Raw genomic sequence first — 62,370 nt, forward strand, 5'->3', positions numbered from 1 at the left:
ACAGACAATTCCGGCTTATTTTTAGTGGGTTTCTGTTTTAAACTGTGAGATGATCTCACGAGGACGATGTATCGTTAAGGTGCTTCCAAGTAAAAGGCATCACGCAGAGATGCAATCATATTAGCTTTATTCAATGATAGATCAAAGAGAAAGAAATACTTGGCATGAAAGCATTCATGCCTGCATGTGAGAGAGAAACAAAATAAAAGCAAGCTAGAATTACATAACTAAAACAGAAGAAGAACTAGGAGCTAGGAGTAGAATCTTAAGAAGCTAGAACTAGAAGTAGAACAAAGAGCAGCCCCTCGCGCAGAGGTATTTATGGGGGGTCTTGGTCCCTCCCTGACCATAAAACACTCTGCCAATGGGGTCTGTCGGGGTCTGAGACCCTTGGCTCATCAGTGGAAGCAAAGAAGCCTCTTTGCCTCCATCTGATGACCCTTTTGGGAAACTGCCATGGCTGGCACAAAACATCTAACATAAACTGGGAAGCCACCCAGAGTCTCTTGTGTCAGGCGGGTGACCATATACCTCAAGATGGCGGAGGGGGCAGGAAGAGAACTGGCTGGGCCTGGAAGGGGTGGTCCTTTCAGAGCTACATCCAGCCGGCGTCACCTTGAGGAAAGGAAGAGGAGAGGCGGGAGCCCCCAGTCAGTTAGCGGCCAAATAAATTGAGGAAGGACCCGCCTAAAGATCCAGCAAGCCAAACCGGCAGGCAGGAGTTGGTCCTCGGAGGCTTGCAAGAGTCTTCAGGTAGCCTTGCAGCCAAGCTGGTCCCGCTTCCCCTCTGGTTGACAGCTGAGCCCCGGCTGTGGCATCGCCCGAGACTTTGGGGCAGGTGTGCGGATGGCCGTCCTAGAATGGCTTCTGGCCTTCAGAGGTGCTGCCGCCTGGCCGTGCAGTTGGGCTCCGTTGGGCTTCCGGGGCACCCTCGGTCCCCGTGTGCCTGGCTCTCCCCTCCGGCTGCGGCCCTCCTTCGACCTCGGCAGCGGCCTGGTGCCCTCTGGCTCCCCTTCCCTTTGCATCGCATACCTCTGACCGTGTAACGTGCATCCATTACGTAGCCGTTGTGTGATCTCTTAAGCTTTCTTAACGTACAAGTAGTCCTCGACGTACGACCACCATTGAGCCCAAAATTGCTGTTGCTAAGTGAATTGAGTTTTGCCCCATTCAACGACCTTTCTTGTCACGCTTGTTAGGTGAATGAGTGCGGTGGTTAAGTTAGTGACATGGTTGATAAATGAGACTGGCTTCCCCGTTGGCTTTGCTTGTGTCAGAAGGTCACAAAGGGGGAATCACGTGACCGTCGTAAACATGAGTTAGTTGCCAAGCATCTCCATTTTGATCACATGACCATGGGGATGTTGCCACCGTCGTTAGTGGGAAAACCGGTCACAAGTCGCTTTTTTCAGTGCCCTCGTCGTTTCGAACAGTCAGCAAATGAACTGTTGTAAGTTTTTATTTGTTTTTATTTTAATCCCATTTATATCCCGCCCTTCTCCGAAGACTCAGGACGGCTTGCAATTTAAGCACAGACCAATGTGCTTAGCAGTTGGGGGCTGCCTGACCCTGGTCCTTGGCTTGGGTGTCCGAAGGGACGCCCTCCCCTCCACCCGGGCGGCCCCTCCTGCTCGTCCACTCCCGCTGCCTGCAAGCTGGAAATGGCCGGCCCGGCACAACCTCTCCGAGGGCAAGTCCGCTGGCCTCCCCGTTAGGCCCGAGGGAGCCCGAGAGGGGATGGTCCTTTGGGGACTTTAATCGTTACTTTAAGGGGACTAACTTTTGTTTCCTTCTGTGGCTTGTCTTAGTTTTGTCTAGAATGAGGACGCCCCGACCTGCTTCGTGTTGCACCCCAAGGAAAGGAAACAGCAGGTGCGTCCGAGTTTTGTACTTTACGTTGATTTGGGTTTTCTGAAACATATTCAGTTTTAAACATTTTAAGATATTGAACAAAAGTGTGTGATTTTAGCAAACAAAATGTTAAAGGAGCCGTGTTAATTTCTGCAAACTTGTTGCAGTTACCTTAATAATTCTGTAATTTATTTTCTTATTTGAGCAATGTATATAGCCACCTATCTCAGTGGCTTACAACAAAAACAGTTAAAAACAACAACTGTTAAAAGACAAGCGCCAGTAGAACCACAACTGTGGGAGAACAGATAACTTTATAAAGACAGTACAGCTCCCGTGGGACCCCCGAGGGGGCTGGAAAAGCCAAGTTTTTAATTCTGGTAGATTAGAGCCGGCTGATCTAGGACCTTGCTGGTCCGGAACCAGGTGGATCTGCTTCGGCTGAGCAGGAGGACGTCCAGTGGGGTTCGCTCCGATGTAGATCTGCCTGCGTGTCTTGCCCTTCGAACGAGTAACTGCCCCCAGCAAGTTTTCTTTGGTCACAAGCTTCAGCAGTGCCAGTTAAGTAAACCTTCAAGATGAGGAAGTGTTTGGTCTTTTCGCTTCCTTTTGGGGAACTCGGACAAATTAGCCGTCAAGAGGCACAAAGACATAAACAACTGTCCACATACCGTTCCGAAGAGATAATCAGAAAAACATTTAATCACATTTATATAGCCGCTCATCTCACCAGAAGTGACTCTGGATGACGTACATGAATCAGACAAAATCACAATATAAAAACAATCGTAAAACAATAGATAACCTGTAGTAATAGTTTGAAAAATCATTTTAAAATTAGAATATACAGACTGCGATGGAGAGAGTATAGCTATATTATATAGTAGAGAGGTAATATTGTAATAGTAATGATAATTGAAGAGTAGTATAGTAATTACTGTAACATACTAATTTAGAAAAACAGCAATAAAGTTAGATGATTAGTGCCAGCCATTGGCAGTTCCCCAAAAGGGTCATCAGATGGAGGCAAAGAGGCTTCTTTGCTTCCACTGATGAGCCAAGGGTCTCGGACCCACAGCCCCATTGGTGAGAGTGTTTTATGGTCGGGGAGGGACCAAGACCCCCCATAAATACCTCTGCACGAGGGGCTGCTCTTTGTTCCAGTTTCTATTCTCCATTTCTTAGTTCTACCTCTACTCCTAACCTCTAGTTTAGCCATGTAATGCTAGCTTGTTTTCTTTTATTTTATTTCTCTCTCACATGCAGGCATGAATGCTTTCATGCCAAGTATTTCTTTCTTTTTGATCTATCATGAATAAAGCTAATATGATTGCATCTCTGCGTGATGCCTTTGCTTGGAAGCACCTTTAACGATTCATTGTGAGAACACCTCACAAATAAGATAAAATGTACGCTAGAGAGAACAGAAACTACTTGCGTATAGATTTGTAAGTTTCACTTTTATAGCTTGTTTTTTTGTTTTTGTTTCCCCCCCCCCAAATAAAACTTCTCCCAGTCCTTAGCGGGACATACAATAGCCACCTGGTTTCTGTGGGAGTCGGGCCCCATCGAATTGGCTTCAGTTTCCCCAGAAAAAGGCGACCTGGAGCAGAGCGCAGCCATTTCGCCTGGCCCTTTGAGGAGCTCACGGACAGGATGTGTTTTGAATGGGAGGTTTCCTCCCCCCCCCCCCGTGAGCCCCTTCCCTGCGCCTCCTGAATGTTCCTCATAGGGGCTCCGTGAGACGGGCGGCCACGGTAACAGCAGGCAAGGCAAGTGTGTCTCCTCCCCCCCCCCCCCGGGGTCTCCCGATGGCCGGTGGAAAGAGCCAGGCCGCTCTCCCGGGAACAATCCAGGAGGGTCCTCGGAAGCTCTGAGGCTTCCTGTTTGTTCTCCCCCACCCCAAGGACCAGCCAGGCTGGTTCTTCTGAGCAATTTGAGGTCAGTTAAAGTTGGTAGCAGAAAATGAAGCGACAGTAAATACACGGCCACAGGACCGAGTAAGAAACATCGGGCAAAGTGCAGCCTGTTTATGACCTCCCTCACAAGACCTCTCATTAGGTTGGTTCTCCGAGCTTGAGGGTTGGTTTCCGCACGTTTCGTTACCAGGCTGGGTAACATCTTCACTGTTCGGAAACCAACCCACAAGCTCGGAGAACGAACCCTCGCCCTCATCCTACAGCCGAGCTGCAGATATCCGCCACTATTGCAAGGCCCTTTATATTGCAAGCACTCTGCTGGTTGAGCTGATTTCCCAGGTGAAGTTAAAAAAAAAACCAAGGATTTTCTCAGGGGTTGCGTGGAAGAGATATTTTACTGACTTTCATGAATGTTTTCTGTACCTTTTGGTGATCACCCCAAAATGAGCCTCAGGACAATAATGGCCAAATGGACTGTTTATTCCACACTTAATATTTAAAACTTTGTTACAAAGGTTAAAGTGAGACTTGCTTGCTTGCTCTTGTAAATGCAATCTCAATATGAGCTAAATGCTTTTAACAATGGTAAGAAACATCAAGCAAATAGGATTTTAATCTCTTAAATTAGGACGGAAGAAGACCCAGTTTTGGGCCCTGTGAAAGACGGGAGGGAGGTTGGTGTAGTAGGAGAAGGACTAGCTGAGTCAGGAGGAGGGGTGAAAAGAGGGATTTTGTGGTTTGGAAGAGGGGTCGAAGAGGCCATCTAGGTCAAAACAGCCCCCTCTCAACAGAGGGGGAGGGATACGGCACCACCTGTGTTCTGTCTGCCACACGGTCCTTGCAGCAGTTCCAAGAGGGCCTCACACCCATTTGCACCACTCAGGTGACCTTCAGGACACACACAAACTTCCAGGTGGCCCTAGCCACTCTCTAAGACAGACGTGTCAAACTGCAGGCCAACGGGCCGGACGCATCATGATGAAACTGCGCCCTCCCCATTGCCGGCAATGGGGAAAAAGTCACAATACGTCATGTGACGTCGCAAGTTTGACACGCCTGCTCTAACAGAAGGCAAATGACCAGCTTCTGCAAGGAATATAAATCCTTCCATTCCCCAACATCCAGTCACAGCAGAAGAAGCTTCTCGGATGAGAGCTGAAGCATCTTCAAAGAAAAACAAGAAAGTCCAGTTGCCTCATGAAAAAAGTACTTTTGGGATTGTCCTAACATCTCTTGGTAGCCACAAATGAAGTCCAAACCACCCCCACCCCCTACTGACCCTTACCTCACTCTAACCAAGTGCTGGCTGTTAGTTGGGAAGATTCCTGAGCTTTTAGCAATAAATCAGTTGCACGTGGACCCGGCCTTTCGTGCCTGGCATTTGGTTTCCCATGATCCCCGAGAGGCGACGAGGGGCCCAGGAGGCAGAACGGAAGGGGTCTTGGGAGCTCTCTCGGGTCCAGGAAGGGCGGGTGTGTGTGTGTGTCTGGGTTTAGCCCAGGGGTGCAAAGGTGGGCCTTTCACAGGTACTGGGCTGCAAGACCCGCTAGCTTCCTAGGATGGAAAGGGAGGGGACAATTGGACTTTTAAAAGTCCTTATTTGCTTTCAGAGTTTCATTCTTAATTCTATTTTTTTTCCTCATCTTTCTGTCTGAAAAGATCAAGGGAGAAATTTTTTAGCTCTCCTGAGGACAAGTATGGATCTGCAACAAAAGGCAAGTGAGTCCAAACCCCCCCCCCCACCTTTGGGAGCAGGGCTTGGCAAAGTTTATCTGCTTTTTCCTTTCCCAAATTCTTAAGTGGGGGGGGGAGGACAGTGCTGGTTCAGCGGCCCAATTTGGCACAAGGCAGCCCCGACTGAAGAAGATTATAATTTTGAAATGCCTCCGTCGCCGTTTTGACTGCTGGATGGCACTTTTGCAGCCAGGCTAAAGGGCCAGAGTCTTTCAGTTAAATTCCCTGGGAATTATGCCAAACACCCTCTCGCTATGGCCCCCTCCCCAAATTACCTAGTCAAAGGGTCCGCATTGTTTCTGAGGAAAAGGTGCCGGCAGAGTCTCCTTTGAGGGACCCCCGGTGCTCTCTAAGCCCGGCTGTTTTCTGGCAGACGTTTCCTTGCCCAAACTAGGCAACATCGTCAGTGGGGCTAGAAGGGAGTGGGGTTTGCCCTCAGTTTATATTAGAATAGACTGTCCTCTCGATGTGGGTCTGGGTAGTCTTGGCGAGTCTTTGGTTGGACTGTTTACCCTTAGGCTTGTTTGAGGGCCCCTCGTCTCGGGGTGTTGCTTACCTCCTGACGGTTGGCGTCAGGGCTGCCTCCGGTCAGTGCTCGGGGAAGGAAAATCCTCCACAGATTCAGAGGAAAGGTTCTTTTACTAGGAAAGAACTGATGGCAGCCAAAGTCAGGCAAGGTCGGAAGCAAAATGTGCACGAAGAGACAAATTGAAACCAACCCCAGAGGGCCCCCCACCCACCTCCAGGAGCCAGGCAACCAGGGTTCAGTCATTGTCCAGGAAGATATTTTGGGAACGCCTCTGGTCCAGCCGCATGGCTTCTCCTTCGTGGGTGCCTTTCCCAGGATGGCTGGCCTTGAAGATGTTAAACAACCCGAGCTGGCCTCTCTCGAGTCCAGGCCTCCCCATCGCTTCTCAGAAATTCCACCTTCACCTCCTGCACGCGTTTCCCCCGCCCCCCCCACCCCCGTTTCCATGGCAGCTTGAAAGAAAGCAAAATGCCCAGGCTGACATTTGGTTTGATCTTAGAGTCTCCTTTGTAGTTGGCTGTTGCCATGAATTTGAAATAAATGAGACTCCAGGATGATGGGCTAACTAATTTTATGTAACATCTATGCCCAGCTAGGTCATGATGCCAAGCCAGCTTTGGCTGCTGTCATAGAACTAACTGATCAGGGATTATGTGCGGATGAGGCACCACCAGGAAATGCCGCACTCTAAGGTAGTCTGGGCAGCCGAGCAAAGGCCTGAGGAGAAGGGAGGAGCCAGCCATGTCCGACTCCAGGGAGGGAAGCTCTGCTCTGCTTACCTGATGGATGTGCCCAGTTTGGCTTAGAATAAAAAGTTTCGGGGATGTGGGTGGCCTGGAAGTAAGACCGTTTAATTGCATTGCAGATTCGCAAGTTCTCCACGCAGCAAAAGCCTCTGGTGTTGCTGGAAGGGCGGCTGCCAGCTCTGCCGGCTCTGTATTCTCCCCACTCTTGTGCAGCGACCTCGACACAGAGGACGATTCCGTCTTCGTCGGAGGCCCCCCAGAGAGCCCCTCCCAGCTCAGAGGGACCGGCCATCGCCTGCCTCTTGCCTCTCCTCGGAGGGGCTCTGCTGCTTCCTGGGGGGGCCCAGGCTCTTCTCTCCCCCAGGAAGGCCTAGCCCAGAGCCAGCGGCAGAAATCAAGGGAGCCGGAGAGCTCCGACGAGGAGGTGGACAGCCTCATCGTTCGCATGAAGCAAAGGATGTTCTTCCCCAACGTCAAGAGGACCGGGAACCAGCAACGCCCCCGTGGTAAGAGACAGGCCCTTCCTTAGGCTTGGCTAGGCCGTGCATACATTTTCCTACCTGCTGGGGAGCAGGAGGGCTTCGGTAGCTGGTATGGTTGATGTATGTTATTCAGGATCAGAAGCAATAGGCCTCTCAGGGCTGCGCACTATTGGGGGAGCCGTTTCCTTTCTATGGGAGCACAGGGCCCCCAGAAAATACACATGGTGTACTCTTCTGGTATGGAAGAAGTGTGTGGTGTTGGTCTTCCTGCCTCCAATAACGGGCCAAAGTAAAGGTGTTTCTCTACAATTTCAAGAGAATTTTGAGTCACAGGGGGAGGGAGGGAGGGAGGAGTAAATCCAGCCCTTTTTGAGTCCACCCTGGCATTGCTAGCCCTTCACCTACTTGGGCCACTTCGCAAATGATGATAAAGGCCCAGCTTTGTTACAATGCCTGTGGGTTTGTGCAGGCTTTTTCAGCTAGTCTCTTTGTCCCGCTATGTAGGCAGAGCTGCTTCCATACTTCACTCTTGGTCTCCTTGCTCGGGGTCTGGGAATGGAAGAGCTGTCTGAAGTTATTTAATCAAAAGAAACCAGCATGGTTGGGTAAAGAACTCTCTGATAAGTTGAAAGATAAGAAGGACAAGAATAAAAAGTGGAAAGAGGGGCACATAACTAAGGCAGAATGTCAGCAAATAGCCCGTGCCTGCAAAGATGAAGTGAGGAAAGCTAAGGCTCAAAATGAACTAAGGCTTGCGACCAAAGTCAAAAATAACAAAAAATGCTTCTTTCAACATATAAAAAACAAGAAAAAAGTTAAGGAAATGATTGGTCCATTAGTGGGGGAAAGTGGCAAGAAGGTGACAAGCAACAGGGAGAAAGCAGAACTATTTAACTCTTTTTTTGCATCTGTCTTTACACAAAGGGAAGAAACAGTCCAACCTACCCAAACCAGTGCCATAAAAAACAGAATAGAAACGCAAGTTGAGATAGGCAAGAAAATGGTAAGTGAGCACCTGTCCAGCCTAGACGAGTTCAAATCACCAGGACCAGATGGATTACACCCCAAGGTTCTCAAGGGACTGGCAGACGTGATCTCAGAACCACTGAACTATATTTTTCAAAGATCCTGGAGCACTGGGGAACTAGCAGAGGACTGGAAGAGAGCTGATGTAGTTCCCATCTTCAAAAAAGGGGGGGAAATGGATCCAGGAAACTTCAGACCTATCAGCCTGACCTCAATACCTGGGAAGATTCTGGAAAAGATAATCAGGCAACAAATCAGCCACACTTGGAATACTGCATCCAGTTTTGGTCACCACCATGTAAAAGAGACGTAGAGACTCTAGAAAGAGTACAGAGAAGAGCAACCAAGATGATTGGGGGACTGGAGGCTAAAACATAAGGAACGGTTGCTGGAATTGGGTATGTGTAGTTTAATGAAAGGAAGGATGAGTGGGGACAGTGTTCCAGTATATCAGGGTCTGCCCCAAAGAAGAGGGAGTCAAGCTATTCTCCAAAGCGCCCGAAGGCAGGACAAGAAGCAACGGATGGAAACTAGTCAAGGATAGAAGCAACCTAGAACTAAGGAGAAACTTCCTGACCGTTAGAACAACTAGCCAGTGGAACAACCTGCCTCCAGAAGCTGTGAATGCTCAGACCCTGGAGGTTTTTAAGAAGAGACTGGACAGCCATTTGTCTGAAATGGTATAGGGTTTCCTGCCTGAGCAGGGGCTGGACTAGATGACCTTCAAGGTCCCTTCCAATGTTTTTATTATTATTACTATTATTATAATAATAATAATTAAGCCAACAGGGTCCTTTGCCTTGCCCCACGTTCTCCTGAGCAGCTGCTCCCGTCTGGTGGCCCCAGCCTGGCCGGGCTGATCTGCAGAGTGCTGTGCTGAGCGTTCTCTCTGTCACCCTTGCAGAGGAGAGAGGCCTCGTGTCTTCTCTTGGAAGCCCAGCCACCGCCGCGGAGAGAAAGGGCAGCCTTCCTTCGGCACCCAGGGTCCCTGCTCCTGGCACACCGCCTTCCCTTGGGACTTCTAAGAGCAAGGCCCTCGTGGATATTACTCAGTCGGTTACTCAGGTGCAAATGAGGTGAGTCTCTACTGCTTCTTTACTATTACGTTGAGAGTCCAAATGTCTGGCCAAGTTTTCACACATCCATTAGGAGAAACATTTTCACAGTGAGTGAAGAAAAGTTGCCAAGTGACTTTGAGACTTTGTGGAAAACTTTTAAGAGGCTGACATCTGTTTCCATAATTTAGCATTGTTTGGACCTGGATCCTTCTAGATGTATTTGTTTCTCTGTTTGTTTATCAAACTTATATGCTGCTGAATAGTAATTGATTGTAGTTGATTCACGCTGGCCAAAACAGAACTGTTGCATTATCAACAGATCAAAATGAAGTACAACAAATACAGGGCAATATCACTTTCTGAATTGCACAAATACGGTTCCAGCTAGCGCTCAGTTATTCCCCAAAGATCCTCCTCAGTCTCCCCCATCATCTGGGAAGGCGTCACCGAGGAGGCCAGCATCATTTCTGAAGAGGCAGGAGAATCATAGTACGGCTGCTGATCTTCTAGGTGCCCAAGCCATACGGATGTCTGGTTCTTCTAACATTTCATTTTGAGTAGTAAAGGGTTACTTGACATAACAGAGGACACCCCCACCCCACCCAGCCCTGATTTCGTCCTGGGCGTGTCTGGGGCAGTCCCACTCCATCCAGGACCAGTGGTGGAAAAGCCTTTTCACCAAAAGGCCCACGAACCCAAAGCCACTCTACCTTGCCTTGCCTGGGCTGGCTCCAGGCCCTGGCAGCCTCCCGGGCAGTGAGGGAGCCACCCGTCCTGCAGAGTCGGGAGAGGCAGGCGCTCGTATTTATGCACTCCGGGAAGGAGGGAGAAATGACGCAGGCACGCGTGTTCCAGTAACGTAATAGGTCCCGGGTTACTTCCCGTCCACCTGATATCTGCAGAGAACTCTGGTTTTAGTTAAAAGAAACGTTTGCATCTTGAGATTCAGGCCTTGTGGTGGGACTGTTCTGATGAAATCTTACAACGTGCCACAGTGAGCCAGACCTTGCAAGGCCATGTTCTTTGTACCTTGAACTGCTGTTCATCCGAAAACTGATTTTCTCCACAGCACCCGCAAACAAAAGAGCCAGTGCCTTTAATATCCCAGTTTGGGCCTGATATTTCTGTTGCAATATAATATTTGGAACACGGGGAGAGAGAGCGGAATGAAGGAAGAAGAATGTCTCTGTGTGTACCGTGGTTAGAAGCAGGCTAATGATCGTTTGTTTGAGGAAATCTGGAGCTTCTCTGCTCAGGTGAACATGGGTGGATCTTGAAAGCTGCTCAACCGTGCCCAGATCTTCGGGAGACGTTCATCCTTTTATTTATGTTCTCATTTTGAATCTGCTTTTCAGGATCAAACTTAGATCAGGCTGGAAAGCTCACAGGAATGCTTTCTCAGGCCAGGGTGGCCATGTCCTGCCTGCTCCACCCCCGATGAGGGGAGGAGGGTGGGCTGCTCCTCCAGCCTTCCTTCTCTTGGCTTTTCTCTCGCCAGGGGAGCCTGCCGTGTCCAGGGCTGCTTCCTGCAGCAGTTGTCAGACCCAGAATCCCAACTAGCAAAACATTTCCGGAGCAACAAAGAAGAGCTGGCTCAAAGGCTGTATTCTTTTTACAACCGTTCTGTCTTTGAGGGAAAGGTAGGGGATTTGGGTTTATAGGTGCAGCTACCTCTAGCAGGGGGTCCGTGTTGCAAGTCTCTTGTTGTCTGCCGTTTCCCTCAGCTGCCAGAGAGGATGGAGATTATCTGGAATAAGAAGATGCAGAAGACGGCAGGGTGCTGTGTAAGTGGCCAGGAGAAGGGCCCAGAGACACAGCGCTACGCCAAGATAATGCTCTCGGAAAAAGTCTGCGATTCTGCAGGTAGGCCCTCTTGCCTCTCTGACTGCGGAAGGGCTGTGCTCACAGACAGCATGGATGCGAAGGCAGAATCTCTTCCATAGAGGAGAAGGTCTGTAGCTCAGGTTTAAAACAGGGGTCCTTGGCGCTCTCTGAGCCGCAGTTTTCTTCATTCCCCAAACTGCACTGATGACGTTACTAGAGAATAGAATAGAACAGAACAGAATAGAATAGAATGGGAGCTGGAAGGGACCTTGGAGGTCTTCTAGTCCAGCCCCCTTAGTTATAATTTTTCAAAGTCAACACCCCACCCCGAGATGCCTGTTTTGCTGCATTCCTTGTGGGGAACGACTGGCTGAAGCACTTGTGGGCGATCACAAGTCGCCTTCGTGTTCCAAGAGGGATCACAAAGGCTGGTAATAGCTTTCTCCAGCACCAGACCGATGGTGGGATCAGGCTGTTCTTAGGAAGAGGGTTTCCCTTTGGAAGTTTCAGCCATGTTTTTTGTGTGAAATTGAAAACCATTCCTCTGATTTCTTATCATCCAGGAATGGTGGGGGGGAGGCAGGGAGGAGGAGTTGAAGATCTGCAGTTCTTATTTTAATACAATTTGGGCAATTGCAGTGTCCAAGCTGTTTGGCTCGTCTACATTACCCATTCCTCTTCTCTTCCCTCTCCCCCCCCCAATATTTATATGAATTGGGCTTCCTGGGGGTTCTTCAGCAGCAACCAAGCAGTTGTCCTAAATTGAGGCAACTTCCAGCTTTTCTACGTTTTTGGGAGCATCGTGTAGCTGGATCATTGGTGGCAAGGAATCAGGCCAACTGGGGGAAATTGGCTGCTTGGTTAAATTATTACTTTGCAGATTTAAACTGCAACAATATTCTCCGCTTTACTATTTGTATGAATAAAGATCCTAGACTGCTAGTTGTCCGGCAAACGTGAGTAGATAAATAGGTACCCCTTCAGTGGGAAGGAACAGCGTTATTGTGTGCATTTGGCATATAGCCATGCTGGCCACATGACCAAGGAAAATGTCTTTGGATAACGCCGCTCTTTGGCTGTGAGACGGAAATGAACACCACCTCCCTAGATTTGGACACGACTGGACAGGAGAAACCTTTACCTTTTTATTACAAGTTCACATATCCTATATAGTTTAGATGGTGATTTTTAATTGTTCTTGGTTAAATGTTCAGCTTCAGTATAAAGTATTACCTGGAACATTATCGTAGGAGGAGGAGTGGCGGAACCCGGGGGCGGAGTCAAAAGAGGAATCAGCCTAGAATCGCTAGGTGGCCACAAACTAAGGCCAACCTCTCTTGAATTCTCTTGACCATCACTTAGCGTCAGAATATTGCTGACCATTAGCTGAGCAGATTCCTGTGCTGAGGCACGAGTAATAACAGATCGGCTTAGTTGAGGCTTCACGTGTGGTCCTGGTTATTCATGCCTGGCAGTCAGATTTAACCTTTTAGACTTAGACTCAGATTAAAGTGCACAGCTCTCAGACAAGTTTCATTGTTCTCTTATTTCATGCCCTGGTTAGATCGACTTCGGGATACTCTCATCCACGAAGTGTGCCATGCAGCAACGTGGCTGATCCATGGTGTTCGAGACGGACATGGGCGACTCTGGAATTTGTATGCCAACAAGTCTGCTGCAATTCATCCAGAACTCCCGGTGGTCTCACGGTGCCACAACTATGAGATAAAATACAAGTTTACCTATGAATGCTTGCAGTGCAAGAACACGTGAGTGGAGAATTTCCTTTTGCCTAGCGTATATTTTGATCCTTTTCTTGCCTACCTGCTGAAATGGCTAGAAGTGTGGTAGGAGCAGCTGAAGGAGGTTGGGATTAGAGTGTCCCAGGCCTTTGGTCCTGGGGGACCTTCCCTTGGAAGGGGAGGCAACTCCATGGATGGATCCAAGTGATTGTGGGCTTTATCTACAAGAGGCTCCACGTTGGACATGTTGTTTTTTAATTATTGGCACAGCTGAGACATGATGTCCTATGGTAAACGTCTTGAAAGTAGCTGGGTAAGAAACTACACAGAGGGCTCTTGGAGCGTTTCATGACTTGCCTTGTCACCTGAAGTCAGCAAACGGCTGGCAAGGGAGACTCAAATAGAGGAGAAGCACAAGTGTTGTCTGCAACAGTTTTGAGGCTGAGGACCAGAGAATTCCACCCGGTGGCTTAAATAGTCACTCCCTCTCCGGCTGCTTTTTTGCCCACCTGCACCGCCTGGCTCCCGCTGGTGGGACCCATCTGTCCATACTCTGCATACTCTCCAGCCCTCCGTAGCGCCCACTCTGGGCACCTGCAGCTCTGGCCCACCGGCCTGCTTTCTTTTGGGGGGGCCCGTCTCTTCCCACACCACAGTTGCTTAATAACCCATGCGGTACTGGGGTTACACTGGCAACTGGGACTCCTGGAATTGCCCATCTCTAAGTGAGGCAGTCATATGACATCACGTTTAGAGATGGAATGGTTGGTCCCAACTGCTGTGTAACCTGAGGAATACCTGTACAATGAAGTAGAACTTTGTAACTTGTATTAAGACAGTATTAACCATGACCCTGGACCATGGCTCTTGCTTACAACCAGTATTTTCAAGGTAGAGTTATGTGTAGAGTTTTTGATGGCCGTTAACTGTTTATGCTGCAGCTGTTAATAGTTTGCTCTCAGTCACCTGGGAATCAGCCATTTCCCCTTCCTGGCTGTGGGATTCAAGCTGGCTTCCAGGTGAATCCTAAATGATCCTTAGCAGATTTTTGTGTGTCAATCTTTTAGAAAAGATTTTTTTGCGTGGGGGCATCGTTCCACAGGGCATCACGCTTCACAGTTCCCACAAGGTGACGCTGCTTCCCTGATGGGACCTGGAGCAGGCCCACCTCAGCTGACCTCAGTGGGCAGGGGGAAACACAAGGAGACAGGTGGGCCTTCAAGTAGCCAGGCCCTAATGCCCTGCGGGTCTTTATGGCTGATAACCAGCACCTTGAATGCAAGTGGAAGCTAACTGGGAGCCAGTGTTCTGTTTTGGTTCTTTGTAGGCTTAGAACCAAATTTCGGTAATTAAAAAAAATCTTGCCAAAAAAACTGTCCAGAAAGTCTCCAGGAGTCAACACTGACTTCAAAAGTCAAATAACAAACCTCTGTCCTGAAGGTTTTGCTTCTATAATTTTGCCTATAGATGCGTGCCACCTTTGCCTTTCCTTAGCTGCTTTCTGTCTTCTGTCCGCCTTTCAGAATTGGACGCCACTCCAAATCCCTGGACACCCAGCGCTTCGTCTGCGCTCTTTGCAAGGGGCAGCTGGAGCTTTGCCAGCCCAAGCTCAAAGACGGCACCCCAGCTAAAGCCCCCCTCGCTCCATTTGCAAAATACGTGAAGGAAAACTACAGCGCCGTGAAGCGGGCACAGCAGGGCCTGAGCCACGGAGCCATAATGAGGAAGCTCAGCGCGGACTTCGCCTCCTGCGCCTGACTGAGCGACCAAAGGAGGTTTTCTGATGCAGAGGTGGAAAACCATTGTCACAATTCTGCCTTTTAAATATTACTTGCATGTTTAAATATTACAAATATTTAAATGTATTTGTGTTTATTTTCTCCTAGGGTTTCGAATCAAGCATATGTTATGAAGTACTAATAAAGTGATCTGCTGTATGTTTCAAATGTTTTATTTCTAATTACAATGATGTGGGTGTAAATATTGCTGTGGTTCTCCGTAGTGATCATCCCCAATACGTTAAATTCCATTCGCTCTAGCCTATTTCTAGAACTGCGCATAATCTTCAGATTGGGTGTTTTTTCCATGAAGACCAGTAACAGTATCAAAAACCAGAGGATTTGGACTTGGGCCCTGGACTGGGTGCGTTTCTCCCATTTGATAAGAGCTGCTTCTGAAGCAGTCTGAATACTTGTCTCTGAGGCAGCTACTCCAGGGGCAAAACCTCCTGCTTAACTAAGCTTGCTGAGTTAACGGGATAACTTGTGAAAAGATTTGCTGAATTCCATATGTATTTAACACTCTATTAAGAAAGTCATTGGACCAAAAATGAGATAAAATCAATGTAGCAAAATTTACTCTGGATAAATTATGTGGGGTTTTGGTCATTTATTTATTTTGGTGCAAGTCAATATTTACTGCTGGTGGCTACATAATCAATTTACAATTTTTCTGGCAACAATTTTCAGATGTGGCTTGACATGTTCTTCCTACGGCTCAGAGAGAATGGCTGGCTCAAAATACTGCAGCTGGTTTTGTGTCTATTGCAGGAATATAAGATCTGGATTCTAGTCCAACGCCTTGAGTCACTACACCAACTTGGCAATGTAGCATTTTTTCCCAAGACCTTACAGAACCACGTCTTTGCGATCTGCCCTAGAATCTTGTCTGCCTGCAGTTCCTTTTTCTTTATTCTGGGAACAGGTGGACTGGACTGGACTGGACTGGAATGCGTCATCAAATGAGGATCAATTCCACCGCAATAAGATCTGATTAGTTACGAATAGCCATGTCATGATTAATAAAAGGGTGTCAAAAGTCAGTGCTCAGGCAGCGGCGGTCTTCTGCTTAAGATCATAATCGGGACTGGGAATATGGTGAAATAAACTGAAGGAGCCATGTGACAGAAGAAATTTTCTGGCCTGCTTTGTGACAGTTAAAACGCTTGAATGGGTGCTTTTTGCCAGAAACGGTAAAAAAATGCTGAAAACCAGCAAAAAAAAAGGACACGGCCTAGGAGTGAGTGGTGGTGCAACCAATTACAAGGGCCGGGGTATTTATGGGTCATAAAATATCGATTCTGTGACCATCATAATTTAGAATGGTCATAAAAATGGCTCATCAGAAGCTGAGAACTATATACAGTAAAAAAAAAAAGAATCAGCCCAAGGAAGGCAAATCCATATTATAACCCAAATCAACACCACTGAATTTCAGCAAGGCTCCCACATCCTAGAGTGCAAACATTATTCTTCCCAACACACAGAAAAATTGTACTGCACTTAGACCTCTTGACTTCTTTTACCCTCTGCCCAATTATATGAATTAACCCCGTCACTAATGATATACCGCAGCTTTGGCAATTTTAATTTTATTTTAGCCACCTTAGCTGTAAAAGTGAAAAGCAGAACACACTTGTTACTCCAGTTTGCTAAGGCAGAAAAACGCCGCCTCTTCCCCCTCAGCTAGGGAGGCAGTGCGAAGGCTGCTCTGTGTGTTTGTGTGTGTGTGTGTGTGTGTGTGTGTGTGTGTGAGATGCCAGAGCTACGCCAGTCTTCCTGCTGCTTCTGGTGGTGGTGGGGAGTGTCACGGCAGAGCTACGCCAGTCTTCCTTCGGCTGCCTTTAAAGCCCTTCCCATCGGCCGTGGGTGCTATGGGAACCTTTGGGCCAGAGGGCATAATGGTTCTCCCACGCTGGTCTTCTGGGTCTGAGCTGTTGACTGTTTTTTTGCTGGGCCTTGGAGACTTGCGAGAGATTCAGGCCTCTTGTTCGTGGGTGGTTGGAGGGGATGGCCTACCTTAGTCCTGGAAGGCAGGCCGGTCCCACCCCTGGGTCTCCGCCGTTGAGTTAGCCAGCTGTGCACCTGGTCCAAGTCTTCACGGTATCGGAGCTCCTGAAGAAGCTGTTCTTTCTGCTCCTGGAGCTGGTGCAGGATGGCCTTTAGGCCCTGGGCTCTCTTGATGAGGTTCAGCAGCTCATGGCGCAGCCTCCCGTTCTCGGCTTTCACCTGCTTGGTGTGTTGGATGAGGCTGCGCGTGGCCTCTTTCTCTGCCTTTTTGGCCAAAGCTTGGACCCTCTGCTGGGACTCCATTTCATATTCTGCCTTCTTTTGCAGGAACTGGCTCTTCACGGTGTGCATTTGCTCAGAGTGGTGGATTTTCATGGCCAGGAGGTCTTTCTCCAGCTCCCGGATGCGGGCAAGCTGGTCTGACTGCAGCTCCCTGAAAGGCCTCAGTTCGTCAACCTCCTTGTTCATGAGGGAGTACTTGGTCTCCATCTCAATCAGCTGGCTCCTGACCTCCTTCTCTCTGTCTCTGCACTGAGAGGTCAGCTCCTCCTTCTGCTTCAGGACAGAGGCCAGATCTGAGCGGTTCTGGTCATTCAAGGTAACGATGGCATTCCGGCACAGGAGAGCGCGCCTGGCTAAGTAGGCGAGGTAAGCGTTGTTGTTTTCTTGGATCTCTTGGGCTTCCTTGTCCAGGAATTCATTTTCATCTTGAAAGCGATCCACTTGATCTGAATAGGTCTTGATATACTCCGTCAGGACGGCATATTCCTTCTTCAGCTGCTGCTCTCTCTCAGTGATAAATTGCCCAGAGGTGCTTCGTTGCCTGGCTATACTTTTCTTAGCTCTTAGCTTAGTTTTCGGTTGTGCCATGCTGTCCGTCAAAATACTGATCAAATGAAAGGAAACGGGACGAAACACAGCGGTCGATCATGTAGCCTGTATGGAAACAACAGGTGGGAGAGTGTAATTAGGGATGCTACGAGATGTTGAGGAGAAATTAGACTTCACTGGGAGGATTAAGGAGAGATGACAAAATGAATAGTGGAAGAGACAATCGGCCATGAAAGGAGTGGCCTACGTTTTTAGCAATCAACTGCTGCTCTGGGGAAATCAGTCCCATGGCCCTTAACACTTGTGTCCTTGCTTTGTGCTTGTAATGCTAACGAGCTCCAAGCAAAGTTTTCCCTCCCTCCCTCCCTCCCTCCCTCCCTCCCTCTCTCCCCCCTCTCCTCCCCCCCCCGGCCTTAACTTGTGAATTTTGAAGCCTGGTGTTGGAGACAAAATCCAAGCAATCTCTTCCCTCTCATCTGTTTTCACAGAGAAGGCCACCCATTCCTTGACTCATTGAAGACCACAAATTGAATATTGTCTGCAAATATTTGTTTGTATGATTCTATCAAGTCTAGTCAGTTGGACAAAGCAACACAGTCACATTAGCAACACTCCCACGGCAAAAGACGCTTCTCGCTGCCCAATTAATCACTTGTGTCCTGGTCACCTCCTGAATGGACCTGACTGCAGTGTGCTCTGAGTGTCATCTACTGTGGGGATCCCACAGTGGCATGCAAGCCAGCATGTGGATGGTGGCTTAAGGGCGCTCCCCCTGACTTTTTAACTTATATTTTTTAACCTTGTCTGTTTTTGTATAGATTTTATGGTTTTTATTTGTGAACTGCCAAAATAATTTAGATAGCAAGATGGATGGTGTATATATTTGATTAATAAATGACTAAAATAAATATAGGCTACATCTAATTTACAGGAACAAAGAGATTATCGGTTATGAAATAAGTGTCAGGCAACTCAGTCCTTGGATACAGATGAAGCCCTGGTAAGATAAGATCTTCATTAGAAACATCTCCACTAGCCCCAGCTCCTCTGCTTTAGGTACGAGGGGGTCTTGGGCTTAGCGTTAGGCAGAGACTTGCACACAGAAAGCCCCACCAGCCCCGCTTCCCTCCCCCCATCCAATGAAGGGGAGATGCAGCTGAAAGGGCCTGGAAAGGGCCACGGGGCAGGCAAGAGGAAAGATGCCTGCCTGCCTGCCTGGGATTTAGGGCAGCCACTGCTGGTCCAACAAGTCAAGGGGATTGCTGAAGGATGGGAAAAAAAGAACAGGAAGTTTCATGCACCTGCCCTGTTTTTCTCTATTCACAATGGTAAATGAGACACCTACAGTTCTAAAGACAATTTTAAATGGAGCTTTGTACAGTGTCTTAGCTATTTCCCTTGCTGCCCACCTAATGCAGTGAGAGGGAGAAAAAAAATAGCTCGTTTCGCAGCTTCTGGGATTCCAGTTTCCTTGTCCAGCTGTCCTTGCTGATGCCTGGCCTGTTGGCCAGAGTGTGCAATCTTTTCCTCCAGCCCGTCCACTCAGCAGATTGCTCTCTTGGACCTGTGTGCTTCCTCCACCTTCCTCCATACAGTTTGGAACATACTCTCTTGGCTTGTCCGCACAGGTAACCCAAGCCCAGGCTGCAAAGGGTCTTATCAATGACACTCTTAAGTGTATCAGGAAACAGTGGCAGTCAAGGCAGCGGGTGTAGTACTGCCAGCACACAGCCGGCTGCATTTTGCAACAACCAACGTGAGTGTTCTACAATGGCAGCCCCCAACAGAGCCCATTGCAGTAATCCAGTCATGAGATGGCAAAGGCACGTGTAATTGCCAAGACATCTCACTCCAAAAAAAGTCACAGCTGGCACGCAAACCATAACCAGGCAAAGGCTGTGCTGCCACAAACTCCACTTATGCTTCAGCAGGATCTGTGAGTCCAGAAGACTTCAAATCACAGACTTGTATCTGCAGAGGAAGTGCATCACAAAATAGTATATGTTTCTGTATTTTTTAAACAAGTTTTATTGGTTTTTCAGTTAAAATCTACATATTTAGAAAGCATCATGATGACTGGGTAATCAGAGATTCAGTAACAGAGTTTTCAGTACATAATTCAGGTTACATTATCAAAACTTCCTTCTCAATTTCCCTTAACATTTCATACAACCAGTTTAAACTGATAAAATTTCTAGAAATTGCATGGTCAGTTGAAACATTTGTCAATTCAATTTCAATGAGATATATCTATGTCCTGTTATTAAAGTTTACCTAATTTTAATTTTAATTATATTATTCAAATTAAGCCTTTAACATCCCAAATAATATTCACAACCCAAATTTCCCTTATTTCATTACAGCGAAAAGTATAGCATCTAACATGTACACAGTGGCTGAGTAGCTATGTTCTACCTAATAAACATTGTCTGTTTCACATCCTAATACATCACATGTTACTGACAGGACCACAGCCTATGTTTATCAATCTACAACTATTTATACACAACCAGATTCTGTTTTAAATTTTAGCTAATTCTTAATTCTTAAATAGAATAATCAAACGTCTTTTAACATCAAACGTGGGATCTATAAACCAAATTTCCATTATGTCAGTGCACAAATTATGTCTAAAATAAGCCTAATAGATACATAAACACATTCTAGTTCTATCTCATACACGTTTTCTATTTTAGATCCTGATAGATCACTGATTACTAAAAGGATAACCTTTAATGGTTCTCTAAGAACTCATTTTTTAAATCTAAATCTGGCTTTTTTTTCTTTTTTTCTTTTTTGCCAATCAGGTTTCCAGACCAAGGCCTTTGAATTGCCAGATAGGTCTCCCTTCGCTCCAATACATATTATTTGAATTGAAGGAGGCCATCTAGCCATCAGTGGTCCACAAAAACCAAACCATTTGTAATCATTATGTTGTTGCCCTGTTAGTTCTAGTCTTTGTATTTGCTCTAAAAACTTTTGGCAGGGAAAGTAGACAATTAGGAAAACAAGAAGGCGATTCTCACCCAGTTTTCAAGTGCTTTCAAGTGCTTTGTTGTGCTTTTGGCTTCGGTAGAAACAGCTAAATGATAGGCCATGGGAGTGGCCGATCCTTTCTTCTTCGGTTCAGAGGGTAGCTCCAAGCCGATGGGAGGGTCGCCACCCTTCTACTGCTGACTGGAGAGACCTTTCCCCCACTCATTGCCCCTCCAGGGCAACTTTTGACCCCTTTACAGGCCCCCCCCCATGAAGAAATCCAGGCGACACAAGGAGCAATTCCCTCATGCATCTGGGAGCACCGAAATTCTGGAACCGGAAGCCCCTATATGTGTCTGTATTTTTGTTATAATAGCTTTATCCATTGCAATTTATTTTTATACATCTCCTTCTATTATATTTGTTGAGAAAATCTGGCCAAAAGAATAAAAGAAAGAGAAGGCAAGAGAGGAAGAATGGCCTTCCTCCGACACAACTGGATGTCTGTTGTTCCTCCACCAAGGAATCTCAAAATAGCTGCCCTGTAACAGCAGCATGACCCCAGAAATAATAAAAGCAATTGCAATATTTCTCACATTCCCTCAACCAGCCAACCACAGTGCTAAAACAATGTTATCCAAAGGAATGAAATTCCATTATATTTCTGCAATGTCTCTGCTGAATTCCCACACTTTTTGCATGGCTGACGGTGCATCAGCTTCATAGAGTCTATTCGCAGATTCCCTCTGTCTTCATGGGCTTTTTAGGACAGTAGTCATTCATTCCCATAATTTGTGATTACCCATAAGGAATGCTGAATTATGAGCAAAGAACTGAGACTGTTAATAGGCAATGTATATCACAGCCATATATTTTCATGTGTTTGTAATATTTTTTGTTAAGGTATTGGTTTAAGGCAAGTTATCTTTGTATTGGTATAAAAGTGATATCTTGGGTTAATCTTTTCCATGAATCTGTTTTATTGTTGAGCAACTTTCAGCAGAAACTCAGTACCTGGTAACTGGTAACTGAGTTAAGATATTCAAGTACAGAACAACTAATGTCAGGCTAAAGGAATGGGTATTAGCAGGCCATGAAGTTTATTTTTATGTGGAAACCTCCATTGCTTTAACTTTCAGAGAGTAGATTTGATTGTGAAGTAAATCAATCACTTCCCAAGGACGATTCTGGAAGGCAGGTTCAAATATCCCAAGGGACCCCCACGCAATGCCACCAGGGATCCTGTGAAAAGCACCAACCTGTATCGTAAAGTTGCTTTCCTTACTTCTTAAATTATTGTTCTCAGGTGGGAGTCTATCAAATTTGACGAAAAGGGTAAGGAAGCAGGTAGGAACAACTAACCTCTGTGGAAGGTTGTGTGCATCCATGGAAGTGGAAGGACTTGACATCATAAGGAACAATCTGTGGAATCTTCCCTACTTTTGATGCATCTAGAACATCGGAAGAGCTTGTTGAAAGAAAAATCTTCATCAGGGTCCAGACGAAGTTGGGAATAAACAAAATGGAGACTGCTTTAGAAAAAAAGGTTTTGTTTATTGGAGAGGAGAGCCAGACAGAAATACGGATCTGGGAAACCTGACCACATGTAGCAGGGAGTGGTGGGCTTCTATACCTCCTTTGGGCTTTGTATTTGGAGTTCTTCCTGTTTGAGGCTTTGTATTTCCTGTGTCGTGTACGTTGACCTGAGTCTGCCCTTTTGATATGGGTTAATCCTATTGTTTCCTGTCCTTAGAATTTGGGTGGAGGTAGGTAGATTTTAGAGGTCTTTGTCTTCCTAATTTCATTACCTTCTAGCTTCCTGGCCCCAACCTTTCTGAATGGATTATTACATCTGCATTTCTAAAAGCTGGCCTCTGCTTAGTTTCTGCTTGGGGGAGAGAGGCTGGGGCTGGTTTCTGCCTTTTTAAAAAAGATCTTCTCCGTTATTCCTTTGGGGAAATATATTCTGCCTTCACATTAGCTGAAGCATTTTTTGTGACCTGGAATGGCAACTAATTTTAGGCAGGCAATACCAAGACAGGGCAGGTAATCCAACGACTTGGTTTTTCCCTGCCATCTTTGTCCAAAGCGAGAGTCAGGGTTAGGAAGGGCAGGAGATCTCTCTCTCTCTCTCTCTCTCTCTCTCTCTCTCTCTCTCTCTCTCTCTCTCTCTCTCTCTCTCTCTCTCTCTCTCTCTCTCTCTCCCTCCCTCCCTCCCTCTCTCTCTCTCCTCTCTCTCTCTTGAAAATCACTATAATGGTAATTACTTTAAATGTCATCAAAGTGTAGCCAAAGTACATTCTTTTGTTTCTTAAATCATCAAGGTGCTTGGGTTTTTTTAAAGACAAAAAGCAAGTAAAAATTAAAGAAATATTATGCTGTGGAAATCAGTTCAAATTAAGCATTGGGGGATAAGTTTCAGGTCCGAGCTAAGTCAAAGAGACGCACGATTACCCTGTTCTTAAATCCTCCGTGAGTCGGTTGAAGAGCCGCTCTCCAGGGTCCTGTCGCACAGTCCAGTAGCTGTGCAGAGAAGGCCCTTTCCTACGGCCCCCGGGCGCTTTAGTTTCTGGCCACAGGGGGAAGGTTCAGAAAGGATCTGCAGGGCCATCTAAGCAGCAGCAGCAGAATCCAAAACGGAGGGGGGGGGCTCAGGGGTAGGGTGGGGTAGGCTTTGCAGCAAGCCAGTGGCAGATGAAGCACAGGATTGTTCCATGCGGATGGCTGATATTTTGCGTCCTATTGGTGCTGTTTTTCCAAGCATAGGGGGCAACTTCAGTAGCTGTTTTGTCTTTCCTCTAGCCCTCTTCTGGGGAAAGAAGCTACCTGCGTAACCCAACCCAAACTTATTTACAGTTCCAAATAATAAAGTCCTTCAAACAAAAAAGCAGCAGAATATTTTCCTTAACAAAAATAAATGATTCAAACATCAAACAAGAGTCAAACAGGAAGATTAGCAAGAACAGACCAGGATTTTCTTTGGTTTTCTATGAACGGTTGCCTTCAGCAACCAGCACCACCCACACCTTCCCCTTTTATTAACAGCCCAAAGGTGTGGCTTCTCAATGCCTTCTCCTCCTTTCACTGAGTTGCTTCATAGACTTCCTCTGGTCTGCTCTGCTCAACTGCCTCCTGCTTCTAGCATCTCTAAACAGATTCAGTTGTGACTCCTCTGAGTCTGAACACTCCTCCTCCTCACACAGCTGAGCCTCATAATGAACACAACTGGTGTGGCCCGGCTGTTCCTCTGACTGAGAATCCTGTAATGCATCAGAGCCTCCCTCCGACACCAAAGGCTCTCCAAACCCCTCCTCCTCCTCCTCCTCCTCCTCCTCCTCCTCAGTTCCCTTGGACTCAGCTGCTGGGAGCACAGGCTGACACGGAATCACAACAGCAGCAGAAACTTCGGGTGATGCTGATGGGCCCCACTTTCCAGGCATTTAGGGACAAGGTAAGAACGCATCTCTTTTGGCGAGCTTTTGGTTTCTGAACAATCCTTTTGTGTAATTTTAAGACCGATTTTAATTGCATTAATGTTGTTTGTAGATTACAGCATTAGTGTTTTGTGATGCACTTTGATGGTAGAAGAAACAAAAGCTGCCTAGATATAAAATACCAAATGTAAAATTAGAAATAACTATAAACTTAGATTACATCTTAAACCTTAGCATACTAAACTCTAGGAATAAACATAACTAAACCAAATTTTGAGAATCATTAGGGTTAATTTGCTGTCCACACTTTTAAAATAAAAAACACAGAAGCGTAACTGTAACAGCCCCTGCCTGCAAAAGCAGTACTTTTGTTTTTTAAATCATCAAGTGAAAATCAGAGCAAGATTCTGCCATGGAAATTGGTTCAAATTACGCATCAGGATAGGTTTCAGGTGGAAGCTCAGTTAAAGAGATGCACAACTGCCCTATTCTTAAATCCTTTGAGGGTAGGGCAAAGAGCCGCTCTCCAGGGTCCTGTCGCGCAGTCCGGTTAGCTGTGCAGAGAAGGGGCTGGGGGCTGGGGGCTGGGAGTCAGAAACGACCTCCAGGGCCCTCTTAGCAGCAGAATCCAGAACAGAAAGGAGGAGACGAGACAGGTAAGCGGGTAGCTTTGCAGCAAGCAGGCAGCAGATGAAACCCAGGGTGGTTCCGATAGTATTTGGGGTCCTATTGAGTCAGCACTGTTTTTCCGAGCATAGGGGCAGCTTCAGTAGCTGTTTTGCATTTGTCTTTATCCCTCTTTTGGGAAAGAAGCAGTCCGTGTAACACTTGTTTCTCCCACTTTCTGGAACTAGGCTGCTTGATGGATGCAGGTGTGGAGCCCTTCTGCGAAGACCTTACATCAGCCTGCCCTTTGGAAAGAGAAATGCCAAGGTGACCACCCTATCCTTTCGGCCATGGGGGACAGCAAGAGCTTGGAGTTTAGAGGTAAGGAGCCAGTGTTTTGTGTTATGTTAACAGGCACCACTGGACCGGCAATGTAGATACCGGCCCCTCAAGCCATAGCGAACTTGTCTTTTCCCACCAGGACACCGAATCGGTCGGCATCCCCTGGGAGAGGCAGAGCCGAGGAGGCTAGTGTAGTTCCCCAAGCTTGTACCTTCTTGAGAAATGCCGAGAATACCTTTTGTATTAGCAGAGCAAATGTATTCAGGTGTAGTCATCCTGCTTGGAAGACATTATACCTGCATGTTTCTGGGATGAAGGAAAGGGGAGCCCAAAATCGCTGCAGATGAAATGATCTGTGTACTGCTGCTGCTGCTGCTACGAAGAAACCCAAGAAAGAAGAGAGCTTTGACACACCCAGTGAAGAGCTTGCTTGCTGCAATCTGGGGCCATTGCAGGGAAGGAGATCAGATGGGAGATCGGTTTCCTCTTTTTATGGGTTGGAGTAACGGGTACGTGGGGATCTTTGAATGGAATACTGGCACCGCTTCCCTTAAGCGTAATCCGTCTTATCTTTTTGTTCCCTTCCTTGAATTTGGTGCCATCATTGCTTTTCCTTGCCAGCTTGCCCGTCGCATCTCTTTGGGCTCTGGTGTTCCCAGGGCCTGCTTGTCTCGATTCTGGCACTGCCACCACTGGGCATTGACAGAACTTGGTCTCTTAAGCGTAGCCTGCATTTTGTTCCCTTCCTTGACTTTGGTGCCGCCGTTGCTTGTCCTTCCTTCCAGCTTACCTGCAAGATCGTCTCTGGCTTCGATGTTCCCATGGCCTGTGTGCTTGGATTCTGGCACTGCCACCACTGGGCAGTGTTCAATTCCGTCAGTGCCACCGGACATTGACTCTCTGACCTTTGCCACTCTTTGTCCCTGTAGTGTACACAGTCCGTCTGATGCTTTTGTTACCCTTAACTTGGGTGCCGCCGTTGCTTTCTCGTCCTGCCAGCTTACCTGCTGCATCTTCTCTTGTTCCGTGTGCCTCAATTCTGGGACTGCCACCAGGCATTGACAACGTCTGACCTTTGCCAGAAAATAGCAGCCACAAAAAGAAATAAACCTTTTAAATGGCATTTTATGATTATTCTGTCTGTTGAAACTATCCTAGTCATTTTTTTTAATTCTGTTCAACACTTTTGAAACAGGATTCCTTCTTCTGTGCCAGTTCTGCAGCCGTCAGGGATGGAAAACCATGCCATCCTGTGGTCCAAGTAGGTATAAGGTAAAGGTAAAGGTTCCCCCGCACATGCGTGCTAGTCGTTTCCGACTCTAGGGGCTGGTGCTCATCTTCGTTTCAAAGCTGAAGAGCCAGCGCTTGTCCGAGGATGTCTCCGTGGTCATGTTGCCGGCATGACTAGATGCCAAAGGCGCACGGAACGCTGTTACCTTCCCACCGTAATGGTCCCTATTTTTCTACTTGCATTTTTACGTGCTTTCGAACTGCTAGGTTGGCAGAAGCTGGGATGAGTAACAGGTGCTCACTCTGTTACGCGGCACTCGGGATTCGACCCGCCAAACTGCCGACCTTCTGGTCAACAGGCTCAGCATCCTACCCCACTGAGCCACCGCGTCCCTCTCCACGTAGGTATAGCAGCCACAAAAATAAAGCTGCTTCAGCTCTAATGAACAGATTCCCAGAAAATTTGCAGACTACAGGAACCATTTGCACTTCAGTTTGAGATGCAGACAACACAGACTCACCTCCAACAGCCTGCGCCTCTGTTCAACCGTGAAGGGACACGGGGCAGAAAACATCTTCCAGAAAGTACAGCTCCACAACAGTTTGAAAATATTAAATACAGAACATATTGATAGTGAATAATTTGATCATTCTTAATGAGAAAAGTACATTTGTTGAAAGTAAGCCTATATATACACATACATATATCTTAAGAGCGTAAAGTGTTATGTCTCATTCAAAATCATATTTTCTATAATATATAGGAGTCAAAATAACAGTAAATACTTTATCTTGAAAAATCAAACAAGTACTTAGGAGGGCACTGACTTTTCTAGCCTACCCTATGTTTCCTGGGGAAAATCCCATTGCCGGAAAATTCCACTTAGGGTTAGGGTTAGATCACCGTGAACTCATAGAGCAAAATTGACATCACCAACAAATTCGGAGTGCTTAGGTATGGTTAGGAGGGCACTTACTTTTTTAGGCCGCTCTATGTTTCTTGGTAAAATACATGGGAAAATCCCATTGGTGGAAAATTCCACTTAGGGTTAAGTGACCATGAACTCATAGAAGCAAAATGGACATCGCCAACAATGTTGGAGTGCTTGGGTATGTTTAGGAGGGCACTGACTTTTCTAGCCTGCCCTATGTTTCCTGGTAAAATACATGGGAAAATCCCATTGCCGGAAAATTCCACTTACGGTTAGGGTTAGGTCACCGTGAACTCATAGAGCAAAATTGACATTGCCAACAAATTCAGAGTGCTTGGGTATGGTTAGGAGGACACTGACTTTTCTAGCATGCCCTATCTATGTTTCCTGGTAAAATACATGGGAAAATCCCATTGCCGGAAAATTCCACAGGCAACATCCTGGCCCTGAATGGCCATAAGAAGTACTTCTGCCCCTTCTGCCCGCCCCCAGCCCGAGGAGGGTGATGGCAGCTGCCTGGGCCCCAGCGAGGACAAGGCTGTCGGCCCGGCAGAGGCCTGGGGCAGGCCCTCCTCGGCGTGGGGCCCCCAGAGCCTGAAGGGCAAGCTGCACCAGCTGTCCTTCTGGATGGAGTGGCTGCTGGAGGGGTCCTTGCAAAGATTTTATATCCCCTCCTGGCCCGCCCTGGACTGAGGCCCCCCCTCGATTAAAATCATCCAGAAAGGTTGAGAAGCGACTGGATTACTCATACCCAGAAGGAGGACCCCAGGGAGCCTCTTGGATGTCCAATGAGACTGTAGCTTTTAGATGACCTCTCCGAGGCCCGGTGAGTTAGAAACCATGCCCTCGCCCTCGGGCCCGACGGAGGAAGGTGCTGACCAGCCCTCTGGGGTCAAATAGCGTGAACTGTCTCAGGGGAGCCTGGGCAGGGGTGGTTTCTCCACCCCCCCCCGCACCTGTGTCTCCTCCCCCAGCCTTCGAAGCACCTGTGGGAGCCAGTGCTGCTGTCAAGACTCTCAGGCTATGGATTCCTACTGCTGCTGCTCCTTTGAAGATGGGCTTTGTTGTCCCTCCAGACCAGACATGTCAAACACAAGGCCCGGGGGCCAGATCCGGCCCGCGAAGTGGTTTCATGCGGCCCGCGAAGCCATCCTGGAAACAGTGAGGGAACGGCCCCCACTGCCTTGGCCCTGGCCCAGAGACCCCCCTCCTGCCAGAGACCCTCAGATCTGTCCCACTCCTGCCCAGGCCCCCATAGGCACCCTTGATGCCAACGATGTAGAGCTGGCCACGCCCACCCAGTAGGCCATATGCACTCTAGCCACGCCCACCCAGTAGGCCACGCCCACCCAGGCCATACCCATCCGGCCCCTTGAGGGCAACCGCAATGCTGATGCGGCCCTCAATGAAATTGAGTTTGACACCCCTGCTCCAGACCGTCCACCTGTGGCTCGCTGGGGCCTGGCCTCCCCCTGCATGCTCTGGGGCCCGACTCCCCCAGCCTTTCCTGCCTAGCCGTGTCTTTCCTTGGCTACTGACCGGTTGACAGGGCGGGTGGTCTGGGGGGGGGGAGCAGGTAAGGAGGTGCCTGCCACCCCCACTCACCCTCCAGGTCTGGGGAAGCTGCAGAATGGGCCCGGCCAGGCCCCACCCAGGCCCCACCCAGATCCACGGGCCATTTTCCTTCATCCGTCTCCTTCCGTGGCTGTCTGTGTCAGGATGTCTAGTCTACAGCCATAAGTGACCTCCTGTGTACACACACACACACACCTGATTGCAAGTGCAAAACCAAAACCCCTTTGGGATGGCTCCCTGTCTCAAGGGTCCTGGATCTGGAGGTGACCCGACCGCCCGGACCCTCTGTTTTTGTTTACATTTGTGTGGAGCTGCCTTTCCCCCTCCCTTTCCCCTCCCTTGGGACGGGGCAGGGAGAGTGCCTGTTTTTCGGGGGGGGGCTGTTCATACTTCAAGTTGATCTCTACGTGTCTAGATAGGCTGCCAGGCTTGAGACTGCGGGGTGGGTTGTGGGGTTCAGACGCTGCAGGGGTGGGGGGGAGACGATACATAGCAGCTTCTCCCCTTCAGCTCCTGGAAGATTGTAGGTGACTCTGCCCTTTCTTGAGGTGCTAGCTTTCTCCCCACGAGAAGGCTTTTCGGTAGTTTGATCCAGAGTCCTGCAGGTGGTCCTTTACGGTGGGAGAACTGAGGAAAGGCATGGGGGGGGGCTGCCCTGCCCCACAAAGAGGGCTGGGGGGGGAAATCAACCCCCTCCTCTGCCCCCAATGAGGGGAGGGATTGAGTTTCAGGCTGGGGGTGTCTCCAACCCCACCCCCATTTGCCTTGACAGCAGCGGGCGAGACAACATACCTTTAGGAGAAGGGGCCTTCAGCAGAGCCCGGGGGCTTTGCCAAGGGGGGCGTTCCTCCCCCACGCCAACACACTTTGGGGCAGCGGGCTGACCTGGGCACTCCATCGGCCAGTGCCAAAACAGAGGCAGCTCCCTTGCCAAGTGATGGCGAATGGCAAGCCTGGCCCAACACAGCGCTTTGCCCCCCCCCACCCACCCAAGTGGCCTGCAGCCAAAAGGGACGAGATGGCACAACCCAGAGCCTTGAGCTGCCCTCATCCCTCCCCTGCAGCCCCCCCTTTCCTCTTTGGCAACTTTGGTTCCCCCACAACCACCTCTGCCCCCCCTCCGGTTGCCTCCCGTCTCCTGAAGAAAAGGGGTGCCCCAAAACGGACGGGCACCGCAGTGCAGGCAGGGAAGTCGCTTTGGAGGGAGAGTGATGAATTTTGTACTTTTGATACGGAGGACGAGCGGGTGTCAGGGAATAAATTGGGCAAACAGCCTTTTTCCCCCTCCCCCCCTCCCCTTTCCGGGTATCTGTGAACAAGCACTGCCTTTATTTGGGGTTTGCTTTGCTTTAAGACTCTGAAACCCATTTGAAGCTGAAATAAACTTATTTTAATGTCTGGCTACAAGACAGTCATTTAGCGGAGGGGGGGAATTAAAGGGCAACGGGCTTTCTTCCAGGGATCTGGGTTCCAATCTTCCTCTCAACAAGGCTGATGGGTCTCCAGTCTCTCCCCCTAAACGGAGGAGTCGCAGACCAGCCTCAGGAGCCGGCCTCCTGCCAGTACTGCAGCAGCCTCCTGCCAGTACTGCAGTACTCCAAAACCAGAAGAGAATCGGGGAGAGGGGGGGTGCTGTCGATCCTACATGTCTCCAAGAGTGCCTGGTGCAGATATTGTAAAGCCAAGATCCCAGAGGTGGGGGGGCACCCTTTTATTCTCAGAGCGTGGAGTCAGACTTTTTGGGGAGGGGGCTCCTCTTCACCCCAGGGAGGGCGCACAGCATCTCAAAGAGGAGGTTTGCACCCAGGAGGGCCGTGTTGCCTGCAGGCAGAGAGTAGTAGGCATTTCAGCAAGAGGGGAGGCCCGGGGGGGGGCATTTTGCTGGCACAATTACCAATTTAGTTTATCAAAAAGAAAGTGGATGCAAAGGAGTCCACAGAGGGTGGTTTTCTGGGCACTGAGCATCTCTGAAGCCCCTCCCCCAAGGGGCCAACCTTTGGGTGAAAGGAAAGAAGGATGGGAACCCCCAAATGACCTCAGCCTCAGCCTGCCACCCTGTGAAATGGGGCAGGAACGGACGGGTTGGGAGGCTCCCCCAAGCTCAAGGGTGCCAGGGCATGTGAGGGGCCGCCCTGGGCACTGAATCTGACATTCGGGGAGTAGAAGCCTGGTCCTCCCTCCCTCCCCAGCCCCTTTACCGGAAAGATCGTACACGGGGGCCACTTCCACCAGGTCCCCCCCCACGACGCGCAGCCCTTGGCAGCCTCGGATGATCTCCAGAGCCTGGTGGGGGGAGCCAGAATGAGCAAGTGGGCAGGCGGAGAGGCCGCCAGGACAAGGGCCCCCCGGGGGTCTCAGGGCAGGTGCCCAAATGAAAGCAGTTGGCTGACCTGGGCTGGGGTGAGGCCTGCCATCTCGGGAGTCCCCGTGCCGGGAGCGAAGGCTGGGTCCAGCGCGTCGATGTCGAAGCTGAGGTAGAGCGGCCGATCCCCCACCTGCGCCCTCACCTCGGCCATCAGAGGGGCCAGCGACTTCATCCAGCAGTCCTCCGCCAGCACCACCCGGAAGCCCTGCGGAGGGGTCGGAGGGGACGTCTTAGTTGGGAAGGGCACGGGGGTCCTCCCAGCCCCAGGGAGCATTGGGATTCCTCCCCCCCAATAGAAAGTCCCCGTTAATTTAAAGGGTGGCTTTGCGAGTGGACAAGGGTCGCCTTTACCTTTGGCATAAGTGAAAAGGGGGAGCTGGCTTCATGGAGGTCTTCAAGGACCCTTCCCCTATATTTCATCACCCCCTCCCAGCAGTCTCAAGCCATCTCAGGTGCCCGTTTTGCTTTGGCTCCAGAAATCTGGATCAGCTAGAAAGAAGAGATCCCCCACGGGGGTGGCAGGGCTCACCTGATCCCTGGAAAACCTGTATGGATCCGGGGAGTAGGAGGAGCCCCGGATCCCGATCTGAACGACACGCCGGGAGTCCAGCAGCCCCTCCTCCACGCAGCGCCGGAATGGGGTGCCGTGATAGATCCGCTCCCCCAGCGCTTGGTCACCTGTGTCGGTGTGGGCATCCACGTGGACCAGTGCTACCGGGCCATGCCTGCGGGGAGGAGGGCAAGGCTGGTCGGTGCCTGGAGGATAGTCTGCCACGACCGGCTGGCTTCACATAGCCTCTTAAGCTGGTCCCTGCAGGGGCCACTTCTTCAATTTCTCCAAATCCCTGAATCCTCCACTCTCAAATGGGCAGTTCGCACAACACACTTGGCCACCATGACAAGAAAGAGCCAGGACTGGAAGCAATCAAGCTTGTGTGAATGCAGCCGCTCTGTTTTTCAGGGAGGGCTCTTAAATTAATCATGGATTAGTTAATGTTTTCTCCAGGGGGTTGTGTAACTCCAGTGTGAACCAGCCACATACTTGGCCTGGGCGGCAGAGTATGCCAGCCTAAAATTAGAACCTTCAAGGGGAGGGGGAGGGGGTCAATGTGTTTGTTCCAGTTCAGCCCCCTCCACAGTTTGCACAGAGATCCCTGTTGCCATCCTCTTTGCAGTGGGATTCTGGATACTTTCCAATCAACAAGACAAATAAGAATCCCAAAACGGACTTATCTGTCCCAAACTGCACCTTGGACTCACTTCTCTGCCAAGGCCTGCAGGATGGGGTAGGTTATCGTGTGGTCTCCGCCTGCAGAATCCAAAAACAGCGTGTGAATAACAACCCCTTCCTTTCCTTGGGCAGATATCTGTTGAACTGCCTGCCACTTGACGGGAGTGATGGACAGGAGGCAGAACCCCTTTGTTTAGCACAGGCCAAGCCCACCGCCCTCCTCCTGCTTGGCTTACCCAGTGTGAGGGGGATGCAGCCCCCCGCCACGATCCTCTGATAGGCTTCCCGGATTCTCCTGCAGCTGTCCTTCAGGTCATAGAGGTTGATGCCCACGTCCCCGATGTCGGCCACCTGGAGCGAGTGGTAGGGGTCTGCCCCGGTGGCGGGGTTGAAACGGCGCACCATGACCGACTCAGCACGGAGGTGAAGAGGGCCAAATCTGGAGAAGCAGCTTGCTTGGCACATTCCCCCCCACAAACACCCCCCAAGGCCACCTCCCTGGCCTCAAACAGCCCCAGTAATGGCCCGCCTGGTTGGGCTCAAGAGCACTAAAGGCCCCGGTTTGTGGCTCGGTGGATCAGGCCCACCAGCTCTCGAGAATTTCCTGCTCCAGCAGGTTTCAAAGAACCAAATGATCAAATAAGCAAGCCTGGTGAATTAAGCCCAAGCAATGTTAATTTGATGCAGGATTTTTCCTGCACAAGTGGCAGACTGCTGCCTCCCCCAATCCTGGGCTGCTGGACAGGCCTTACCCCCCACTCTCCAAGAAGGGGCCCCCCTACCTGGCCCCAGGGCGGTTGGAGGTGCCGATGTCAAGAGGGATGCCCACAAAGGCCACATCCAGCCCGTCGGCCGAATCCTGCATGGGCAGCTTGAACATGGAGCAGACGCCCACCAGCCTGGCCGTGTCCTCGGCGCTGGGGGGCACATTGAAGGCAGAGCCTGACGCCTGGCGAGGGCAGGGCAGCCTCCTGCCATGCAGGAAGGAGCCCCCAGGAGTCCTGCAGGTGATGCCCTGGTGGAGGGCCGGGTGGGTCTGGCTGCAGCAGGAGCGCAGAGCCGGTGCCAGGCGCCGGACACCCTGACATAAGGCTGGGAGCAAACCTCGGCCCCCTGGGGCAAGACGACCAGCCATGCCGCCACTCAGCAGCTGCAACCGAGAAGAGCCTTGGCAGCTGCCAGGGAGAAGTGCCAGCCTGCCCCTCCCTCCCTCCCTGCTCCAGCAGCCAAAGGGCAGGAGTCATGACCTCCTGCCAACCATGGGGCAGGGAAATATATACCCGCCCACGCCTGGCACGTGGCCAGCTGAGGCGTCCCTCAAGTACGCGCTTCCATTTCCTCCTTTGGCCACAGGACACTTTAAAAAGCCACCTAAGAAAACAGTTTAAAGATACATGATGCATCCGGACTGCAGTAAACATGGGCCGCTCCACCTTGAAAGGAAAGGCCATTCTGACCGCTTCCTCGCCTGCAAAAGGCCAGCCAGTCAGATTTTTCTGCATTTGTGGAGAGGTGACTCTCTCAAAAGACACCATCTGAGGAATCCCGAGCGGCCTTTGCGACCAGGAAGGAGAGGAATCGGCATCACCACCGCAGGGAGGAAAGACACGGAGGAGCCGGTTCAGCAAATTCAGCTCCAGGAAAACGTAGCTTCCCTCCTTCTGCTCTGCCCTGGAAAGACCTGCCCAGGTGCTCCCGCCCAACGAACACCCCCAGCTAGGGAGGAGGCCCCCTCCATGGGGGAGAGATTTTGTGTGCGTGTGTGTGTGTCTGTGCTTGGCCCTTGGCTGTTTCTCTTCCTTGCAGGAAAATGGCCAACTAAGTTTCCCAGGACCAAACAGACCCCCCACCCCTCACCCCCAAAACCCACGGCAGGCAGGCTGAGCCCGGGCCAAGGAGGGCCAGGCGGTGAAAGACAAAGGAGGGTGCGATTCAGGGGGCCCCGCTGGCACGGCTGGGGCCCAAGGCTTCCCGGCCCTGTTTCGCTTCCACCTTGAGGACCTGCAGCCAGCCAACTTGAAAACATTCAGGCCTAGGAACCTGATCACCTGATTTTGTCTTCTGCATTCATCATTAAGCACATCATCAAAAAGAAGAGAAAAGAAAGAAAGAAAGAAAGAAAGAAAGAAAGAAAGAAAGAAAGAAAGAAAGAAAGAAAGAAAGAAAGAAAGAAAGAAAGGATTTATCATGGATTTCCAGCAAAATAAACTTAAAACATGCCTTTAAACCACAGGAACAACCTCCCCCCACAAGCACCAAACACACTCAACTCCACAAATGTGAATGCAATTTATTTGCACAACCAAACAAGCAGCTCCACCTCTAACAAACTACACCACTAAGGAAGGCACCCCGGGCACAGCCAAGCATACAAGATGGAACCGCTCTCTGATTTTGGATTTGCGAAGGGGGGGCAGGCTTTTCCACACTGCCTGTCACAATTAAGAGGTGGGGGGGCTCTCCCTTCCACACTGAGCCCCCCCCAAAAAATCAGTGGCTCCCCCTCTTCTCCCTTGGGGCCTCCAGGAGGCGCCTGTGTCCCAGGGGAGGCCCCCACCTAACGCCTTCCCAAAGCTGAGGCTGCTGCTCTCCCAAGCGGGCAGATGTGCTACCTCAGACAAGCGCCATTCAACAGGGGAAGCTGGAGCCCCTTTGAACTGGCCGAAGGGGTTTTCAGGGGAATTCCTGGCCTCTGTTAAAGCGCCACCAGCAACGAAGTAAGGAACTGGTGGGCTTGCACTTGGAGGACATGACTATTTGGGCGGTGGGTTCGAATCTTTCCATACTTCCACAAATTGGTTCTACTGGGGGGGGGGAAAAACAGAATCGCAATGAAGCAGGTGAGGATGATATTTAACTCACCTGGTTTCAATTCAACAATTAAATGATGGTTCATCCACCATTTTGGGGTTCCAGCATTTTGCTCTGTTTTACAACTTCCCTCTAGGGTCAAACATGCAAGCAAGGGGTTTTAAATAATGGGCAGCTCAAAACCCCGCTTGTCAAACGCTACTCCAAGCAGGAAGCTAGGAAGCCAAGGGAGGACCCCGCATTCTGGAGACCACAGCTGAGGTCCCACCAGACCATGGGTCACCCCAAAAGAGGCCCCAGACCAGCCTCATCACGGCAACAACCAGCAGCTGGATGGATCTGAGGGAGACAATGTCAGTTTCCACAGCTGAACCCTCCCCCTCCTTTGTGCTACAGCACAACCTGGAAGCTGCTTACACACACACACACACACACACACACAGGGCCCACAATGACAGGAGGCCTGAATCAGCGGGGGTGCTTTTACTGAGGGGGCAGGCTAAGCCGCCCCCCCGCTCCAGGAGCAGAGCAGGGCGGCCGCCTCGCAGAGGTCCTCGTAGTCCAGGTTGGCCAGGAAGCCTCTCTTCAAGCGGGACTCGACCCCTTGGGCGCCGCCCAGCCGGTCGGTCAGCAATGCGGCAGCCGACTGTCGAAGTAGCCAGGCCACCAGCTGGCGGAGAGGGAGGCCCGCCTGGCCGAGAGCCTCTCCGCCCCAGAGCCTCAGGTGCAGGACGTTGGCCGCCACTCGGGCCGAGGGCCTCTGGAAAGGAAGCAGCGGTGGACAGGTCAGCCCAGGACGAGCCGAATCCCTGAGCCCACCGGGCACTGGTGGCTGAGCTCCTCCACACTGACTCCTCAGAAATCCCTTTGGGGAACTCCACCCCTTGGCCACAGGGAATCCGAGGCAGGAAGCTTTTAGAAAGAGGATTCAAGTTTCTGGCTCTCATGGTGGCTGACATCATGGCACCACGACAGACGCGCCGTCCTCACCTTGGCAGGGTTCCGCCTCAGGAGCCTCGCAACCAGCTCCTTCACTTCCGGGGCTGCTGGTGCGGGCACGGGGGGCAGCTCCTCCTCCCGGTAGCTGCGGCTGTCCAGGGCGGCCCCCCCTTGGCCGTAGAAGGGGTTTCCGGGCCCCAGGATCTCGTAGGCCAGGGCCCCCACCGCCCAGACGTCTGCCTTGCTGTAATCGATCACCACGCCTGGGCCTGGCACGGCCGTGACCACCTGGGGAGGGGGGGAGGGGAAGGCTTTTAGAAAGGGGGAGGAGTGAGCCACGGGACCAACGTGGGGGCGGCTGACTTTTAATTCACAGCGTTGCCTCTTTCCTGCCTAACAGTCAATTTGGGCCATTCAAGTCCTGGCTCAGATTTAGGAGAAGGTAAGGAGGTTTCTTCTGGTTCACCATCCTCTATCGGTACAAAATGTGTGTTGGGGTAGAAATATTTAGCACGAAGCTTTAACGTTTCTAGACTTCAAATTAAAATCGCTTGCATGCTTTTGTATAAATCTTAGTTTTACTTTGTTTCCCTTTTCATTCCTTAAAGCGACAGTCTTCTCTTCCCTATTTTTACAGCCCCTTTACTCAGAAAAAAAGAGAGCATTGGACGGGCTCCTTCTGGGGCACCCAGAGGCGGTCCCTCTCCCCAAAACCTACCTCAGGTGCCATCAGGCAGGTGTTGCCCCCGCGATCCACATACCAGCTGGGGAAGGGCAGCTTCAGGCCCAGCGTTTTGTCGGCCAAACAGCACCCGAAGTCGGTGATGACCAGCCCTGGGCACCCTGCTGCAAGGACAACGGGGAGGAAGTGGAGAGAGGACCACGGCTGAGTAAACACCCACAGCTGTTTTTCCCTCCCAGAAAAAGGGCCTGGGGAGAGACCGCAGCAGAACACGCTTTAACTTCTTCAGTGTCAGCAGGGAACAGAAACCTCCCAGGGTCCCATGTAAATCGGTTACAAAATGCAACGCACCCGAGTCAAATTCCACCAGGATGTTGTCTGATTTCAGATCTCGGTGAGCGACTCCCTGCCGGACCAGGTGGTCCACCCCTTCCAGCAACTGCAAGATCATCACGGCCCCCACATGAGGGTCCGGGCACCCCTCAGAAAGGTACTGCCGCAACGTGCACGGGTAGCTGAGCAGAGCAAGGGAGAGGAAGGCAGCCACAGCTGAATTGGGTTCGCTCTGTGAAACCAACGTGCAGGTCCTGCACTGGCCCCGTGTGTGGGGCCCGTTCAGAAGCCAGGCAACCAAGGCCTGTTTTAATGACAATGGCAGAGAAAGAGAGCTATTTTCTGGGCTCTGTCCAGGGTGCTGAACATTCAGGGTGACTTGTTGAACCTTTTAGGGATGCCACCCCCCACAAGCTGTGGAACTGGTCCTTGAGGACAAAGCTCCTCATTTCCCTGTCGTAAAGTTCTTATTCTTCATTTCATCTGTATCCTGCTTTTCCACCCTGAGGGCTCCCGAGGTAAGCCCCCTAGGTCAGAGCGCCAAAGGACCCATTTTGTGATATCTATTTGCTTACTTCTTCATCACCAGGAAGAGGGTGTGGCTGTGCCCAATTCCGGAGGGGTTCAAGGTGGAAGGCAGGACGTCCGGATAGTCCACCGTGGCACCTGGCAGCAGCGGGACCTGAGATGTGAAAGCCCGAATCACCTGGATGATGTTGGGGTGAGGTTTCAGCCACTTCTTCCCAAAGAGGTGCTTCCTGTTTCAAGATGACAATCACAACACTGCCAACGTGAGAGACGGCTCGTCTTCTCTGATGCTGCTAGGTTGAGTTGCAAAACTATATTTATTTTATTTATTTATTTATTAATGGGACTTATATCCCGCCCTATCTCCCGAAGGACTCAGGGCGGCTAACAACAATAACATATAATAAGTACAGAAATTAAGATAGAATTAAAATTAAAGTCATCGGTGCAATAAATTAAAATTAAAAAATAAATTAAAAATTGTAAACATAATTAAAATGCCTGTCAGTCCAGGTCAGCCAGGTTGAAAAGGAGTGTTTTGAGGCCGCGGCAAAAGGACTGGAGATCTTGGGCCATCCGAAGCTCAGGGGGGAGCTGATTCCATAAGACTGGCGCTCCCACAGAGAAGGCCCTTCCCCTGGGGTTCGCCAGCCGACATTGTCTAGCCGATAGTACCCTGAGGAGGCCTTCTCTGTGTGAGCGTACTGGGCGATGGGAATTCGTTCCCGGTTGCAGATGGTCCTGCAAGTATCCCGGGCCTAAGCCATGTAGGGCTTTAAAGGTAAGTACCAGCACCTTAAATCTCACCTGGAGGGCAACCGGTAACCAATGCAGCTCATGGAACAGAGGTGTTATATGGGAGTATCGGGGAGCTCCCATCACTACCCGTGCAGCCGCATTCTGCACCAGCTGAAGCCTCCGGGTGGTTTTCAAGGGCAGCCCCATGTAGAGAGCATTGAAGTAGTCTATACGGGAGGTAACGAGTGCGTGGGTGACTGTACATAGGGCATCTCGGTCCAGAAAGGGGCGCAATTGGTATACTAGGCGAATCTGGGCAAATGCCCCCCTAGCTACGACTCCAATATGATCTTCAAAATTGAGTTGTGAATCTAGGAGGATGCCCAGATTGCGTGCTCTATCAACGGGAGGTAACATCTCTCCTCCTATAATCAAAGATGGAACCTCTTGGACTAAACGAGATGACGATACGTAAAGCCACTCAGTCTTGGCCGGGTTGAGCCGAAGCCTGTTTTCCCATCCAAATCTGTACCGCTTCCAGGCAACGGGACATCACATCGAAGGCATCACTGGGTTGGTTCGGGGTGGAGATGAAAAGCTGGGTATCATCAGCATATTGATGATACTTCACCCCGAAGCCACGGATGATCTCTCCTAGCGGCTTCATATAGATGTTGAACAGGAGGAGCGATAACCTCTTCTCTTTTGCTATTTTCTGTGCCTATAAACTGTTCTCCACCTGTCAAGCCCACCAGAATTGGTAAGGCCTACCTGGGCCTGGCAACTCCTCCAAATTCCCCAGAAAGGGCCCGTCCGCTGGCTGGGACAAGTTCTTGAGACATGCTGGTCAGGATGCATTCGCTAGAAGAACCAGCCTGGAAAAGCCAGAATCAAATAAAGACACTGTTAATTTTAATGTATTTATGTCCCTTTGTTATTTTTAAAAATAACCTACCTTCCTCCTCTTATTTTGCCCACCACAGCCCTGTGAGGTGGGATGGCTGAGAGAGAGACACTGGCCTAAAGTCACCCAGTCAGCTTTCATGGGGCTAGAATTCCCAGTCTCCTGGTGACAGGGCCAGTCACCCAGCCAGCTTTCATAGGTGGAACTAGAACTCACCATCTCCTGGTTTCTAGAGCCTGATGCCACTAAATCAAACTGGCTCTCTAACAGCAAATATTTACTTTCAGCCAGGAAAGCCAGCCAGGCCAGTTCCCTACCGAAATATTCCACATCATTTTGATAGCCAACGGAAATCCTTCCTTCCAGCCCTTGGCCTCTGCTGCACCCTGGACGTCCGAAGCGCCCCCATCGCCAGGCCTCTGCTTGAGCACCCGGTCTCCCTCTACGGCGGGGGTGGCAGGAGGGGCCGCTTCATACACAGCCCCGCTGCAGCCTTTGCCAATCGACTGGCCGATGAAATACTCTTCCAGGCTGAAGCCTCGCCGGGCGAATAATCCCAGGGTGTGCTTTTGAGGCTTGTTCCTCGGGAGGAATATGGTCTGGAAAGAAGAGCAGCCACGTCAGAGGCTTCTAAGCACAAAAAGGAATGCTGGGTGCAATTGCCAGAAGGGAAAAAGCAGGGCCTCCTCCGTGCAGCCAACTGAGATCAGTTGTCCATGGCTTCTGTCTCCCTCTGCTGCCATTAAGGCCTGCTCCGCCTTTAGGTTTTTGGCTACCTTGGTATAAGAGTGTGTGTGTGTGTGTGTGTGTGTGTCTTGATCATTTCCTTTCAGACATTTCATGACCCAACTAGGTGACATCATCAGTGCCAGGAAGGAACAGGGTTTGTCTTCAGAGGTTATAACTCGGTATGAACCTTGCACAGCCTCCCCCTTTCCCTGCCCTGCACCTATTCGGGGGTTACAGCAGCCGCTGATTCCACCCAAACAAGTGTAAAAATATCGGTGAAACCAACAACCTGCAGGAGCAGGAGAAAAAAAAGCGGGCCGCGGAGGAAGCTGGAAGTTGGGGGGCGGCCTGGGATTCCACCCCAGCGGGCATTTCGGGGTGGGGGGGTGGGGGGAGGAAACGGAGGGGGTTGGACCCCCCCTTTCCCCCTCCCACGGCCCCGCCCCTCTCCTTTGGAAACGACGCCGGCCCTGGCCGTTGCTCCGGCAACGGCGTCGCCCAGAAACGCGGCCCGCACCTGGATGTCCCTGCAGGCCGCGGCCGCGCGCCTCTCCTCCTCGGCCGCCGGGGGCTCCAGCAGAGCCAGCCCCAGCCCCAGGGCCAGCCCCAGGCGCCGCGGGGCCGGCGGGAGGCGCCGCAGAGGGATGCTGCGGAGGCCCAGCCGGGCCGCGGCCAGGCGCAGGAGGAGCAGCCCCGGGGGGCGCGGGGGCTGGCCGGCGGAGAAGCGGGCGGCAGGCGCGGCCGGCCGGGGAGGCCCTCCGAGCCAGCCCCGCAGGAAGAGCCGGCCCAGCCGCGCCCCGAGGCCCAGCGCCCGACGCAGCCCCATCGCCCTGACTAGGCCGCACGCACGGAGGGGGCGGGGCCACGCAGACCGGCGGGCAAAGCGGACCTGAACGGCCAACCTCCACGAGCAGCGCGCATGCGCGGGGGCGGAGGGATGCTGGGGCTGGAAGTCTCCTTCAGGGGTGTTTGAAAGCCTTCTGAGCAGACTTGCTCTTTGGGGGAGGAGAGCAGCTGCCATGGGGGGGGGGGGGAGAGGAGCGAGAGGGCGGTAAGGGTGGAAGGCTGGTTTCTCCACGGCCGCCAGGGTCTCTTCTAGAGGCTCAGCAAACCTGTTTCAGAAAAGGAGGCAAGGTAAGAGGGGGACACAAGGAACGGTCCCCTAAGGGGTCCTTCTGCACCAGTCTTGCCGGAGGGAAAGTCCTCCGGGGGGGGGGCAGAGTGGCAGGAAGGCAGAGTTCAAGGCGAGGTCCTGCCAGGAGAGAGAACGTATGCCAGCGGGTGAAAGAGACTGGCACCAAAGGCCTCCAGAGCCTTTTTTAGGGGCAATCCCTTTTCGTTCATTTCGGTCTGCCTGTGGGAATAGAGGTCGCCTGAATGCTGCACTGGGTTTTCCGCGAGACTGTTACTCCCGCAGACCACCGTCCTGTCCGTAGGGAGACGAAGACTGCAACCGTTGGACACCTGGCCACTCTCCGGGCCGTGCCTCTGTGCCCCTTCAATCGCCCACTTGGGAGATCCTCTCTTTGCGTAAGGGGGAAAGCCACACTTTCACAGCACAACACCCAGCACTGACACCAGGCTACCCAAGTGGTGGACTATGAGAGGGAGGGATGTGTCCCCTTCAAACGGTTGGTGGGCAGTCTTCAAGCCAGGTAAGCAGGACAACTGGATGAACTCACAGGGTGCCACCTCTTCAGATCAAGATCTGTGGGGCACAGGGAGGAAAAACAAGGCAGAGGAATGGGGCTGGTGGAAGTCTAGAACCACTCTAGGAACTGGATTATGCTTTTCATGCTCCTCCTTGTACTGGGAGACTCCAGGGGCCCCAAACCGGTCAGCAGGCAGATCCAGTGGAATCCATCCTTCAGCTGACCTACACGCCGTTCTCTTCCAGCCGTTTCTTGTACAGCAAGACATCATCTTGAAAAATGTCGTGTTCTCACGTTAGAAGGGAAGTCTCTGGAAACTGCCAGATGACAGTGTCTGCCGGATGACAGTGGGGAAAACATGGGCTCAAATGCTCTTTTGCTGCTTTGGTAAAGATCTTCTGAAAACGGACAGGGTACAAATGGCTCGTAACCCAAGACTTTAAACTCCTCTGGAATGAGTTCTGCGCTGACCCATTTCTGGTACTTTACCCTGAGCTCCTGGGGAACGTGGGCATTGCCCATAACTTCCTCAATCCTGGCATTGGTTTCTGTCAGATAGAGCAAGCCAAGATGAACAGCCGGTTTTTTAATTAATAAGGGAACAGAATGGTTTTGCCGATAGGAAGGCATATTGAAGTCCAGAGCTTGGAGAAAAGGGTAGAGCAGCACGTGGCCCCTGACAGGCGACAGGTCCATTCTCATCATCAACTGCTGAGAAATGGCATCCAGGATGGCAGCTCTGCTGCTGTCGCCAGCCAGCCCAACCTGCTGAGGGTCCACCCTGTAGTGAACAATTTGATCTTTAATGAGAAAAGTACATTTGTGGAAAGTAAGGCTATATAGCACACACATTTATCTTTTTTTTATTTAAAAAGTTTTACAATACATTTTGACTTTAATCCCCCCCTCCCCCACCCCTATCTATCCCTCCCTATCCCTCTCCCCCATTCCCTCCTCCCCCCCCAACTTCCCAGAGCTAAATACAGGGTATAAAATCGAAAAACAAACATAAGCACCCCTATGTTATCAACAATAAACTATTAATTCTATCTCCCTCTAGCTCATATAAAATGAATACAAACAATATTAATATTACAAATAAAGTAAAAAAGAAAAAGAGGAAAACAGAAAAAGAGCTTTACTCAGAATAGATTTTCTTAATCCCAGTCCTTATTCATATTAATTTCAAAAAAAAGAAAAAAACTTTCACCAACTATTTGCATTCTCCCACCTTTCTCTAATTTCTAAACAAATTCTCAGTTACGCGCCAAAAGCGCCTATCTCTGTTAACCTTAATAATCTCCAACCAAACTAAACTATGATCAAAAATAGTTCTTGCATGTATCACGCCAAATGTCTCGCAGTTCCAGATCATCCTTGAGTTCAAATAAAAAGAGTAAAAAAAGGTTTAGGCAGTCTCTAAGACAACTTGTTGTTAATTAGGAGCTTGCGTACCCATTCTTAGTTCAACACATACTTTTAGTCCATAACCCTAATATACTTTTCTAGCAAGCAAATAACATCAATCTTAAATTGTGTTAAATATTAAAAAAAGCTTTCTTTCTCCTCTATGATAAATTTAATCCATTGACATTCTAATTTAAAAATTTAATCACCAATCTTGACGCCCCAAAGCTTTTGGAGCACGTCTGTCATAACCCCCATAACTTCTTTGGACCGTGCCCCTTCCACAGCTTCACTGTAAGTACGCTTTGGAGATTCCATAACTTTCTGCTGGTCTTGCTCTTGCTCTCGTCTCGCTCTTCTTAGGGCGGCACGCGTCACCCTCTGGCCTCCTGCGACAACCGATGAGACTGTAACTTGATCCCCTCCAACACCATTGTCCTCTGTCTGTCTATCTGCAACATCTTGAAGCTTTCCCTTGCCGTATCCCTTTACAGCTTCCAAAAATGATAGGGGGGGTTGCTTTTAACACATTGCTATAAAAATCACGTGCCTGGGCCACAGTAACCAGACAATGTCTTTTACCTTCGTGCGTCACCACCAGTCCAACTGGAATCTCCCATCTAAACTTAATATCACATTTCTTAAGTTCCTGTACTAGAAATGCAAAATCTTTCCTTCTCCTTAAAATCTTCGGAGGAATCTCTTTTAAAACCAAGACTTCTTGCTCAGCCACTACCAATTTAGTATCATAAGCAGCTTGAATGACTTCATCTCTAATTACTCTCTTTGTAAAATAGACCACCACATCTCTGGGTAACTTCCTCTGTCTTGCAATCCATGAATTTACACGAAAAATTTTGTCCATATTTCCCTCAATTTCAGATGCTGGCTGGCCCAGTACCCCTTCCATAGCCTCAGAAATCAGCTGCTTTAAATCTTCTTTACAATTCTCCTTTAAACCCCTGATTCTAATAGCATACTGCATCTGATGATACTGAACAAGGCTCAATTCTCCGTCCATTTTATCCCTTATATTTTCATTTTCTAATACCTTTGCTTCTAATGTAGAGTTCTTTTGACTGAGATCCTCCACTTTTACATCCAGCTGTTGCACACATTCAGCTACAGATTCAATCATAGACAACATGTCCACCCTCATTGCTCTAAACTTCTCTTCCATCTTCTTCTCCAATTTCTCCATTCTCTCCTCCATTTTCTCCTCCAGCTTTTTCAACTTTTCATCCATCATGTCAGACATCAATTGTGAATGCTTTCCAAGAGCATCTTGTAAATCCTTAAGCGTCAATGCCGGAGGAGGTGCAGGAGGAAGCAAAGCTTGCAATGAGGTCTGTTGCACCAGGGAAGACCCCGCACTCCGAAGAGCTTTAGAAGTTTTAGCCGCCATCTTCCCCCACTTTCACTTATTGCGCACTTTCACTTTAAATCTATAAAATCCATTGAGCTAGAAAGAGTCCACATCACCTTGACCTCCTGTACCGCTCTGCCTGCATCTTGATAATCAAAAGTATTTCCTTTTGGCAGGGGTGGTTGCTAACGCCTGGCTCTGCTCCAAAAATCCCGGAGCAGGGGCGCTGCGCAGCTCGGAGTAACCCAGGCTTCGGGGGGGGGGCTCAATCCTTCAGCCGCCTAAACTCCCAGCTCAGGCGGCCCCGGAGAGCTCAACCCCTACCTGGGGCCTCACCCCCTCCTCTTCTCCCAAGGAGGGGGCTTCAAATCCATCTAAACAGCTGATCGGCGCTGTTTACGATGGAAAAACACAGCTGCGGAGCGGGCAGCCTAAAAACGGCTGTCTTCGGCGTCACGTCGCCACCGGAAGTCCAGGCACACACATTTATCTTAAGGGCGTAAAATGTGACGTCTCATTCCAAATCCTATTTTGTACAATATATAGGAGTCAAAATAACAGTAAATTAGGTTGAAAAATCAACGAGTATTTTAATTTATATTTTATAGAAATAATTAAAGCCTAAACCCCAGGATCAGGACAAAATGCAACAACAATAGCACACAAATACGCATTCTGCAACGGCCAAGCATTAAAATTAATTTATTCATATTCTAAAGATAATGTAACGGGAGTTTTCAGAAAAAGACAGAATTGCGTGCATGCGGAGGGGTATGTCTGAATTTGCGTGCCCATTTGCGTACTCACACACATGCAACCCAAATAATTTAAAATAGTTGAAACATCACAAATATTCCATTTTAATCGTAGATGCGTTAGGAAGCCTTTTAAAAATAAACCTTACTTCAACTTTCGATTTTATGTAAGCTTCCTTTTGCCTAGGATCGGGACACCAAGAAACGAAGCCCCAAAGCGCAGAGCATCAGCCAAACAGTCGCCACTCTATGCTCCTCCGAAAGGGACGATCCGCTTCCATCGTTCTTCCGCGCAAGTCCGCCAGCTCATTCCTCACGAGTAATGTCCGAGAGACCTTCTCGGGCCGGCGGTCTTCCTGTCTGTCGATATCGGCCGTCCCCCAGAACCTTTGAAATACGACCTTCCCATCACGGCTGACTTCCGGTCCTTTCTTGTTGATCATTCCCCTAACTTCATTATACAGAGACCTTCTCGACATGGCGGACTTCCTGTCCGATGAAATCCGCTGTCCCTCAGGGCCTTTGAAAAACGACCTTTCCATCATGGCCGACTTTCGGTCCTTCTTAGTCATCCTCCAACTTCCTTTCGCGGAGACTTTCTGGGCATGGCGGAGTTCGCCTCTGATGAACAAGCTAGTAGACTGTAGATTTAAAACCCTATTAAAAAGGTTTCTTTCTTTTCGCGGCTGCAATTCCCGCTTTGAGCACAGGATTGTTGCAGAATTAAGAGATTCAGACCTCGGAATCAAAAGAAGTTTGTTTTATTTTGCGCGCAAAAGGTTCAGATTAGAAAGCAAAGGCAATGTCTGAACAACTTTCCAGGAAACAAGCAGGTACATTTATAGTTTTCAAAAGTCACAGAACACGGAAATGTAAATTATTAATTCTGATTGGTTACATGGATTCTAAGCCCCCTTCTAGCTCATCCCTAGCCCCCCTTTGCAGTGCGAAATTCTAGCTAAATATCTTGCAACCTTGTTTCTCACAATGGTCACAGGCACCTTGCTAGCATCTAAGTGTCCTGTGCTATGTCTGTGGTTGAGTATAAGCGAGACATATGTGGTTAGCTGTAACTGAACTCTGTGACAGCTATCTCAAAGGTGCCCCAGGGGTGAATGTGTGGTTTGACATTTTCCATTTCCTTGTTCTTCTTCTAACTAATACCCGCATTATTCTCTATGCCTTGCTGTTGTGTCCTACCTCACATTTATGACATACAGCATCCATATGTATTATTTATATTTTCCTTATGGCCTGCCTCATTCCCCCCTGTTGAGACTCAATTTCCATTTGGACAAGGAGTCTCACCTTCCATGATATTCCTTTATTTCAGCAAGCAATTCCAGTTTCCCCAGCAAGCAAAGATCAAAACCATTGTATATTAGGATAGGTGAACAGTATAGCAGACCAACACTTTGAACTGACACTTATCAAGATAGAGATAGATAGCGACAAGCAAAGAAAGAAGTATTCCATGAGTTAGACTTCATCCTCCTCAGGCACTCTCTCTAAGCCCCACAGTCCAAACCGCACATATATTCCACCATCCGGATCCCTTCTTTCCCTTGGAATCCCAGGTGTGTATCCATTCTCCAAAAATCCCTCGAGCATAATCAGTTCCTTTTCAATCCTTATCTCTTTCATTGATCTCACAGCCAATTGCCTCATTAAGGGAATTACACACGGGATGAAGGCTAACCCCGCTACTCCACGGAGCAATAGGAACAGCACTTGCTTGACCCATGCGGTTCCTGGTAACTATGAGAACCATTGGTCAGTTCCCTGGAGTCTCTGGCTAATCTTGCAGATCCTTTGCCACTTCTCTGACCATTCCTGATTTATTCATGTAAAAGCAGCATTCTTCTCCTAAAAAGAGACACAAGCCACCTTTTTCAGCTGTCAGGAGGTCTAGGACCCGCCTGTTCTGCAAGACTACTGCTGCCAAGGAATCTATTTGGTCTTGTACTTCGACCAAGGTCCCAGCAATCTGAGTTAGACTTTGTTGAAATTCCTCAGAAAGCTGTTTAAACTCGGTTGTAGAATGGGCTAAGCCTCCCACACCTGTTCCAACTGCAGTGCCTATTCCTCAGATAGGTAACAAGGGTATCACTAGAGGTACTCTTTTTTGCACATGTCCTATGAGAGGAACAGGGAGGGCTTGTTCCCCATTAACAACACCCATCTTTGGGAAGAGGTGTACCAGAGTACAAGTTCCAGTCTAAGTAGTAGGCAAACATACATACACATTTTCTCCACACAAGAAAAAGACTCCATCCTCTTCCAAACACACTGCCATACTCATGGAAAAGGCATGAAATCTATGATTATACTCATTGCTCCAAACCTGGTTTTAGTCTAGGAATAACACGCTTTGGTTTAGGAGCTGGGGTTGGCCTGGGGTGCACTCCCCACTGGGAAATAAGACCAGGAGTGGGTTTGCTCCGGTCCCTCTTTGCAGAGTATCTCCAGTGGCCCCAAAGCCTGGGCTTTACTTGTCCCTTCAGGTTCTTCAACAGCCCCTGAGCCTTCCTCTAGGGTGAAAGGAACTGTCTGACCATTCTCACAACATTTGGGACTACCATCCATGGCTTTCTTACCCAATAGGCCACTTGTAAATAGTGTCCATAGCCATAGGAGATTCATGGTTGACAACCTGAAATAGGTCAATGTCATTTTCTATTATTTCTATTCCACACTCACAGTCACAACAAGGGGAATAATTACAATTACAAGGTTACCACGCCCGGAGGGGATTAGGTGGAATTTGGGAAAGGACAGTATCAGTATTGGATGAATCACAAAGCCTAGTCTTATTTGCTAAATTTAGTATCCACAATCCCAAGACTCCCATACACTCCAAAGAACCCACTCCCAGGGTGTTTCAAACATAAGTGTCCACAGAAGATACACACTTTCCTTGGTCACACTTAGTGATTTTAGGTGCAACACTTGTTACTTTGGGTGTGGGGTGATTCCAGAAGAAAAGGTTTCCAATGCAGCAGGTTACAATCAAAATAATTAAGATCACTAATGCCAGACACATTACACCTATGACTATATATTGTCGGACTACCATTTCTCGAGATAGGTCCAACCTACACCACACAAACCATCCCTAACACATTAACAATTGTTTTTCTCCTTCTTGTTTTCAGCCGTACGTAGAGGGTCAGCTTCCGGAGTGACACCAGTAGGGCCTCTTCTGCCCCGTATGTTGCCTGCCCATTGCCGGTAGGGCAGTTATAGGGGGGCGCTTCTTCAAGTGTAGCACTAGAGGACGGGTCTCGTCCTGCTCTGCCTCCCAACAGTCATCAGCTGCGGGCTTAACTCCAGTGAATCCAAGACTTGGATTCTAACACTTTTAGTTCTAGGGGAGAACACATGACCACAATATACGGGCCTTTCCATCTAGGTTTCAAGTTTTCCCCTTTCCAGTGTTTTACCCATACTTTGTCTCCCACTTGGATATTATGACTGGGAGTACTCGGAAATGGTGGGCTTAGGGACACACAATAGTGTTGGATTTCTTGTATTTGCTTATTTAACTCTCCCACCATTTGACTCACCCATGAAGTCCCTATTTGACTTAAGTTCCCTACATGATTTTTCAAATTAGTACTCATGAGGGGGAGGTCTTCCAAACATCATTTCATAAGGAGATAGTCTAATTTCCTTTTGAAGGGTGCATCTCACAGACCAAAGTGCTAGTGGCAATGCATCCACCCATTTAAGGCGAGTTTCAAGGCACACCTTAGTCACCTTTTCCTCTATTCTGCCTTGAGTAAGATTCTAGCCACTTCTCATGCATGCTTTGTCTTGGTAAGGAAACATTCAGGCCACCCAGTATAATTACACACCATAACTAGCATTGCTTTATATAGTCCGCATTTTGGCATTTCTGTAAAATCAACAACTAAAGAATCCGTGGGGTGATATCCCTTAGGCTGGCTTCCTGGCGGAAGAGTAGGTCCTTGTTTTGGATTAACCTGGGCACAGGTATTACATCTCTTGGTTGCATGGGCACACAGCAAGTGAAGGCGATTAATGTACACAATACGACGGAGGGCTTCAGTTAGTGCACTCTTCCCCATGTAAGTAGTTAGCTGGGCTTCTTTTACTACTGGCCAGGTTAAATTCTCAGGGACAAAAATCCTTCCATCTGGGAGCATGTACCACTGTCCCTGTTTGTGTCCTTGCAAGTCTACACTTGCCTGTAATTCCTCAGCTTTGGAATATTTAGGGCTCAGTCCTCTTGGCATTTCTAATGCTACACAAGCTGTCATGTCCGGGTAGGGTTGGCTATCTCGAGTTGCTGATAACCTTGCTTCTTTGTCAGCTGCTGTATTTCCTCGGGCTACATCATCTTGTCCCTTTTGATGTCCTTTACAGTGCATGACGCTACTCTTTTAGGTCCCCGCACAGCTTTGATGAGTCTTTCAATCAAAAGAGGATGTTTAATTTCTCTTCCTGCTCCTGTCAAGAGTCCTCTCTCTCTATAGAGTGCAGCACGTACATGTAATGTGAGGAATGCATATTCAGAATCTGTCCAAAGTCAATTTATTAGCTTCCTCTATCAGGAGAGCTGTGGCTGCCAGAATTTTTAGACATTGTGGCCACCCTTTTGAAACTGCATCAAGTTGTGTTGACAAATAAGCTATGGGCTGTTGCCAACTTCCCTTTTCTTGAGTCAGGACTCCAATAGCCACATTACTCTTTGAGTCCACATACAAATTAAAAGGTTTCTCCAGATTGGGAAGTCCTGTGACAGGAGCTTGAGATAAAGCTGATTTTAAAGTCTCAAAACAAAAGGCTCCTTTTCTCCCCCCCCTTTGTGGACTCATAGAGTGGTTTGGCTAGCAGGGCAAAATTCAGTATGCAATGGGGCGAGGGTAGCTTCTCTGCCGGAGATGAATAGGCACTGCCAGAGGCTTCACTTGGATGACTAGTGGTGCATGCTGGGCTGCATAACCTGGAGGATTATCTTCTGCCCATACTTGGAGCACTCCAAATTCCTGCCACGTATCGGGGACTTGAACCTCTTGGGCCACCATTATTGGCCACATCTCATCTGGAAGGTACTTCGTTACAAGTGCCATTCTGTCTTCTTCAAATGACAATGTCTCTCCCATTTTTCATAGCAGGTCTCACCCCAGCAAAGGAATGGGACACTCAGGCATATATAAGAATTGATGTTCAATGTCCCATCCATTTAGGGAACATCTCAGGGGCTTCAAGAAAGAATGACGATGAACGGAGCCATCAACTCCTTCCACATTTATGACATCAGTAGAAAAGGGAGCCAATAACTTAGTAACTGCAGATCTAGATGCCCCTGTATCTACTAGAAAGGTCACATTATTGTCCCCTATCTTCATTCGGACCAAGGGTTGGGGGGGGACTTGACTTAACTCTGGTCCCCTTCAGTTTTCAGTCCATTGTTCAGCTGCTGCCAACCCTATGGCCTCAACTTTTTCTTGAAATTGGCCTCAGCCTCTATTTTCTCTTTTTTTTCTTTTCTTTTCCCCACTTCTGGGTAAAGAACCTCTTCCTGTAGCCATTCCTTTGTCTGTATTCACAAACAAATTGCTTAGTAAAGAGCAACAAAGGAATCCTCACCAAACTCTGGTTGAGTTTGTTTGCACATAAATCTTCACTCAAAACAATATACAGTAACTCATTTATAATCCCAAACTTTTTCTCAACTTCTTCGTTTTAAACAAGGGTTGAATTACAATTCCTTCAATTCTCTTAGGTATTGTTTTCTATCAGTGTGTCCCACACACAGGCATAAAAACATTAAAAAAATAAAAATAAAATGACAACAAAACGCAACTCCAGCAAAATAAATAAAATAAACAAGATTAATAAGATATTGTGAGTTACTGAAATAGTTTTGTATCAAACTGTAATATCAACTCTTCGCTCTTAATATAAATTTAGTCAAATTCCAATTTAATCAGATTCCATTCAGATGGAAACAAATTTCCATTAAGTAGGTTAAAACATTAAATTTCACATCCATCCCAGCTTCCTCAAACCAGAATTCTAAACCGAAAAAAATAGTTTAAAAGATTAGACCCCCCTTTTCGTTTCTGTCTCTCTCGCTCTTAAAGCAACACAACCAGCAAAGGTGAGAAGACAGAAAAAGAAGAATTACAGAAAAATCTCACCACTAACAAAATAGTTTTCTCTTCTTCACATGCATTTCCATGAATTCTCTCACACAAATTCTGCAGTTTACTGCTTCTTTCACAGTCTGTGGTGGGGGAGAAACTCTCTCTCTCACACACACTGAGGATTATCATATCCATACATTCATTTCCATTCAAACTGCTTGCATAAACAATTTCACATACAGATATTTCATTTCATACTTTCTTCTGACAAATCAATAACTAATATTATAATTACAAGGAGCTGTTCAGAAGCCAATGAGCTCCCTTGTTTGTTGGTTGTTTTTTTAATAAGGCCTTTTTATTTATTATTATTATTAGACACAACATAGACACTTAATTATTATTATTAGACACAACACAGACACACAAACACTACCTCCACACTCCTCTAACAAAAATGGACTATATACTGCCTGGGATCCATCAGGCACATAAATTTCTTTTATTAACCTATATGTTTAGTGCTTGACATAGCCAATTTTTAAAACTTCCATATTTTGAGCAAAATGCACTAGTGCTTTTAATAGGATTTCTTGGTGAGTTCCTTGGGCTCCTATCCCTTGAACTTGATTAGTGTTATTATCAACATCTGCGGGTTGAACTGGACTCACCACTGGCTGCTGGACTTGAGGCACAGGGTGATACACAGGGACATGGGGGAGGGGCGCATCTTCTCCATAGGGATCAGTTTTTGAAACAGGTATGGTTTCAATCTGACCCTTTTTTCCCCTTGACATCTAGGATTTCTATTCATTCGTGCCACACAGACCCGCAGGAATTCTACTCAGCATTTGTGGAGCCATTCAGGATTCTCCTTTACTACTATTTGCCACTATTGATATTGATCTGGGTGACCATAATCTCCACTAAAACCTTTCTTGAAATTCTTCAGCATACATTGAAGAGGTGTCCGAGGGACACTTCCTCGACCACCCATTTTTTAAGACACTGCCACTGACCTGTGGTGCCGGACGTTCCAACGGTCACCAACAGGAACTGCAATGACTTAACCACCCACACAACACTATCTCTAGGGTCACATTAGGACGCGCTGATCCTGGACCCAGGGGGGTGATCAGGCCCCCTCTTCCACTCTTAGTGGGTCTATAGTCCCTATGTTTTAAAATGAATGGGACTATTTCATCCACTTTTTTTTTAAACGAGTGGGACTACCTTTTTTTCAATATACTTGCCTTCAGGCGTCTTCTCCCTCAGACGTCAAGTTCTGGTTGTGGATGACTTATTTTGATTCCGTGCGGGTTCTTGGATCGGTCGGGTGTCCACCAGGCGCCCCCACAGAGTCCTCCGCCTCCTTTCGGAGAAATCGTCCGTGCCGGCTAAAGGAAGACAGGACGACCCTGGCTGGGCCCCAGGTGGTCCGTGCCGTCCTCAGCGAAATATCGCTCCAAGTCCCATCTCTGGGTGCCAGAAAATGTTGCAGAATTAAGAGATTCAGACCTCAGAATCAAAAGAAGTTTGTTTTATTTTGCGCGCAAAAGGTTCAGATTAGAAAGCAAAGGCAATGTCTGAACAACTTTCCAGGAAACAAGGAGGTACATTTATAGTTTTCAAAAGTCACAGAACACGGAAATGTAAATTATTAATTCTGATTGGTTACATGGATTCTAAGCCCCCTTCTAGCTCATCCCTAGCCCCCCTTTGCAGTGCGAAATTCTAGCTAAATATCTTGCAACCTTGTTTCTCACAATGGTCACAGGCACCTTGCTAGCATCTAAGTTTCCTGTGCTATGTCTGTGGTTGAGTATAAGCGAGACATATGTGGTTAGCTGTAACTGAACTCTGTGACAGCTATCTCAAAGGTGCCCCAGGGGTGAATGTGTGGTTTGACATTTTCCATTTCCTTGTTCTTCTTCTAACTAATACCCGCATTATTCTCTATGCCTCGCTGTTGTGTCCTACCTCACATTTATGACATACAGCATCCATATGTATTATTTATATTTTCCTTATGGCCTGCCTCAGGATGGCAGTTTTCCGTCATAGGCCTTTTCGACGGCCTCAATGCCGCTATCGCTAAGGGACGGAAAACAGTGCCTTCTTGTGGTCGAAGCCGGCGTAGCAGCTACCCAAAGAAAGACACCTTTTAAATAGCGTTTTAAGATTATTATTTATTAATAAAACATTAATATTAGGGCATCTTATTCTGCGCCTGTGTCGCAGGAAAAGGGCCACCCGTCGCCCTATTCATATTAATAAGACGCTAATAATAAAGATAGAGAATAATAACCTTAAAATGCTATTAAAAAGGATTCTTTCGGCAGCCGCAATACAGGGTTTGATCACAGGAGGGCACGGTTTCCCATCCCATAGCATTAACATTAACACCGTAGGCCTTTTGCCTAGGATCGGGACACCGAGAAGCGAAGCCACAAAGCACAAAGCGTCCCCTCTCACAGAGACCTCGATACAGAGACGTCCGGCCTTTTCAAATTGGCCATCCCCCAGTTTAGTTGAAATGGACCTGCCTAGTATGGCCGACTTCATCTCCGTCTCCTTAGCCTTCCGTGCCAACTTCCTGTCACAAAGATCTTCTCAGCATGGGGGACTTCCTGTCCAATCAAATCTGCCATTCCCCTGGGCCTGTGAGAAACCACCTTTCCATCATGGCCGTCTTCCACTCGGTCCTTCTTAATCATTCTCCCAGGGTTTAGGGGTTGGGATTGAGGTTGGGGGTTAGGGGTTTAGGGTTTAGGGTTAGGGTTGGGTTTAGGTTTAGAGTTGGGTTTAGGTTTAGGTTTTATTTATTTGTTTTATTTAGGGTTAGGGTCAGGGTCGGGGTTGGGGTAGGGGTCGGGGTCGGGGTGGGGGTCAGGGTCGGGGTCGGGGTAGGGGTCGGGGTGGGGGTCAGGGTCGGGGTTAGGGTTAGGGTTAGGGGTTAGGGTTAGGGGTTAGGGTTAGGGTTAGGGTTAGGGTTAGGGTTAGGGTTAGGGTTAGGGTTAGGGTTAGGGTTGTTAGGGTTAGGGTTAGGGTTAGGGTTAGGGTTAGGGTTAGGGTTAGGGTTAGGGTTAGGGTTAGGGTTAGGGTTAGGGTTAGGGTTAGGGTTTTAGGGTTAGGGTTAGGGTTAGGGTTTTAGGGTTAGGGTTAGGGTTAGGGTTTTAGGGTTAGGGTTAGGGTTAGGGTTAGGGTTAGGGTTAGGGTTAGGGTTAGGGTTAGGGTTAGGGTTAGGGTTAGGGTTAGGGTTAGGGTTAGGGTTAGGGTTAGGGTTAGGGTTAGGGTTAGGGTTAGGGTTAGGGTTAGGGTTAGGGTTAGGGTTAGGGTTAGGGTTAGGGTTAGGGTTAGGGTTAGGGTTAGGGTTAGGGTTAGGGTTAGGGTTAGGGTTAGGGTTAGGGGTTAGGGTTAGGGTTAGGGTTAGGGTTAGGGTTAGGGTTAGGGTTAGGGTTAGGGTTAGGGTTAGGGTTAGGGTTAGGGTTAGGGTTAGGGTTAGGGTTAGGGTTAGGGGGTTAGGGGGTTAGGGGGTTAGGGGGTTAGGGGGTTAGGGGGTTAGGGGGTTAGGGTTAGGGGGTTAGGGTTAGGGTTAGGGTTAGGGTTAGGGTTAGGGTTAGGGTTAGGGTTAGGGTTAGGGTTAGGGTTAGGGTTAGGGTTAGGGTTAGGGTTAGGGTTAGGGTTAGGGTTAGGGTTAGGGTTAGGGTTAGGGTTAGGGTTAGGGTTAGGGTTAGGGTTAGGGTTAGGGTTAGGGTTAGGGTTAGGGTTAGGGTTAGGGTTAGGGTTAGGGTTAGGGTTAGGGTTAGGGTTAGGGTTAGGGTTAGGGTTAGGGTTAGGGTTAGGGTTAGGGTTAGGGTTAGGGTTAGGGTTAGGGTTAGGGTTAGGGTTAGGGTTAGGGTTAGGGTTAGGGTTAGGGTTAGGGTTAGGGTTAGGGTTAGGGTTAGGGTTAGGGTTAGGGTTAGGGTTAGGGTTAGGGTTAGGGTTAGGGTTAGGGTTAGGGTTAGGGTTAGGGTTAGGGTTAGGGTTAGGGTTAGGGTTAGGGTTAGGGTTAGGGTTAGGGTTAGGGTTAGGGTTAGGGTTAGGGTTAGGGTTAGGGTTAGGGTTAGGGTTAGGGTTAGGGTTAGGGTTAGGGTTAGGGTTAGGGTTAGGGTTAGGGTTAGGGTTAGGGTTAGGGTTAGGGTTAGGGTTAGGGTTAGGGTTAGGGTTAGGGTTAGGGTTAGGGTTAGGGTTAGGGTTAGGGTTAGGGTTAGGGTTAGGGTTAGGGTTAGGGTTAGGGTTAGGGTTAGGGTTAGGGTTAGGGTTAGGGTTAGGGTTAGGGTTAGGGTTAGGGTTAGGGTTAGGGTTAGGGTTAGGGTTAGGGTTAGGGTTAGGGTTAGGGTTAGGGTTAGGGTTAGGGTTAGGGTTAGGGTTAGGGTTAGGGTTAGGGTTAGGGTTAGGGTTAGGGTTAGGGTTAGGGTTAGGGTTAGGGTTAGGGTTAGGGTTAGGGTTAGGGTTAGGGTTAGGGTTAGGGTTAGGGTTAGGGTTAGGGTTAGGGTTAGGGTTAGGGTTAGGGTTAGGGTTAGGGTTAGGGTTAGGGTTAGGGTTAGGTTAGGGTTAGGGTTAGGGTTAGGGTTAGGGTTAGGGTTAGGGTTAGGGTTAGGGTTAGGGTTAGGGTTAGGGTTAGGGTTAGGGTTAGGGTTAGGGTTAGGGTTAGGGTTAGGGTTAGGGTTAGGGTTAGGGTTAGGGTTAGGGTTAGGGTTAGGGTTAGGGTTAGGGTTAGGGTTAGGGTTAGGGTTAGGGTTAGGGTTAGGGTTAGGGTTAGGGTTAGGGTTAGGGTTAGGGTTAGGGTTAGGGTTAGGGTTAGGGTTAGGGTTAGGGTTAGGGTTAGGGTTAGGGTTAGGGTTAGGGTTAGGGTTAGGGTTAGGGTTAGGGTTAGGGTTAGGGTTAGGGTTAGGGTTAGGGTTAGGGTTAGGGTTAGGGTTAGGGTTAGGGTTAGGTTAGGGTTAGGGTTAGGGTTAGGGTTAGGGTTAGGGTTAGGGTTAGGGTTAGGGTTAGGGTTAGGGTTAGGGTTAGGGTTAGGGTTAGGGTTAGGGTTAGGGTTAGGGTTAGGGTTAGGGTTAGGGTTAGGGTTAGGTTAGGGTTAGGTTAGGGTTAGGGTTAGGGTTAGGGTTAGGTTAGGGTTAGGGTTAGGGTTAGGGTTAGGGTTAGGGTTAGGGTTAGGGTTAGGGTTAGGGTTAGGGTTAGGGTTAGGGTTAGGGTTAGGGTTAGGGTTAGGGTTAGGGTTAGGGTTAGGGTTAGGGTTAGGGTTAGGGTTAGGGTTAGGGTTAGGGTTAGGGTTAGGGTTAGGGTTAGGGTTAGGGTTAGGGTTAGGGGTTAGGGTTAGGGTTAGGGTTAGGGTTAGGGTTAGGGTTAGGGTTAGGGTTAGGGTTAGGGTTAGGGTTAGGGTTAGGGTTAGGGTTAGGGTTAGGGGTTAGGGTTAGGGTTAGGGTTAGGGTTAGGTTAGGGTTAGGGTTAGGGTTAGGGTTAGGGTTAGGGTTAGGGTTAGGGTTAGGGTTAGGGTTAGGGTTAGGGTTAGGGTTAGGGTTAGGGTTAGGGTTAGGGTTAGGGTTAGGGTTAGGGTTAGGGTTAGGGTTAGGGTTAGGGTTAGGGTTAGGGTTAGGGTTAGGGTTAGGGTTAGGGTTAGGGTTAGGGTTAGGGTTAGGGTTAGGGTTAGGGTTAGGGTTAGGGTTAGGGTTAGGGGTTAGGGTTAGGGTTAGGGTTAGGGTTAGGGTTAGGGTTAGGGTTAGGGTTAGGGTTAGGGTTAGGGTTAGGTTAGGGTTAGGGTTAGGGTTAGGGTTAGGGTTAGGGTTAGGGTTAGGGTTAGGGTTAGGGTTAGGGTTAGGGTTAGGGTTAGGGTTAGGGTTAGGGTTAGGGTTAGGGTTAGGGTTAGGGTTAGGGTTAGGGTTAGGGTTAGGGTTAGGGTTAGGGTTAGGGTTAGGGTTAGGGTTAGGGTTAGGGTTAGGGTTAGGGTTAGGTTAGGGTTAGGGTTAGGGTTAGGGTTAGGTTAGGGTTAGGGTTAGGGTTAGGGTTAGGGTTAGGGTTAGGGTTAGGGTTAGGGTTAGGGTTAGGGTTAGGGTTAGGGTTAGGGTTAGGGTTAGGGTTAGGGTTAGGGTTAGGGTTAGGGTTAGGTTAGGGTTAGGGTTAGGGTTAGGGTTAGGGTTAGGGTTAGGGTTAGGGTTAGGGTTAGGGTTAGGGTTAGGGTTAGGGTTAGGGTTAGGGTTAGGGTTAGGGTTAGGGTTAGGGTTAGGGTTAGGGTTAGGGTTAGGGTTAGGGTTAGGGTTAGGGTTAGGGTTAGGGTTAGGGTTAGGGTTAGGGTTAGGGTTAGGGTTAGGGTTAGGGTTAGGGTTAGGGTTAGGGTTAGGGTTAGGGTTAGGGTTAGGGTTAGGGTTAGGGTTAGGGTTAGGGTTAGGGTTAGGGTTAGGGTTAGGGTTAGGGTTAGGGTTAGGGTTAGGGTTAGGGTTAGGGTTAGGGTTAGGTTAGGGTTAGGGTTAGGGTTAGGGTTAGGGTTAGGGTTAGGGTTAGGGTTAGGGTTAGGGTTAGGGTTAGGGTTAGGGTTAGGGTTAGGGTTAGGGTTAGGGTTAGGGTTAGGGTTAGGGTTAGGGTTAGGGTTAGGGTTAGGGTTAGGGTTAGGGTTAGGGTTAGGGTTAGGGTTAGGGTTAGGGTTAGGGTTAGGGTTAGGGTTAGGGTTAGGGTTAGGGTTAGGGTTAGGGTTAGGGTTAGGGTTAGGGTTAGGGTTAGGGTTAGGGTTAGGGTTAGGGTTAGGGTTAGGGTTAGGGTTAGGGTTAGGGTTAGGGTTAGGGTTAGGGTTAGGGTTAGGGTTAGGGTTAGGGTTAGGGTTAGGGTTAGGGTTAGGGTTAGGGTTAGGGTTAGGGTTAGGGTTAGGGTTAGGGTTAGGGTTAGGGTTAGGGTTAGGGTTAGGGTTAGGGTTAGGGTTAGGGTTAGGGTTAGGGTTAGGGTGGTTAGGGTTAGGGTTAGGGTTAGGGTTAGGGTTAGGGTTAGGGTTAGGGTTAGGGTTAGGGTTAGGGTTAGGGTTAGGGTTAGGGTTAGGGTTAGGGTTAGGGTTAGGGTTAGGGTTAGGGTTAGGGTTAGGGTTAGGGTTAGGGTTAGGGTTAGGGTTAGGGTTAGGGTTAGGGTTAGGGTTAGGGTTAGGGTTAGGGTTAGGGTTAGGGTTAGGGTTAGGGTTAGGGTTAGGGTTAGGGTTAGGGTTAGGGTTAGGGTTAGGGTTAGGGGTTAGGGTTAGGGTTAGGGTTAGGGTTAGGGTTAGGGTTAGGGTTAGGGTTAGGGTTAGGGTTAGGGTTAGGGTTAGGGTTAGGGTTAGGGTTAGGGTTAGGGTTAGGGTTAGGGTTAGGGTTAGGGTTAGGGTTAGGGTTAGGGTTAGGGTTAGGGTTAGGGTTAGGGTTAGGGTTAGGGTTAGGGTTAGGGTTAGGGTTAGGGTTTAGGGTTAGGGTTAGGGTTAGGGTTAGGGTTAGGGTTAGGGTTAGGGTGGTTAGGGTTAGGGTTAGGGTTAGGGTTAGGGTTAGGGTTAGGGTTAGGGTTAGGGTTAGGGTTAGGGTTAGGGTTAGGGTTAGGGTTAGGGTTAGGGTTAGGGTTAGGGTTAGGGTTAGGGTTAGGGTTAGGGTTAGGGTTAGGGTTAGGGTTAGGGTTAGGGTTAGGGTTAGGGTTAGGGTTAGGGTTAGGGTTAGGGTTAGGGTTAGGGTAGGGTTAGGGTTAGGTTAGGGTTAGGGTTAGGGTTAGGGTTAGGGTTAGGGTTAGGGTTAGGGTTAGGGTTAGGGTTAGGGTTAGGGTTAGGGTTAGGGTTAGGGTTAGGGTTAGGGTTAGGGTTAGGGTTAGGGTTAGGGTTAGGGTTAGGGTTAGGGTTAGGGTTAGGGTTAGGGTTAGGGTTAGGGTTAGGGTTAGGGTTAGGGTTAGGGTTAGGGTTAGGGTTAGGGTTAGGGTTAGGGTTAGGGTTAGGGTTAGGGTTAGGGTTAGGGTTAGGGTTAGGGTTAGGGTTAGGGTTAGGGTTAGGGTTAGGGTTAGGGTTAGGGTTAGGGTTAGGGTTAGGGTTAGGGTTAGGGTTAGGGTTAGGGTTAGGGTTAGGGTTAGGGTTAGGGTTAGGGTTAGGGTTAGGGTTAGGGTTAGGGTTAGGGTTAGGGTTAGGGTTAGGGTTAGGGTTAGGGTTAGGGTTAGGGTTAGGGTTAGGGTTAGGGTTAGGGTTAGGGTTAGGGTTAGGGTTAGGGTTAGGGTTAGGGTTAGGGTTAGGGTTAGGGTTAGGGTTAGGGTTAGGGTTAGGGTTAGGGTTAGGGTTAGGGTTAGGGTTAGGGTTAGGGTTAGGGTTAGGTTAGGGTTAGGGTTAGGGTTAGGGTTAGGGTTAGGGTTAGGGTTAGGGTTAGGGTTAGGGTTAGGGTTAGGGTTAGGGTTAGGGTTAGGGTTAGGGTTAGGGTTAGGGTTAGGGTTAGGGTTAGGGTTAGGGTTAGGGTTAGGGTTAGGGTTAGGGTTAGGGTTAGGGTTAGGGTTAGGGTTAGGGTTAGGGTTAGGGTTAGGGTTAGGGTTAGGGTTAGGGTTAGGGTTAGGGTTAGGGTTAGGGTTAGGGTTAGGGTTAGGGTTAGGGTTAGGGTTAGGGTTAGGGTTAGGGTTAGGGTTAGGTTAGGGTTAGGGTTAGGGTTAGGGTTAGGGTTAGGGTTAGGGTTAGGGTTAGGGTTAGGGTTAGGGTTAGGGTTAGGGTTAGGGTTAGGGTTAGGGTTAGGGTTAGGGTTAGGGTTAGGGTTAGGGTTAGGGTTAGGGGTTAGGGTTAGGGTTAGGGTTAGGGTTAGGGTTAGGGTTAGGGTTAGGTTAGGGTTAGGGTTAGGGTTAGGGTTAGGGTTAGGGTTAGGGTTAGGGTTAGGGTTAGGGTTAGGGTTAGGGTTAGGGTTAGGGTTAGGGTTAGGGTTAGGGTTAGGGTTAGGGTTAGGGTTAGGGTTAGGGTTAGGGTTAGGGTTAGGGTTAGGGTTAGGGTAGGGTTAGGGTTAGGGTTAGGGTTAGGGTTAGGGTTAGGGTTAGGGTTAGGGTTAGGGTTAGGGTTAGGGTTAGGGTTAGGGTTAGGGTTAGGGTTAGGGTTAGGGTTAGGGTTAGGGTTAGGGTTAGGGTTAGGGTTAGGGTTAGGGTTAGGGTTAGGGTTAGGGTTAGGGTTAGGGTTAGGGTTAGGGTTAGGGTTAGGGTTAGGGTTAGGGTTAGGGTTAGGGTTAGGGTTAGGTTAGGGTTAGGGTTAGGGTTAGGGTTAGGGTTAGGGTTAGGGTTAGGGTTAGGGTTAGGGTTAGGGTTAGGGTTAGGGTTAGGGTTAGGGTTAGGGTTAGGGTTAGGGTTAGGGTTAGGGTTAGGGTTAGGGTTAGGGTTAGGGTTAGGGTTAGGGTTAGGGTTAGGGTTAGGGTTAGGGTTAGGGTTAGGGTTAGGGTTAGGGTTAGGGTTAGGGTTAGGGTTAGGGTTAGGGTTAGGGTTAGGGTTAGGGTTAGGGTTAGGGTTAGGGTTAGGGTTAGGGTTAGGGTTAGGGTTAGGGTTAGGGTTAGGGTTAGGGTTAGGGTTAGGGTTAGGGTTAGGGTTAGGGTTAGGGTTAGGGTTAGGTTAGGGTAGGGTTAGGGTTAGGGTTAGGGTTAGGGTTAGGGTTAGGGTTAGGGTTAGGGTTAGGGTTAGGGTTAGGGTTAGGGTTAGGGTTAGGGTTAGGGTTAGGGTTAGGGTAGGGTTAGGGTTAGGGTTAGGGTTAGGGTTAGGGTTAGGGTTAGGGTTAGGGTTAGGGTTAGGGTTAGGGTTAGGGTTAGGGTTAGGGTTAGGGTTAGGGTTAGGGTTAGGGTTAGGGTTAGGGTTAGGGTTAGGGTTAGGGTTAGGGTTAGGGTTAGGGTTAGGGTTAGGGTTAGGGTTAGGGTTAGGGTTAGGGTTAGGGTTAGGGTTAGGGTTAGGGTTAGGGTTAGGGTTAGGGTTAGGTTAGGGTTAGGGTTAGGGTTAGGGTTAGGGTTAGGGTTAGGGTTAGGGTTAGGGTTAGGGTTAGGGTTAGGGTTAGGGTTAGGGTTAGGGTTAGGTTAGGGTTAGGGTTAGGGTTAGGGTTAGGGTTAGGTTAGGGTTAGGGTTAGGGTTAGGGTTAGGGTTAGGGTTAGGGTTAGGGTTAGGGTTAGGGTTAGGGTTAGGGTTAGGGTTAGGGTTAGGGTTAGGGTTAGGGTTAGGGTTAGGGTTAGGGTTAGGGTTAGGGTTAGGGTTAGGGTTAGGGTTAGGGTTAGGGTTAGGGTTAGGGTTAGGGTTAGGGTTAGGGTTAGGGTTAGGGTTAGGGTTAGGGTTAGGTTAGGGTTAGGGTTAGGGTTAGGGTTAGGGTTAGGGTTAGGGTTAGGGTTAGGGTTAGGGTTAGGGTTAGGGTTAGGGTTAGGGTTAGGGTTAGGGTTAGGGTTAGGGTTAGGGTTAGGGTTAGGGTTAGGGTTAGGGTTAGGGTTAGGGTTAGGGTTAGGGTTAGGGTTAGGGTTAGGGTTAGGGTTAGGGTTAGGGTTAGGGTTAGGGTTAGGGTTAGGGTTAGGGTTAGGGTTAGGGTTAGGGTTAGGGTTAGGGTTAGGGTTAGGGTTAGGGTTAGGGTTAGGGTTAGGGTTAGGGTTAGGGTTAGGGTTAGGGTTAGGTTAGGGTTAGGGTTAGGGTTAGGGTTAGGGTTAGGGTTAGGGTTAGGGTTAGGGTTAGGGTTAGGGTTAGGGTTAGGGTTAGGGTTAGGGTTAGGGTTAGGGTTAGGGTTAGGGTTAGGGTTAGGGTTAGGGTTAGGGTTAGGGTTAGGGTTAGGGTTAGGGTTAGGGTTAGGGTTAGGGTTAGGGTTAGGGTTAGGGTTAGGGTTAGGGTTAGGGTTAGGGTTAGGGTTAGGGTTAGGGTTAGGGTTAGGGTTAGGGTTAGGGTTAGGGTTAGGGTTAGGGTTAGGGTTAGGGTTAGGGTTAGGGTTAGGGTTAGGGTTAGGTTAGGGTTAGGGTTAGGGTTAGGGTTAGGGTTAGGGTTAGGGTTAGGGTTAGGGTTAGGGTTAGGGTTAGGGTTAGGGTTAGGGTTAGGGTTAGGGTTAGGGTTAGGGTTAGGGTTAGGGTTAGGGTTAGGGGTTAGGGTTAGGGTTAGGGTTAGGGTTAGGGTTAGGGTTAGGGTTAGGGTTAGGGTTAGGGTTAGGGTTAGGGTTAGGGTTAGGGTTAGGGTTAGGGTTAGGGTTAGGG

At 49.1% G+C, this 62,370-nt stretch overlaps 4 protein-coding genes and 1 pseudogene across 6 annotated transcripts in view; 1 reads left to right on the forward strand and 4 right to left on the reverse strand.

Annotated features, from left to right (window-relative positions):
* GCNA (germ cell nuclear acidic peptidase) overlaps nucleotides 1-14,848 on the forward strand; it is a 17,340-nt gene extending 2,492 nt beyond the window's left edge. Inside the window, exons 3-10 of the mRNA XM_083365830.1 lie at nucleotides 1,809-1,872; nucleotides 5,430-5,485; nucleotides 6,899-7,285; nucleotides 9,192-9,363; nucleotides 10,844-10,985; nucleotides 11,070-11,208; nucleotides 12,734-12,938; nucleotides 14,435-14,848. Of these exons, the coding sequence (XP_083221956.1) occupies nucleotides 1,820-1,872; nucleotides 5,430-5,485; nucleotides 6,899-7,285; nucleotides 9,192-9,363; nucleotides 10,844-10,985; nucleotides 11,070-11,208; nucleotides 12,734-12,938; nucleotides 14,435-14,669 (1,389 nt within the window). The 5' untranslated portion in view covers nucleotides 1,809-1,819 and the 3' untranslated portion in view covers nucleotides 14,670-14,848. The remainder of the gene's footprint in view (nucleotides 1-1,808; nucleotides 1,873-5,429; nucleotides 5,486-6,898; nucleotides 7,286-9,191; nucleotides 9,364-10,843; nucleotides 10,986-11,069; nucleotides 11,209-12,733; nucleotides 12,939-14,434) is intronic.
* Nucleotides 14,849-15,677: 829 nt separating this feature from the next.
* Nucleotides 15,678-17,569, reverse strand: LOC310642039 (coiled-coil domain-containing protein 166-like; the record flags this gene model as incomplete). Its single annotated transcript, XM_083365416.1, has 1 exon — nucleotides 15,678-17,569. One exon carries the CDS (start codon nucleotides 17,567-17,569, stop codon nucleotides 16,562-16,564), a length of 1,008 nt encoding a protein of 335 aa, XP_083221542.1. The 3' UTR covers nucleotides 15,678-16,561.
* Nucleotides 17,570-29,992: 12,423 nt separating this feature from the next.
* Nucleotides 29,993-33,407, reverse strand: AGMAT (agmatinase (putative)). Its single transcript, XM_083365433.1, has 7 exons — nucleotides 33,004-33,407; nucleotides 32,458-32,660; nucleotides 32,251-32,299; nucleotides 31,520-31,715; nucleotides 31,016-31,195; nucleotides 30,824-30,908; nucleotides 29,993-30,446 (listed from the first exon to the last, which is right to left on the reverse strand). The coding sequence occupies exons 1-7, from the start codon at nucleotides 33,354-33,356 to the stop codon at nucleotides 30,343-30,345; spliced, it is 1,170 nt and encodes a 389-aa protein (XP_083221559.1). The 5' UTR covers nucleotides 33,357-33,407; the 3' UTR covers nucleotides 29,993-30,342.
* A 2,093-nt stretch (nucleotides 33,408-35,500) lies between these two features.
* PINK1 (PTEN induced kinase 1) lies at nucleotides 35,501-40,743 on the reverse strand. 2 transcript variants are annotated; one of them, XM_083366427.1, is made up of 8 exons: nucleotides 40,403-40,743; nucleotides 39,474-39,755; nucleotides 39,024-39,127; nucleotides 37,562-37,744; nucleotides 37,005-37,168; nucleotides 36,690-36,814; nucleotides 36,023-36,259; nucleotides 35,501-35,792 (listed from the first exon to the last, which is right to left on the reverse strand). In XM_083366427.1, exons 1-8 carry the CDS (start codon nucleotides 40,709-40,711, stop codon nucleotides 35,532-35,534), a joined length of 1,665 nt encoding a protein of 554 aa, XP_083222553.1. In that variant the 5' UTR covers nucleotides 40,712-40,743; the 3' UTR covers nucleotides 35,501-35,531. The 2 variants fall into 2 exon arrangements, with proteins under 2 accessions (XP_083222553.1, XP_083222552.1); XM_083366426.1 differs by having other exon boundaries at nucleotides 36,690-36,817; nucleotides 40,403-40,742.
* A 294-nt stretch (nucleotides 40,744-41,037) lies between these two features.
* LOC310642040 (arylacetamide deacetylase-like 3) lies at nucleotides 41,038-45,544 on the reverse strand (annotated as a pseudogene). Its single transcript has 2 exons — nucleotides 45,303-45,544; nucleotides 41,038-42,318 (listed from the first exon to the last, which is right to left on the reverse strand). The product of its transcript is annotated as an arylacetamide deacetylase-like 3 (transcript).
* Nucleotides 45,545-62,370: the final 16,826 nt, after the last annotated feature.

Source organism: Vipera ursinii (genome assembly GCF_947247035.1).
Source record: "Vipera ursinii genome assembly, chromosome: 6".
Lineage (NCBI taxonomy): Eukaryota > Metazoa > Chordata > Lepidosauria > Squamata > Viperidae > Vipera > Vipera ursinii.

Bases quoted from the DNA above. Each gene is read 5' to 3' on its own strand.
- AGMAT (XM_083365433.1), bottom strand. From the start codon at position 33,356: ATGGCTGGTCGTCTTGCCCCAGGGGGCCGAGGTTTGCTCCCAGCCTTA. The intron at 32,661-33,003 runs GTAGGGGGGCCC...CTGCTTCTCCAG, and splicing joins TCCAACCGCCCTGGGGCCAG to ATTTGGCCCTCTTCACCTCC. The intron at 30,447-30,823 runs GTAAAGGGGCTG...CTCTGCCTGCAG, and splicing joins CCCCGTGTACGATCTTTCCG to GCAACACGGCCCTCCTGGGT.
- PINK1 (XM_083366426.1), bottom strand. From the start codon at position 40,711: ATGGGGCTGCGTCGGGCGCTGGGCCTCGGGGCGCGGCTGGGCCGGCTC. The intron at 36,818-37,004 runs GTGCGTTGCATT...TTGTCCTTGCAG, and splicing joins CCTGGTGGAATTTGACTCGG to CAGGGTGCCCAGGGCTGGTC. The intron at 35,793-36,022 runs GTGAGGACGGCG...CTTCCTTTCCAG, and splicing joins TGAGGCGGAACCCTGCCAAG to AGGCCCTCGGCCCGAGTGGC.